The 71,745-nt window shown below is 47.9% G+C and overlaps 1 protein-coding gene across 1 annotated transcript; it reads left to right on the top strand.

Annotated features, from left to right (window-relative positions):
* Positions 1-18,888: 18,888 nt before the first annotated feature.
* Positions 18,889-48,010, top strand: BDH1 (3-hydroxybutyrate dehydrogenase 1; the record flags this gene model as incomplete). The annotated part of the gene is made up of 6 exons (XM_080695620.1): positions 18,889-18,989; positions 32,239-32,311; positions 33,037-33,147; positions 39,391-39,532; positions 45,917-46,069; positions 47,541-48,010. Exons 1-6 carry the CDS (start codon positions 18,904-18,906, stop codon positions 48,008-48,010), a joined length of 1,035 nt encoding a protein of 344 aa, XP_080551746.1. The 5' UTR covers positions 18,889-18,903.
* Positions 48,011-71,745: the final 23,735 nt, after the last annotated feature.

Raw genomic sequence — 71,745 nt, 5'->3', positions numbered from 1 at the left:
ACTTGTAATCCCAGCATTTGGGAGGCTAAGACAAGAGGATCATGGTTCAAGGACAGCCTCAGCTACTTAGGCCCTTTGCTACTCAGTGAGACCCTGTTTTAAAATGAAGGATAAAAAATAGCACTGGGGGTGTAGCTCGGAGGTAGAATACCCCTGGATTCCATCCCTAGTACAGCAACATAATAATAATAATAATAATAATAATAATAATAATAATAATAATAATAGAAGGAAAATGTGCATGGTGGCATACACTTGTAATTCCAATACTTGGGAGGCTGAGACAAGAGGATCGCAGGTTCACAGAGCCAGACTCAGCAACTTAGTGAGACCCTCCACAACTTAGACCTTGTTTCAAAATAAAAATAAAAATAGGGCTGGGGTTATAGCTCAGAGGTAGAATGCCCCTGAGTTCAACACACACACACACACACACACACACACACACACACACACACACACTATTGGAGGGAAAATATCCTGTGTTTTTCTGAATCTAAGATCCAAGATAGTCACTTGTCCTATGAAACCTTGGCCCCAACCTGGGGAACAGCTCCCTCGTCCATCTTCCCAGCGCCCTCACCATGCCTAACTTGCCATCGCCTGGCCCAAGTGACTAAGAACGGAATAAGCTGCTGTTGTGTCTGTCCTCCCTGGTGTGAGCACCTGGAGGGCAGTGACCACAGAGACCTCAGGGCATGGAGTGGGTGACAAGCAAGCTCTGCCACGTCCCAGCTTGGCGTGAGGTCAATCCTCCCACTCTGGCCTGTGCCCCAGGCTCCAGGGTCAGGGCTCTCCCTGCCACTGTAGGCTTCTGATCTCCCAGACACAAAGAGGGACCATTCCAGAAGAGAGGAATCTGCTTCAGTGTTGTATCCAGGGTCCAATTAAGGAGGCAGACTACTCTGAGTGGGTATATTAGGGTTCTCCAAACAGGAAAGAGAGTCTTTTTCTTGTGATGCTGGAGATGGAACCCAGGGCCTCAAGAATGTTGAACACATTCTTAACCACTAAACTCCATACCCATTCCAACCCAGAGACGTTAAAGAGTTGGCTCAGCTGGGTGTGGTAGCGCATGCTTGTGCTCACAGTACTTGGGAGGCTGAGATAGGAGGATCACAGGTTTGAAGACAGCCTCAGCAGGTGGTGAGACTCACCAACCTAGCAAGACTCGTTTTCAATAAGAAATAAAATTGGTCACCTGGGCATGGTGACAAATGATTGTAAATCCCAGCATTCAGGAAGCTGAAACAGGAGGATTGTGGTTCGTGGACAGCCTCAGCTACTTAGTAAGGCCCTTTGCAACTCAATGAGACCCTGTTTCAAAATAAAGAATAAAGAATTAAAAAATAGGGCTGGGGATATAACTCGGAGGCAGAATGCCCCTGGGTTCCATCCCTAGTACTGAAAAAAAAAAAAAAAAGAAAGAAAGAAAGAAAGAAAACTGGTCCAGGGGTGTAGCTCAGAGGTAGAATGCCTCTAGATTCAATTCTCAGTGCCACAAAAAAAAAAGAAAGAAATGGAAGGAATGAAGCTATTTTCTACACACACACACACACACACACACACACACACACACACACACCCCAAGCTAAGGAAGAAGTGCTCACAACCACAGCCTTGTTCCTGTGACTGGTCATGTGACTGGCTGGTATTTATGACTACCTTCTTGTACTGCCCATTCTGCACTCCTTTTGTCCTTAGCAAGCATTTCAGCGGTCGTGGTTCCTTACCTGATGGGATGACCCAAACCATTCCAGAAGAGACCAGTCTGGATCATTAATCCTGCCTGAATTGGATTATTGTGGTTTTCCACTGACTTTAATCACAGGACGTCATAATATCAAGAGATGCCCTAAGGGATCGCCTGTATTTCAGACACACTCTTTCCTACGTTGTGACACTCTGGGGTATAATTATGGCCTTACCTCCTTTCACATGACCCTGTACAAAGGCCCTCCTGGCCTTTATTTTGTGTATTTATTTATTTATTTTTGGTACTGGGGACTGAACTCAGAAGCATTCTACTTCCGAGCTGCACCTCCAGCCCTCTTTCATGTTTTATTTTGAAACAGGATCTTGCTTAATTTCTGAGGCTAGCCTCAGACCTGTAATTCTTCTGTCAGTCTCCCAAGTACTGGAATTACAGGTGTGTGTCACCACACCCAGCCCCCTGGCCATTTTGAAATCTTTCTCAGGTTCTGAGTCTAGATCATGCTCTGGGCACTCTGGATGTTTTTGCTCTGTTCAGGCCAGTTCCTGCAGGAAGTTCTTCCCCACAAAACTGGTGGGGTGAGCTCAAGATGGAGTCGGGTGGAGCTGTCCTTTGGCATCATTTTTTTTAATGCAGCCCAAAAAAGCAGCACATATCCTTGACCCTATGTTTGTCACAGGGTCAAAGTCACAGACAGTTTAAGCTTAAAACAAACAGTAACAAAGCTGGACTTTGCCTGTTCAATAATAAACACACAACCGTTTGGAAGCCCTAACTTGTATTTTATCACTAGGTGGCTTTACTTATTACATGTGAGTGAGAATTTCCCTTCCCAGCTAAAGGCAGGCATTGGAAGAATACACATAAAGCCTGGGAGAGATATCCAGCTGTGTCTGTTTTACCCTGTTAAGGGAGAACTAAGAGGATTCCCGCATATCTGACTGGTCACTTGCCTGGAGAGGATCTTGTGTGCTAAGAGGGCTGAGGGAGCCTGCTGCACCAGCTGGCCAAGGTGAGAGAAGGCTGACTCAGAGCTGTCAGCAGATGGAGACGCCTTAAGCCATGGGTAGGGTCTAGGAGATGGGAGGGGTCTGGGTGGAGAGAATAGAAACAGGGGCTAATAACCCTGAAACAGAGAGGCAGCAGCTTTGTAATTTGATTTCCTTTTTTGGAAAAATCAGGTTCTGTCCCCAGTAGACTGGTAGCAATAAGCAGAAATAAAAATAATATGCATTCATTGGGAGAAGAAAGAATTGAAATAAGTATAGAAATTTGTATCTTGTTTTTAAAAAGTTGATTGTAATACATTAAATATTCTTTGAAAAATGGAATATGAAGTTCCGAAAATGAAATTAGATTTAAGCATTGAAAATCCTGTTCCATATTTTTGTCATTCAAAGTGTATATGGTTACTTTGAGCCGGGTGTGGTGGCGCACGCTTGTAATCCCAGTGCTTGGGAGGCTGAGAAAGGAGGATTGCACTGGTTTAAAGCCAGCCTCAGCTACTTAGTGAGGTCTTAGTGAGGCTCTGCTTCCAAATAAAATATAAGAAATAGGGCTGAGGGTGTAAGAGGTAGAAATACCCTGGGTCCCACTCCCCCCACCAGTGCCTCACACACAAAAAAAGTGTACATGGCTACTTAAAAGCTATAATTACTTCTCCTAGTTAAGAGTACCAGAAATTGGCAGCTGTAATGTAATCACTGAAAGAAGTTTCCATGTAACAAAGCAATTCCAGCTTCTGTTGGACTGCCTACAAAAACAATGCCCAATTGGTTATTAAGAGGGAAAAAAAAACAACTCTGAACTCCAAATAGCCTCATACACTGAGATTTTAGGGCTGGGGACACAGCTAAGTGGTTAAGCATGTGCTTAGCATGCATGAGGCCCTGGGTTCAATCCCTAGCAGCAACACACCACACACATGTATGTATATGTATACATATATATATATATATATTTATATTCCATTATAGATATTTCTTTCTTCAAAAAAAAAAAAACCCTTAGATGTGCCTAAAGTATCTGAAGTAGGAAACTTGGCAGGATCTGTCTACTCTGCTTCCTAGTTGTGCTGCAGTGGACAAGTTATTTGACCTCTGTAGGCCTCCATTTCCACAGCTGTAAAATGGAGAAAATCTGGGGTTGCTTTCAAGCGCGTTGCAAGATTAGGTGAAATAATAATGTCGGACACACTCTGCACAGTGGCTGATAGAAAGGTGATCAGCCATGGGTTGCTACGTTGTATTATTGAAGATGAGGGGCCCCTCGCTGGCTTATCATTGCATTCCAAGAGCACAGCACAATGCCTGGCATATAATCAGGGCTCGGTGAACGCAAAAATGAATGAACAAAGGAAGGAATCTTTGGGGTTGCTGAAGCTTGGGGTAGGATGGGCAGAGGTAAGGACATGGTTGTCTTTATTTTTTATCTCTTCAGGTTCTTTCCTCTTCAGAGATCCCAACAACCTCAAAAAAAACTTTGCTTAAACTTCCTCACTCCACTTCCCCCCCACACAAAAAAGCTGTGGCTTAAATAGTCGTTTTAATGAAATCTGTTAGTTGAGACAGGAGGTGGCGATGTGTGCGCTGATCTGCTCCTCGTTCCTTCAGGTCAAGCACTCGTTTAACTTGCTCGCCCCGTTAAGAGAAAAGGCGGCCTCCAGTTCCAGTCATCTGCACAGCTCAGTATTACAGTCACGTTAAGATCAACTGCCAAGGGCTCTTCCCAACACACTGGCTTTGAGCACCACAGTTTTGTTTTAGAAGCAGCACAGAATAGCACATTGGGCTTCTTTCCTTCACTATCAATTAGAGACAAAGCTGCTTGACACTTGTAAAAATCTGTAGATTAAGGACATAATTTCTAGCAACATTTTTAAATGAAAATTAAATTGCATCAAAATAAATGGAAACCCCATAGGTTTGGGGTAGTAGATGGAGTTACAGTTCTCTCTCCCCCAGCAGAACTCAGCACTGACTGCCACACGCAAGCTCTCAGAGAGAGCTTGTTGCTGTATGGTTATGGGCAGGATTTCACTGCACTGAGCAGCACGCCACAGGGCCCTGAGGGCAGAGAAGACCAGGGGCATTCCAGGGGTGGGGCAGGGCCAGATCTAGCAGGAGAGGGACTGGGCCTAGAAAGTCAGGAATTAACTTGAGCTGGTGTGAATGTGAGGTAGGAGGCAAAGGGGAGCTGATCCACGGATAGGAGCAAACACCTGTGCCCCTGGAGGGGGGACTTAGGGGTGCTTTCTCATTGACACTCAGTATGCTGCCCCTACCATGAAGGCTGTCCTGAGCTCCCACCACAGCTCTGACTACACTTATAGGACTTGTAGTGAGTCCCATAGTTACATACCTGGCTCATCTCACTGCCAGACCACAGGGACTGTTCTGTTTCCCCCTCACACCCACCTTGGTAATTTGCAACAGTGCTCTCCAGACTTGGAGGTGAAATGCGGACGGTGCTGGGAGCCTGGAGGGAGGCCTTGTATCTGAGCAGACAGGAGCTGAGAGTACGCAGGAAGGAGACAGGGCCTGGGCACCAGCCAAGTTGGGAGTGACTCAGTTCTGACTGGCTCTGCTCTGGTGTTCAGCCTCCCAGCAAGCGATATTCTCCAGTTCCAAAATTGGCAGCCAAAACCTCAGAGGGAAAGGAAAGATTTGAGGTGGGGCAGGAAAGACTTTGACTTTCACCTCGGCCCAGCCCCTCAGCCAGCAATTCCTCCTGGGAATGTCTTAGGGTTTCTGTCTCTGCGATTTTGTGATGCCCTAGAGGGCTGGACATCAGGAAATAAAGGAGCAAAAGCTCAAAGCAGACATGTCGATTCCTCATCAGTAGGACTGGGAAAGGTCTTGTGCATGAGGTGCTGAGAGAGATGCCTCTTTTGGATTAACCACTGGTGTAATCTGGGTTCCCCTCCCCCCAAAAAGCAATGCCTAAGCAAGGATTCTATACAAGCAGCTTGTTCTGGAAATGAATCTGCTGTTTGGTTAAAAGAAGATGATGACGAAAGTATGGTTTCACAAATCATATGGTTTAGTGGTGAAGAGATTTTTTTTCCTTTTCACAGTGCTAAAAAAGGAATGAGAACGAATCTCACAGGGAATGCATTCGATAGACACAGTACATGAATATATAGTGAGTTCTAACTTCATTTAAAATCCAATTACAAAAGTCCTCAATTTGGATGGAAGCAGCCTCTGCAGATATAAGTGTGATCAGTTTGAGGTGTACCCTCCTACTAGAGGATCTCAGGAGAGATGGCTTGGCCAAGGGAAAGGAGATCCATGGAGACAGGCAGGACCTCTCTGCTGGAGCATGGCATGGGTGTTGGTGGAAGAGGCTTCTGAGAACAGCTCTCAGGCTGGCAAATAGTGGCCCTGGTAGAACCTCATCTCTTAGTGTCAAAATCTGTGGGTTTGCCGGGCGTGGTGGCGCACGCTTGTAATCCCCGCGCTTGGGAGGCAGAGACAGGAGGATCGCGTAGGTTCGAAGCCAGCCACACGTGCTGGTTTAGGAGACCCTGTTTCCAATAAAAATGTAAAAATAGGTCTGGGAGTGTAGCCCGGACGTAGAAGGGCTTCCAGGAACCCCAGTACCACCAAAAATAAAAATAAAAATAAAAAATCTGTGGGTTTTGTGTGGCTTGGGATCTAGCAGTTGAGGTCAATAACTCACATATGTGGTCTGATAAGGTGTGACAAAACATTTTCTTGGGAGGAGGGATCACACTCCATGTTATCACATGCAAAACATATCACTCACGTAGCCAACCACGTACACGTTGGGAATCATTTCAAAGCTATATAAGAAAGCCAGGCATTGTGGTGCAAGCCTCTAATCCCACTTACTTGGGAAGCTGAGGCAGGGAGATTACAAATTTGAGGCCAGCCCGTGTAATTTAGCGAAACCCTGTCTCAAAAGGGAAACTGGGCATGGTGGTGCACACCTGTAATCCCAATACTCCAGAGACTGAGACAGGAAGACCTCTGGTTTGAGGCCAGCCTCTGCAGTTTAGCAAGGCTGACTGCCACTTTGTGATACCTTGTTTCAAAAGAAAGAATAAAATAGGGCTGGTGTGTAGCTCAGTGATAGAATGACCCTGGATTCAATTCCCAGTACAGCAAAAAATAAAAAAGAAAAGGAGTAGGAAGCTATATAACAAATTCTAGGAAAAGGAAAAGACTGAGGAGAGTCAAATAGGGAAGGAAAGAAGGAAAAAAGCAATCCAAGGGTGTGCTATTGAGTTGATCAAGCTGGCTATTACTTTCAGGTGTCTACAAAAGGTACCCCAGGTTTGCTGGTGAAAGATGGAGGGAGAAATATTTCTCCTGTCCTTCTGCCACTGATTAAAGTTTGTCCCAGGTGTTAGCTCCTTTGCATTACTAGTTTTACTCACCTGCCAGATGTGCAGTGGGGCGCTGTGGTGTCCCAGGTTGCAGGGACAGAGAAGCCCTGACGCTGGGAGCAGGAAGTACAGCTGAGGGCAGGTGCTCTCCATTATACTGAACACAGCTGGCTACACAGCAAAGCTGGGCTGGGAGGCCCGGACACCGGAAGTGTCTAATACAACTGCCGACAGCTCAACTGTCCTTTCTTTGTCTTCCATAAATATAGCTATAGTTCTACCTAATTTCCAGTCCAAAGGGAAGGTCTATGGTTTTCCTAGGTGGAAAGATTAATTCTTCCTTTAACCGCTTTTCCTCTGCATAATCCTCAGTGTATCCTGGTGACTCAGTGTAGCCATTTACTGTTACTGCTGTGGTGCCTGCACAGTGCTGTTCTGAACTGTATCACTGAAGCAAAGACTCTGGCTTGAGTCTGTGAAATGAGGACGGAGAACCAGGTGCATCCTCGTTTCATGGTTCTCTCAGTTTTCAAAAGGCTCTATGTGCCAGGAGCTGGCCATAAAGAAGGCAGACTCAGCCTCAGCCCTCAAGAAACTCCCCAGAGGGAGCTGACAAGCTTCTTTAAAGTCCCAACGGGGTGGTTCTGGTTCCCCTCTCCATTCAGTGCTATAATTTACCTAAACATGGCTTTGCAGCTAATTTCTTCTCAGCCTGTTTCCTAAAACAGGTGTCTTGGGTGGGGGTGGGGATTAGAGGAACTTAATCTGTGGTGGATTGTCTAATGTTTTTTTTTTTTTTCCCCCTGTCCTAAGGATTGAACCCAGCCCGATTTGTCATTATTTTGAAATTGAGTCTTTCCAAGTTGCAGAGGGCCTCACTAAGTAGCTGAGGCTGGCCATGAACCTGTGATCCTCTGGTCTCAGCCTCCCAAGTACTGGGATTACAAGCGTGGGCCACATGCTGATCGGGTTTTTTTTTGTTTTGTTTTGTTTTTGGGTTTTTTTTGTTGTTGTTGTTGAAGCTCTAGGCAGCTGGGTTTTTGTTTTGTTTTGTTTTGTTTTTGGTACTGGGGATTGAACCCAGAGGCATTCTCCCTCCGAGCTAATTCTCCCTCTGAGCTACAAGCTCCCAAGCCCTATTTTTTGTTCCTTCTTTATTTATTTATTTATTTATTTATTTATTTATTTATTTATTTATTTATTTATTTATTTTTGGTGGTACTGGGGGTGGAACCCAGAGGCTTTCTACCTCCCGGCTATACTCCCAGACCTTTTTTAATATTTTATTTGGAAACAGGGTCTCACTAAGTTGCTGAGAGCCTCACTAAGTAGCTGAGGCTGGCTTCAAACCCGTGTGATCCTCCTGTCTCAGCCTCCCAAATGCTGGGATTACAGGCACGTGCCACCACACCCGGCTTTTTCTTTTTAAGAAAAGTACCCTTACTTAAAAAATGAAAATGAGCCGGGCGTGGTGGCGCACGCCTGTAATCCCCAATCTTGGGAGGCAGAGACATGAGGATCGTGCAGGTTCAAAGCCAACCTCGTTGGCTTAAGAGACCCCGTTTCCAAATAAAAATATAAAATAGGTCTGGGAGTGTAGCCCGGAGGTAGAAGGGTTTCCAGAACCCCAGTACCACAAGGAAAAAAAAAAAAAGAAAATGATTATATGCTAACTTGAACAGCTAGGCTGTACAAGAATCTAAAAATTCTTTGATTTTATATGCACCTGTTCTTTCCTTAGCCCTCTGAGCAAAGCTTTACATTTCACCTGATCCAGAGAAATTTAAAAACTAAACAACCGCCAGCCAATCCTGATGAGCTCTAAAGACACAAAGGACCTGAAAGGCGCCTCGTCCTCTCCAGGGTTTCCTGGCTTCCTGGAGTGGCACCTTCTCCTGGCAGCCGCCCAGGAGCCCGAAACCTGCCTGCATCCTCCGCCTTCCCCCACTTCACTGCCGGGTCCAGGGAGGTGGCGGCGGTGGAGAGCTCCACCCGGCCTAGGGTCCAGATAGACAGGCGGGCGTGGGTTACCCTCGGCCGGGTGCCCACGATCAGGGTACCCTCGGCGGGAGCGGGGCCAGGCCAGGCGGAGGAGGCGGCGCGGGAGCACTCCCCGCCCTCGCGTCGCCCGCCGTCGGGCCCCGCCCGGCGCAGCCCTAGCGCACGCTCTGAAGTGTGTGGGCGCATCCCGGTGCTGGGGGCTGAGGCCACGGGAAGGGTCTGTAGAGGGGCTTCGAGGAAGAAACAGCCGCAGCGCCCCCACTCGGTCCTCCAGGCCAGAAGCGCGCGGACCTGAGCACCGCGGAGCCCCCCGCCCGCTTGATCTGAGGTGAGAGGAGGGTGTGCATGCATGTCTGCAACTCGGGCGGGATGCGCCCGCGCCCTCTGCTCAGTTCCCCTTGGCCTTGAGCGGCCTCTGAGCCGGCCCGTGATGCGGTGGGGAGAGGGCATCCTGTCCTAGAGGCCGGCCTGGGGCCCGGCGGAGCAAGGGCAGAAAGATGGACTGACTGCTTCAACCCCAGGTGCTCCTCACCCGCCACCCTCCCGGTCTCTCGGTCGGCGCCGCAGGGAGCAAGGTCGGGCGCTTATTATCGCAATGGTGTGCTCTGCAGAGGCTGAACGCGGGCCCCGCGGCTCCCTGGAGAAGCCTTCCGACCCCATCGTTCCTGGCTGGCGTATTTTACTGTCAGGAACCCAGGCCCCACGAGGGAAAGGCACCCGCCCAAGGTCACGCCGCAGCCCAAGGCCGAGCCAGAAGGAAGCCAGTAGTCCTGGCCTCCAGCCTCGGGCTCTAGGCACTGCCCCCTTCCCAACCTATTCCGAGGCTCTGCCCCACGTCCCTTCTGCTCGCATCCCGCTCCACTCGCGGTGCCCTCGGGGCGGGGGTGCGCTTCCCAGCCCGCCGCGCCCTCGGGAAGGATGCTGGACAGCGGTCAGGTCCAGAGATGCTGGAGCGCGAGCTGAACCAGCAAATCGCTGGGGATCGGATGGGCCGCGGGGCTGGGGAAGGAGGAGGACCCGGGCAGGCGGCGGCGCCGCGGGGCAAGGCTGGGGACGCGGGGTGGTGGTGGGCCGGGGCCGGGCCGGCAGCCAGCGCTGCGCTCTGCCGCGCGGACAGTGGGGCCTTGTCTGGGCGGCGCGGCCTCAGCCAATGGGAGCGCGGCCCTGGCCGAGCCCCCCTCGCTCCACGCCCTCGGGCCGGCAGGACCCGATCGCGGCGCGGGGATTGGCTGCGCCGCCCGCGCGCGGAGGGGGCGGAGCCTGCGCGGCCCGGGCTCGGCTCTTCCTGCGCCCCCAGCGCGCGGGGCCGCGTGGTCTTGGGTCCCCGGATGGGGCCCGCCGCCCTCGTGCAGCGGGCGCCCTGCAGCGCAGCGGCCTTGAACTCCGCGTCTGTTTCCAGCCGGTCGGTCAGAGCCTGCCCGTAGCTAGTGTGGAGTCCCTAACTCTGCCATTCCTCCTCAGAGGGGCTGCAGCGGCCCTGCAGGCCTCCCCACCCCGCAGGATCCTTTGTGACGCAACAGAAGAATTTCATTCCACCAGACCTGTTCTGCACGGGCCATATATAGCCCTGGCAGGCTGGGAAGCTGAACTTTGAAATTTGTGTAGCTTTGGTATTCTCCCAGTACACCTTTATAAGGCGTCCATTTTGAATCGGTGATTCAACACGAGGGTTCCAGCCGTGGGCTGCTTCAAGTCTAGGGGGGACTGGTGGGTCCTGGGGGCTTGCGAGGGGTTATGAGCAGAAGTAACACCAAAATGTCCTGACTAGGTGAGTGCTGAGTAAAGAGGGAAGGAGACGGGAAGGTTGATTTTGATTAAGGGGATTAAAAAGGCAGCTTGGAAGAGGTCAAATGAAGGAAAAGTCAGACTTGGCTTAAGGAGGAGCAAGGCAGAGAAATTGGAAAGCACAAGCTTGAGAGATGGCATTGCAAATGGTTTTATAAGAGTAGATGAAGCCGGGTATGGTGACATGCCTACAGTCCAGTACTTGGGAGGCTGAGACAGGAGGATTGCAAATTCAAGGCCAGTCTCAGCAATTTAGCAAGCCCCTGTTTTATTTTACTCAGTCATAAAACACACACACACACACAATTGCAGCAATTACAGGGAAATGGATGGAACTGGAAGACATGCTAAGCAAGATTAGTCAGTCACAAAAAGAAATCGGATGCTTTCCCTAGTATGTGAAAGCTAAGGTGAAATGGGTCATAGGAGGAACTCCAGGTGAAAAAGGAGATCCTATAGAGGAGAAAATAAAGCAGCCTAAGATGGGAGTGGGGAAGAAGGAAACTCTCTAAAGCACAGGATGTACTTATTCATATCATAGTCAACCACTAAGCCAAGCATGGGAGGGAGGGGTGGAGACTGGCTGGGGGCTGGCTGGGTGATGTATGCATTTATGTCTACACGTTTTTTGCCCCATTATGATGTATAGATACAATGCACCAATAAAAAATTTTTAAAAATGAAAAATGAAACGAGTTGGGGGTTGTAAGCTTGGAGGTAGAATGCCGCAGGGCTTAATCCCCAGTACCAAGAAACAAAACAACAGCAAGAGTAGAGAGCTATGGTTTGAGCCAGGTGAGGATTAGTAAACCCAGCTTATGTGCTTTTTATTTGAAATATGATAAGCATTTATGAGTAGAAAGGCTCCTGTGTGTCTTTTCTTTCACATGTAGGTAAAAAAAATGTTGAGAATACTTTCTTCCATATCCCATATCTAACCCGTCAGTAAATGTAGCGTGCTGTTCTTAGTTGATTCAGATCATTCCCATTGTCCCCCGGGGCAGGCATCCATGTCAGGGACCAGCCTCAGTGAAATGGCACCACTTCACTGGGGCTGTGCAGCGCCTGACCTGCTAGCTGTACACTGTGGCTCTGAACTACTGCCATAGCTTCTAACTGATCCCCCTGGCTCTGCTCTTGTAAAATCCTTAATTTATTTTTAACCCAGTGAGAGTTATTTATTAAAATGCAAGTCTGATCAAGGCATGCCTCTGCTTAAAACGTAATTCATTTAAATGTTACTTGCTTGTTGTGTGGAAGGTACTAGGTGTTCTAGGTGTTGGAGATAAAACAGTGAACAAAACAGACAAAACATCTCCGTTCTCAAAGAAGTTTTGTTCTAATGAAACCGAAATACAACAAATAAATACAATATGTGGAATCCCATAATGTGGATCTTACATAAGAAGCGGACGTAGAAGAAAGGAAGGTCCTAGAAAACGTCCGTGTGGCGGTGGGATTGATGGGGTGGCTGTGGAATGTCTTACTGAGTAGAGGTAGGTAAAAAAAAGTGACCGTTCTGTTCATGACCCTGTGGCAGAGTGCTGCGTTTAGAGGGAACCCTGCTTGCTTGCAACATCCCAGAGACATTAAGAAGGCTGTTGTGAGCTGGGTGTAGTGGCACAGTCAAGTAATCCCAGGCTTGGGAGGCTGAGACAGGAGGATCACAGGTTCAAGGCCAACCTCAGCAATGTAGGGAGACCCTCAACAACTTAGACCTCGTTTCAAAATTAAAAGGGCTGAGGTGTAGCTCAGAGGTAGAATGCCCAGTTCAATCTCCAGTACCAAAAAATAAAAATATAAAAGCCACTGGAGGAAGGAGGAGTTGCAGAGAGATGATAATAGCCTAGATCACATAGGGCCTTATAGGCACTGTCTACAGATTTTGGCTTTTGCTCTGATAGAGTTTGGTGCAGAAGCGACATGGTGGATGTATACTTCACAGGGTCATACGAGCTGTGTTGAGTAGCCTGAATGGAGGCTCAGTGGAGGCAGGGAGCCTAGCTGGGAGGTTGTTGTATAATTCAGGCAAGAAGGGATCCTCTGCAAGTAGTAGCAGAGGATCCTAGAACTATTGTGAACATAGAGTCGATAGGATTTGCTGATAGCTGGGCTGTGGAGTGTGCAAAGCAGATTTCAAAGAGGATGATATAGAGGAACGGGTTTGTAGGGCAATACTGTTAGAAAAGATAGAAATTAAAAGGACACATGGCTCAGTAGACTAGAACAAGCTTTATTTGAAGTAAGCCTGGGAGGGGGAACTAACTGGGGAAAGAGCTCATGAGAGTCAGGAAAGCCCCTTCCTTACAGACTGAGACCTTCTCAAGGGGCGTTAGGAGGGAGGGAGGGCAGAGCAGTCTTGTGCTCCTCCAATTGGTGGTTTGAACTGGGCCAGGACAGGTACATTTGTGGGCTGGGGGCAGGATGATGGTAAGACACATTTTCCTGGAGTCCTTGGTTCTTGGCCCCTCTGCCCAAGCCTCACAATCAGACCTCACAGTGCCCATAAACGCCACAGTTCAGTTTGGACAGGTTAGGCTTGAGGTACCTATTAGACCCTCAAGACAACGGTTGTAGAGCTAAGTCTGGAGATTTTGGAGAAGGCTGGGCATCAGATACGCATTTGGGAGGTGGCAGCATGCGGATCATGTTCAAAGCCCTGAGAGCTCACCACGGTGATGGGAGCACATCAGGACAGAAGCCTGAGCCACCTTGGTTTGGTGGTCTGACTTTAGTAGGCCAGCCCTGTTCTAGACCAGGAGTGCCTGCTTGATGGGCTTTTTAAATTTTTTTTATTTTTTGGTACTGGGGATGTAACCTAAGGGCATTCTACCTCTGAGCTACATCTCCAGCCCTATTTTATATTCTTTGTTTTGAAACAGGATCTCACTGAATTGCAGAGGGGCTCACTAAGTAGCTGAGACAGGCCGCAAAATGCAATCCTCTTGTCTCAGCCTCCCAGATGCTGGGATTACAAGCATGAGCCACCACGCCCGACTGGTGTGCCAGTTTTGACAACTCTGATAACACTCTTTTGGAGAAAGACAGGCGAGGAGAGGAGTGGAAGAGGCACATGGTCTCATTACAAGGCCTACAGGGGGGCAGTCTCAGGTTATGGGGCCAGACTAAGAATTAATAATAATATTTAGCTGAAAGAATCTATCTTCAGTGTGTTCACCCAACCCCGTTTTGGCTGCAAGTAACAGAAACTTGAGGGTTGCTTAAATAACATAGAGGAGACAGCAGAGCGTGCCTTACAGAACTGGAGGTCAGAAGGGCGGCTGTTTTTATCATTTTCATTTTATCTTGCTCTCCATCTGCCTCTTTCTGCAAGTCAGTCAGTCTGTGTGTCTGTGTGTCTGTCTCGCTCCCCACATAGCTATAGCTGCCTCTCCCAGCAGCCAAATCAAATGTCCCTTAAATATATTGTGAGGGTGGAGTTCACATTCTTTCCTTCTCAATACAAGGAGTTCATCTTGGGTTTTCCTCTGGTTATACGTGGATTTGGCATTGACGTTGGAGTGGCAGTATCCTAGAGAGGAGACTGTGTTCCTAGTGTTAGAAAAGTTTTTCTGCAGTTACATCTCTGATATGTGAGCATCTTTATTTTGTGACAGCATCATGCACTTGGTCCCTGGGAGTCAAACTTTGTGCCCAGGCACCTGAGAGCCACTACTTTGAAGGTGAGGAGATACTCCCACCGCCCGGGGTGCCCTGCCTTTCTCCTTGCACCACCCATCTCCGCACCCATTTCTGCTCCCAAACGAAAAGACAAGTAAGTAGCTTCAAGTTGAGAACTTAACATTCTCTTACAGATGATAAAGACTAACATAGGCATTAAGATGGCAAACAAGTGCAGAGAGCCCTTGGCAGCACCAGATCTACAGCAGTGTGGTTGGCGTGCAGTAGTAAGGTTTCAGAAACTTAGAAGAGGTAGAGCATATGCTTAGCATATGAAAGGCCCAGTGTTCCCATCCCTGCACCTAAAACAAAACAAAAACTTCTCTACATTCTGCATACAAGAGACTACTTTATAACCAATGCCTTATTCAAGGGACTGAGTTTTTATACACATTAAACTATTTTAACTCTAGTACTTTAGGTATTGCTGACTCAGGGAAACAACACTGGAAGCAGCCCTCATTTGGAGACATTTGACTGAAGTTTGTTCTGTGACTGGCATTCAGCCAAAGGATGGACAGGATACCTTACAGACAACTGCATCTGACATCAGACGGTGGTGGTGATCCCAACTCTAGTTATGGGGAGAAGAGGTAGAGATATGTTTGCTTAGCCAGCTGGTCAGTACATGACATGGGGTGGGGGCAAAATTCAAGGCCAGCCTGGGCAGCTTAGTAAGACCCTCTCTCAAAATGAAAATAAAGCCGGGCGTGGTGGCGCACGCTTGTAATCGCCGTGCTTGGGAGGCAGAGACAGGAGGATCGCGCAGGTTCGAAGCCAGCCGCGCGTGCTGGCTTAGGAGACCCTGTTTCCAAATAAAAACGTAAAAATAGGTCTGGGAGTGTAGCCCGGAGGTAGAAGGGCTTCCAGGAACCCCAGTACCACCAAAAAAAAAAAAAAGAAGAAAAGAAAAAAGGATGTGTGTTAGTGGTAGAGCACTTGCCTAGCATGTGCAAGGCCCTGGGTTAAATTCCCAATACAAAAAGAGGAAGGAAGGAAGGAAGGAAGGAAGGAAGGAAGGAAGGAAGGAAGGAAGGAAGGAGAAAGGGGAAAGGAAGGGAGAGAGGAAGGAAGGAAGGAAGGAAGACGGACCAAACTAATAATAATCAGTGCTAACCTGGATCTTCCATAAACAGACAATCTGGGCTCCATTCTGCTGCTGTCTGCAAGGTGCTTGCCATGGGAGCCTCAGTTTGGGCCACAGACTGACCTTCCCGGGGCCCTGGAGGTGCTCACTCAGCAAACCTCTCCACAGAGGCTCTCTCGTGCCTCTTTTGTGTCAGAATTGAGCAAGATGGACCTAGCTCCTGGCCTCACTGAGCTTATGCTCTTAACAGAAGAAGTGAAAATAAAAGCTGGGCGTGGTGGCGCACGCTTGTGATCCCAGCATTCGGGAGGCTGAGATGAGAGGATCACAGTTTGCAGACAGCCTCAGCTACTTAGTGAGATCCTCTGCAACTTAGTGAGACCCTGTTTCAAAATAAATAAAAATAGGGCAGGGAGTGTAGCTCAGAGTTCTGCAAAAAAAAAAAAATAATAAAATAAAAATAGAAGAAGCAAAAGTAAATAAGCAAATTACCTTTTGAGATAGGTGCTACAAAGAGTGATCTTACAGAAAGCTGTGCTGTGTGTTGCATGAACACACAAAGGGGGCATCTTAATTGTTTCTCTGTTGCTGTAACAGAATGCCTGAGACTGGATAATTTTTGGAAGAAAGAGGTTTATTTTGATTCACAGTTCTGGAGGCTGGAAAATTCAAGGACACACCACCTATATTTGTTCACCTTCTGGTGATGGCCTTATGCTGCTTCATAGAATGGCAGAAAAAGCAAAACGGCAAGCACCTGTGCAGAAGAGGCAAAGCATGAGGGTGGACTTGCTTAAAACAACCTGTTCTTGTGGTAACTAACCCAGTTCCCAGAAAATGAGAACTCACTGAAGCCGGGCATGGTGGCACACGCTTGTAATCCCAGCGCTTGGGAGACTGAGACAGGAGGATCGCACAAGTTTGAAGCCAGCCTCAGCTACTTAGTGAGGCTCTCAGCAACTTAGTGAGACCCTGTTCCCAAATAAAATATAAAATAGGTCTGGGAGGATAGCCCGGAGGTAGAAAAGCCCCTGGGTTCTACTCCTAGTACCACCAAAAAAAAAAAAAAAAAAAAAATTCAGAGAGAGAACTCACTGAGACAGCCACTAATCCCTCTTAACAACCTAATCACTTCTTAAAGGGCACACTTCCTGAGGTCACCACAGTGGCAATCAAATTTCAGCATGAGTTTTGGAGGTGACAAACTATGTTCAAATCATAGCAGGGGACTGGAGATGGCCACTCAGAGCCTGATGGGTCAGAAGAGGGTGTGCAGGACAGAGCTGATAGTGACAAGCTTCAGGAAGGCCACAGCACAGTGTGCAAGCGAGGGTGGCTGGGGGAGGTTAGAAGGGAGGCAGGCCTGGTAGGGGGTAGGGTAGGGGGTTTAAGCAAGGGAGTTGCTTCAACTTATAACCTGCCAGTGTTATCAAGATCTCCCTTGCTGCAGTGCTGAGAGTGGAGTGTGGGAGTACAACCACAGTCCACTGCATCTTTAGGAAAGAAAATAAACCCGATACCCCTGCTTGTTTTCCTTTCCTGAGAATCAGACAGAAGGAGCACCTCAAACCTCCGCCTTCCCCCTGCAGTGAGCATTGCTGTGGCTCGCTAATTATCTATTACTGACACAGTGGTTTGGTATGGTTTGAATGTATACCCTAAGGGTCTGGGTGTTGAAATTTAATCCTTATTGTGAGGTGTTAAGTAACACACACACACACACACACACACACACACACACACACGGATGGAAACAACTCATCTGTTCATTTGTAGTATTTAGAGGAAAAAAGTCTTTTTTAGGCTTAGGTAAGGTCAAGATGGAACCCTCATGATTGAATCCTGGTGGCATTATAAGAAAAATGAAACCAGAACACGCACACACACACACACACACACACACGCCCATTGTCATGTGATGTCCCTGAGCCACCTTGGAACTCTCCCAGCAAGAAGACTGTCACCACATGCGGGCCCTTGACCTAGGACCAGAACCTTGAGCCAAACTCTTTTCTTTATAGGTTACCCATTCTCAGATTTTTTTTTAATCCTGTATTTGAAGGCCGTCAGATATTTAATTATATTAATAGAAAAAGGACCGATATGCTGAACTGCTGGCTTAGGTGGCTGCTTATCAGTTATATTTGGGCTGGACTAGGAAGGAGCTGCCTCCCAGGCAATACTAAGTACACAAAGGAGAGGCTGGAACCCACTGGCCAGGAAGAGAACAGCAGCTCTCAGGGCTCAGGGTGCCTTGGCACCTCCGGCTCTCCTCTCCGGCTCCCCTTCCTTCTCTTCCACGGGACGGGATCACTGGTAACCAGAATAGGAAGGCAACAAAAGTGCCTGCTGATCACCACTAAATAACGCCCAGCTAGTCAAAGTGCTAAGCAGCCTTGAGGTGACAGGAGTGGTAAGTGACTTTATCACAATAGGTTGATTTAACCTTGAATGAGAAGGGAGGGGAGACATTTTATATGTGTGTGTATGTGTTGTGTGTCCGTGTGTATGTGGTGCTGGGGATGGAACCCAGGGCATCCTGCATGCTAGAAAAGCAATTTACCACTGAGCTATACTCCCAGCCCTTTTAATTTAAGTGTGAGACAGTCTTACTAAGTTGCCCAGGCTGGCCTTGAACTTGTTCTCCTCCTGGCTCAGCCTCTCGAATAGCTGGGATTATAGCTGCTTTAAATATAAAGAATCTTTGATTTTGTAGCTTCCAAATCCATGCTGTAATGAGTTTCTGGTGATTTACCTGAGAGCCAGACCTCCAAGTTAATGGGGGCGGAGCAGTTGGTAGAGAGATGAGCCAAACGTCGTATGGCCGCAAAAACGGACTGCAGAGACGCGCGGACACCAGACAGGCCTCACTGAGTCAGCGTCCTGAGGGCTGGGTTCCCAGTTCACCCAGTGGTTGCTGTGCAGCCAGGTGTGTGGGTCACTGGTCTGGTCCAGCCTCCTCTGTCACAAGTAGGTGATGATTTACCCATGATTGCTCAGTAGGTTAGTGGCACAGCCAGATACAGAACACAGGTGTCCAGAGCCCCTGGCTCCTGACTTTCCATCAAATAAGACTACAGCTTGAGAGGGGAGCAGGGGGGGCCTGCCTGGTACCGGGACTGGACCTGGGCCAGATATATCCAGCCCAGTTTGACTTTAACAACAACCTGGAAGAAAAACAGCCACTCTGACCCAGCCCCTAAGTGCGGCAGGGTAATGCTGAAGGTGTATTTTCTGTTTCAGAACCACCAAAGGAAGCAAACCGTTCTACCACTTGCTGCCATGATGCTAGCTGCCCGTCTCTCCAGACCCCTGTCACGGCTCCCAGGAAAAACCCTAAGTGTCTATGATAGAGAAAATGGAACGAGGTAAGCAAGCAAGAGTGGAGTGACCTTGAGGGCCATGCTTTCCATACCTGGGAGATGCTGGTGGTGAATCCAGATCTTTTGTTGGGGGTGGGGTACTGAGGATGGGACCCATGGGCATTCTACCTCCAAGCTACACTCCTAGCCCTATTTTTTAATTCTTTATTTTGAAACAGGGTCTCCCTGAGTTGCAAAGGGCCTAAGTAGCTGAAGGCTGTCCACAAACCATGATCCTCCTGTCTCAGCCTCTCGAATTCTGGGGCTACAAGCATGTGCCACCATGCCTGGGAAATGAATGTAGATCTTAAAGATGTCTCAGTACCTGCTGGCTCCCAGTAAAGGAACCCCAGAGGTATCTTCAGAAGACAGGCCTTCTCAGGAAGAATAGCTTTTATTACTGTGTTTTCTTTTCCTTTCTTCCTCTTTCTCCCCGCCTCCTGCCCCCAGTACAGGGATTGAATCCAGGGGCTCTCTGCCACTGAGCAACATGCCCATCTGTTTTTATTTTTTATTTTGAGACAGAGTTGCTCACCCTGGTTTTGAACTCGTGATCCTCCTGCCTTAGCCTCCCAAGTAGCTGGGATTACAGGATGTACCACCATGCTGGCCTCATAACTGCCTTTTAAAACCATTTTTATTTTGAAATAACATTAGAACTTTTATCCAAAAGTTGCATAAAAATTGTATAAAGGGTTCCTATCCCCTTCACCTAACTTTCTCATATGTTCAAATCTTAAAAAACCACAGCCTAATGATCAAAATCCAGAAATTGCCATTTGATGGGATACTTTAATCAGTCTTTACTCAAATTTCACCAGATGTCCTACCAGTGCATCTTTTTCTTTCCAGGATACAATCCTGAATCCCATTTTGCATTTAGTTGTCATGTCTCCTTGATCTCTTCCTACTAGGGGTGATTCCTTGGTCTTTTTCACTCATGATTTTGAATTTCTGGAAGAATACCAGTTATTCTGTAGAAGTCTCTCAGCCTGGATTTGCATGATATTTCCTTGTGTCTAGATCCAGGTGACAAGTAGCCTCTAGAACCGAGGAACTCGCTCCATCCTGCTCTGCACATCCCATTGGAGGCTTGTTCATGTGGCTTATTTCTTTGGTCACTTAAAGTTTGACACATAAAATCAGTTAACTAAAATGTCCTGAGGATTCACTGGGCTGTTGTAATTTAGAAGAAGGATTAAATTAAGTACAAACTAGCCTGGTGTGGTGGTGCACGCCTGTAATCCTAATACTTGGGGGGCTGAGACAGGAGGATCACCGGTTCAAACCAGCCTCAGCAACTCAGCAAGATGTTCAGCAACCTACCGAGATCATGTTCCAGAATAAAAAATAAAAAGGGCTGGAGGCATAAAAGTAGCTTGGGGGTAGAATGCCCCTGAATTTAATCCCCAGTACCAAAAAACAAACAAAACAAAAACTTTAAGTACAAATTAAACAAGCAGATTTTTTCTATTTGTTTGAGACATAGTCTCACTATATTGCCTAGACTGGCCCTGAACTCCTGGGTTCAGCGGTCCTTCTGCCTTGGCCTCCTGAGTGCTGGAAATGCAGGACTCACCACCATGCTGGGGTAGCTCTTCTCTGAGAGCTTCTCTAATGGCTTCTCCAAGGAGAGTCAGTTGGCTCAGCTGCCGCATTTTCCTCCTTCCTCTGCAATCTGAGCAAGGAAAAATAAGAAATACCTTTTTCTTTCTGTTATATTTGTGGGGAGTGAAACCCAATGTCAGGTTAAATTCATCATCTCAGCACCCAGAAAGTTGATATTATCCATCAACTTGATAAAGCTCTTTAGAAGCGCTTGTCGGTAGACTTTTCATAGCATTTGCTTAAGTGCATTTGCACGGGCTCCAGAGCAGAGGCTCAGCCTGGAGATGGGCTTTAGCTACCCGAGGTCACCCATGTGAGAGGTGTTTCCAAGAGCTCACCAACAGAAGCAGCAGGAGGCCTTAGCACCCAAGAGGAAATCCAGGCTCTATTGAAAGACTTTTGAAAGAAGGTGATTTTCTGCATTATTATATTTTTAAAAATCCATTTTTATTTCTGTGCGTTTCATTAGTTTTAAGTTCTTGAAATGGACAGCATCACACAGATTCGGTGTCCAAGGGCTTTGGCAGGAAGGTTGCTTTAGAATTTGGCCTGAATCATGCCACTGTTTCCATGGGCACGAGTTACCTTTCCCCGGATTGCTCTGGTTCTGTTGGGTTTGCTGCCAGGAATCACCGTGTTGTCGTTTGCTCTGAACATGGAAGCACATCTCTTGCCCAAGTACAATTCAGTTTTATCTCTGACAAACACCCTCAGTGATTAAAAAAAAAGCTGTGTGAGCTGGGTATGGTGGCACATGCTTGTAATCACAGTACTTAGGAGGCTGAGACCAGAGGTTCACATTTGAGACCAGCCTCAACAACTTGGCAAGACTCTCAGAAACCTAGCAAGACCCTGTTTCAAAACAAAACAAAAAAAATTTTAAAAGGGGGCTGGGGGTGTAGCTCAGAGGTAGAATACCCCTAGGTTTAATCCCCAATACTCCCCCCCCACACACACACACGGGTCTGTATGCTGCCTTGGTTTTCTTTTTTTGGGGGGGGAGTGGCACTGGGGGTGAACCCAGGGGCTTTTTTCTACCTCCGGGCTATACTCCCAGACCTATTTTATACTTTATTTTGAAACAGGGTCTCACTAAGTTGCTGAGAGCCTTACTAAGTAACTGAGGCTGGCTTCGAACCTGTGCGATCCTCCTGTCTCAGCCTCCCAAGCGCTGGGATTACAAGCGTGCGCCACCACGCCCGGCTTGCCTTTGGTTTTGGAAATCCCACTAAGAAGCAGCAAGAAAGTCCTCACACTACAGCCTTCTAGACATATTGGCCTTTCAGAAGTCCTGGTCCCAGCAGGCCAGGGCACGCATTGCTGGTGTCAGGAGCCCAGCACCATTAGTCATCCCCCCCATCCCATCCTCTCTCTTCCTGGAATTGCTGGCTGGCAGTCTCTGAGCCACCACACTAGTGCCTCGCTGAGGTATATGATGAACCTGCCCAGTTATTTGCCCCTTTCAATTTTTTTCCTTAAGCAAATGATTTATAGAAAATGTCAAAATCTTTCTCAAAAGTAGTTTGTAGAGCTTTCTGGAAATTTCTGTGTGTGTGTGTGTGTGTGTGTGTATGTGTGTGTGTGTGTGTGTGTGTGTTATTGAGGATTGAATCCAGGGGCACTCTACCTCTAAGCTACACCCCCAGCCTTATTAATCTTTTTATTTTGAAATAGAGTCTTTCTAGGTTGCTGAGGCTGGTCTTTAACCTGCAATTCTCCTGTCTCAGCCTCCCAAGTACTGGGATTACAGTTGTGCACCATCACACCTGGCTTGGAAATAACTTTTGTAGATGGGAATATAATCCCAACGGAAGTTAAAATACTTTTACAAAAGTTTGTCCTCAAAGGAAATGAGGCCTTAGTTGGGTGACTAGTTCACTTGAGGGGAGAGAAAAGCATTACGGGGACCTTCTGGATGGACTGGAAAGGAATCCGGGTAGATTCAGGGGCATGAGCTGTGAGGTGAGAGGCAGAGCTGAGTCTGGATGCGTTAAACATCCTCAGGGCGGAGGCATCAGCAGAGGCCAGGAGGAGACCCAAGTGCATAGGAGGCTGGCACGGCAGGTGAGTGCTGTGTGGAGGATCACACAGGAGGTCTCCATGATGGGAAAAAAGTTGGCTTGATTGTTTTCTTGAATCTCAGTTGGAAAGGACCTCAGACTCCAGTCCTAACTCTAGGGCAGTCCTACAGAGCTGAGAGTGCCCTTCACAAGTGACCTTGAAGCCTTTGGGCATTAGCATGTCCAGTGCTGGAGGTCAGTACTAATCATTCCTATCTTTGGATAGCTCCATGTATTGTCCTCCACACCAAGGAGAAATCTTTCCTCCTATAAAGGCCACACCATGTCCCCGGGTTTGCCTCTGTATTCCCACTGGACAAGCCAAGTCTCTCTTCCCGGAGACCCCATGCCATCTGAATACTTGCCTTCTCTTATTCCCTCTGCATGGATTTCACTGCTATCTCCCTGGTTTCCTTACTTGGCATCCAGGTCTTCATTTGGCCTGTGCTCCTTCTTAAAGTGTGGGGGTCCAAGTAGGATGCCACCGTTCACATGCCCCTGTCCAGATGAACCTCCCCAGGAGAGGCTCGATGTGGCCCTGCCTCTGTCCTGATGCTTGACAACCTGCTCTTCTTGCTGGCTCTGCAAAGCCCTAGGGTTTTGGATCTGGCACCCCCAGGGCAGGTGGCTTACAGATGCATTCCCCACCCAAGACATTACCTTCTGGGTCCTGGTTACATGCACCAGGGCTCAGCTCTGCCAGCCTCTTACTATTACGCGGCACCTCACCCTCCAGGAGCGTTTGACCCAGGCAGAGTGGAGAAGGGCTCATGCCCCTCATCCTGGTTATTTACTATCCAGCTGGGCTCACACAGCTTCTTTTGGCAGCCACATCACACTTGTGATTCATGACTGCGTTTCTTTCACAGATGCTCCTGTAAGACCACATTTCTCCCAAGCTGCACCTGTGCTGCTGTTTGTCCCTCCTAAGTCCATCTTGTTAGATTTAGCCTGTCTGATTCACTCAATGACTTCTCTAAGCAGAAGGCTGGGTTACTGGTTGTTGTTGCTGATCCTGAAGGGAACAAAGGGATAGAAATGCAGATTGATAAGACAGGAAAGAAAATAGAATTAATGCCCTGGCCAGCATAGGAGGCCTCTTAGATGTGGCCAGCAAGTTCTTGGATACCAGGAACAGCAGGTTCTTCCATGACCCCTGGGAAGTGTCACACGGCTTTTCTTCTGCCCCTTCTGATCCTGCTTCTGGGTCAGGGCAGAAATCAGGAAACTCTTGTCCTTGCAATCTGGCAGCCACTGCTTTGGGGTGGCACCCTTCGGAAAAGGTACTGGCTGTCCTGTAACTTGTGCCACTTGCCAACCTGGCAAGCTCTCAGGTCGCCCAGCAGAGGGAACCCTCCGGGGACACACAGTCTTCTCCTGTGGTCTTTGGGCTAACCCCTCGGGCATGCTGAGCCCTGTAAGCCAGCTTATCAGGTAGGAGGGCTGCCACTGAGAGTAGCAGAAACACCCAGAAGTCCAGGGATGGTGTGGCCTCAGGGAGCCAGCTCCTGGATTCTTTTGGCTCTGTCCTCCTGAGGGCGGCTCTGACCTCACCTCACCATACTTCTCTAGCTCCAGCCGCAGCCCAGGCAGGGGAGCCAGGCACCACAGAGAAAGGAAGAAAGGCAGGAAAGCCATGCTGGCAGTCACCACAGGCTTCTGCTTGTACCTCATTGGCCAAATGCGGGTCGCGTGGTCAGCGAGTAGCATTGGAGCTGAGCACAGGGCAACCCTAGGATGTAATTCAGATTTTGTCAGAGTGGCAGATGACAAGAATGGGGATAAGCAGGCAAGTAACAGAGTCTCCATAGCTGATCTAGGCTATGGTTTAGGGCTGATTTTGTTCTTGGGGATTAGGGCTTTGACAGTCAAGATGCTCAAAAGAGAAGCCCCTACCAGAAAAAGTAGAAAAAGTGGAGTTTGCCCCTCTAAGGCAGTGGGGATTTTTTTTTTTTTCCTTCATGTTTTGCTGTGCTGGGGATGGGTCTTGAATCTCAGTTGGAAAAGGCCTGCTACTCTCATTCTTAACTCCTGGGGCCTTGAACATGCTATCTGCCCTCTACCACTGAGCTCCAGCCCCAGCCAGAGGCAGTGCTAAAATCACTTAGCACATTGTGGGAAAAAGAAAGCCTCTGTGCCTCACTGCTGGGGATTACGATTTAATTGGTTAGAGGTGAAGTCAGGTGTGAGAATCGTTTTTAAAACTTTCGTATAATTTTTTTGTTTTGTTTCGATGGTGTTGGAGGTCTAACCCAAGGTTTCATGCACGCTAAGCACAGGCTCTACCACTGAGCTATATTCCCAGCCCCTTCCCAGTAATTTTATGTTTTTATGTAAGTATATGTTTGTTTTTTGGTTGGTTGATTGGTTGGTTGGTTGGTTGGTTGGTTGGTACTAGGGATTGAGCCCAGGGGCACTCTACCTCTGAACTATACCCCCAGCCTTTCTTTTCTTTTGTTTTCTCTTTCTTTTTTTCTTTCTTTCTTTCTTTCTTTCTTTCTTTCTTTCTTTCTTTCTTTCTTAAATAGGATCTCACTAAGTTGCTGAGGTTGACTTTGAACATAAAATCCTCCTGTCTCAGCTTCCTAAATACTGAGATTACAGGTATGTGTCACCATGCCTGGCTTGTATCTCTGTACTGTGCCTTGGTCCTTTTTATATATTGTTTTGAAATAGGGTCTCACTAGGTTGCTAAGTGTCTCACTAAGTTGCTGAGTCTGGTCTTAAGCCTGGAATCCTCCTGACTCAGCCTCCCAAACCCTGGGATTACAGGCCTCTGCCATCACACTCTATTTTTATGGAGATTATCAAGTTTACACAGAAATAGGAGGTAGTCAACTGATCCCAAACATACATATCACTTGAGTTTTCACGATTTTTAGCTTTTTTTTTTTTCTGTCAGTGGTGCTAGGGATGGAACTTAGGGCCTTGCACATGCTAGGCCAGCGTTCTACAACTGAGCCACATCCCCAGCCCAGCCCTGGAGATCACATTTTTTGTGTAGTTTTTAAAAACTCAGTTTATGTATTTATGCAGTACTGGGAATTGAACCCAGGGTTTTACACGTGCTAGGCAGGTGCTCTACCACTGGTCTACATTTCCAGTCCTTTTCAGATTTTATTCTGAGATAGGCTAAGTTTCTAAGTTGCCCGAGCTGGCCTTGAACTTGCCATCCTCCTGCCTCATCCTCCCAACTAGCTGGGATTACAGGCACATGACTCTGTACCCAGATAAAATATACTGTTTAAAACAGGTAATATATTTACATGGTACAAAAGTCAAATGGCAAAAAACTGGCATACAGATAATGTAAACCTACATCCCATCTCTTTTCTCCTTTCACCATCTCTGTAACACTGCCGCCTCCACTTGTCATTATTGGCTTAATGTTAATTTAAAAACTAACACGGGGCAGGAGACGTAGCTCAGTGGTAGAGTGGAGCTTAGTATGCTCGAGGCCCTGGGTTCAGTGTCCAGCACCACAATAAATAAATAAACTAAGTAACAATGTACACTTCTGGCATAAATGCACTTTCCCTCTCCTCCTCCTAAGTATAGCCAAAAACCCTGGATAGTATATATAATGAGCATGAAGAGACTCCAAGGGTAGAGAGAAGGAGACCAGCCAGAGACCACAGGCCCAAAAAATGACACGGTTGTGAGTTTTCAAGGTTTTCTTTTTGCTTCATACATCCCAGATGTGAAGCCAAAGAAGCCAGCAACTGAGGCGTCAGTGAGCTCAGACGAAAAGCCCCAACAAAAGCCTGCTCTCTAGCGAGGGGGCAGAAAGCAATTAGTGATGGTTCTGCCCCAGCCAGACACCACAGAAAAGGATGTAACCTCTCCTGACATTGCCGGCAAGGGTCAGGGCAGCCTAGACTTGATCCTCTCAGGTGTGGTGTTAGAGAAAGCCGAGGAGAAGCCAGAACTGTCATGGTAACCCTGCAATAAAAAGAGACCCCTGTCTGCTTCAGGGGGAGGAGAAGTGTCAGAGGAGGCTCCTGAGGGGTGGGACTTTCCCCATCACCCATCAGTACTGAGACACCCTCTCCCATACTTGTAGAAAACAGCAATGAGACACTAGCCCCTCCCAGCCAGTGTCGGGGAGGCCTGGTGGGAGCCTCAAAACTCCCACCTCCCCCGACAGTCACACTGCCCAGTTCATCTTGTGCAGCGAGTATATTCTCATTCCAAAAATCAAACACAGTACCAAAAAGGAAGAAAATAGGAAACCACAGACCAACACTTCTCATGAAAATGTTAACAAATAAAATTCAGCAATATTTAAACAATTATAAACCATGAACAAAATGTGTTTGTTCTGGGGATATATGAATGGCTCATTATTTGAAAATCATAGTCCTCTACCCAATTAATGGGCTAAGGAAGATATAAATCATATGATCCTATTTATTAATGCAGAAAAGGCAAAATTTTATAGCCATTTATGATTTTATAAAAACCTCTCAGAAAAACAGATACAGAGGGAAACTTCCTGAACTCAATAAATATTACCTACGGTAGACTGAGGACTAACATCACACTTACTGGTGTGAGGCAGAATACTTTGCCCGTGAGATGGGAGCAAGACATGGATGCTCTCTCTCACTGCTCATCCAACATAGTGCTGTAAGTTCCAGCAAGGAGAGGAAGGCAAGAAAAAGAGTCAAGACTCATGAAAAAGTCATACAGATCAAAAAAGAAGCAAAACTCTCCCAATTTGTAGACTATGTGAATATTTACATAAGGAATCCACAAAAAACTCCCAGAACTAATAAGTGAGCTTAACAGGTTTACAAGATTCAAGGTAATATGGCTGATTGTACTTCTATGTATGAACAATGAATCTGTAAACATTCAAATTTCAAATAATATAATTTATAATTACTCCAAAAACATGTGTATGGAGTGGGGGAACTCAGTGGTAGAACATTTGCCTACCATGTGAGGGCCCTGAGGTTAGACTCCAGGACCAAGAGCTTGAGAGATAAGAGATGTGAGGGGCGTGTGTATGTGTGTGTGTGTGTGTGTGTGTGTGTGTGTGTGTGAGAGAGAGAGAGAGAGAGAGAGAGAGAGAGAGAGAGAAAGGGAGAGAAAGAGAAAGAGAGAAAGAGAGAGGGGGAGGGAGGGTGCAGAGAACACTTTAGGTACAAATAAGATGTACAACACTGATGAAAGAAGTCAAAGATCTAAATAATTGGAGACCTATACTATGTTCAGGGATTGGGAGAATCAACAAAGTGAAGATGTAGAGTTCCCCCAACTAGATTGTACAGGTTCAGCACAATTTCTATCAAAATACCAGTCAGATATTTTGTAGATAAAAATAAGATTATTCTAAAACCTATATGGAAAGCAAAGGAAATAGAATGGCTAAAACAACTATCAAAAAGAAAAATAAGGTAGGTACACATAAATCCTTGAAACAGAATGGAAAATTTAGAACTAGACCCACACAAATTTGCCCAACTGGTTTGTCTTTTGTTAGGTCTTTCTTCCTTTTTCTATCTTCTTTTTTTTTTTGGATTAGGGATTGAACCCAGGGGCATTCTACCTCTGAGCTATACCCTCAGCCCTTTTTACTTTTTGTTTTGACAGTCTTATAAAGTTGCTGAGAATCTTGCAAAATTGCTGAAGCTGGCCTCAAACCTGTGATGCTTCTGTCTCAGCCTCCCAAGTACTAGAATTCTAGGCATGCATCACTGTACCCAGCTACCCAACTGGCTTTTGGCAGAAGTATAAAAGTAATTCATTGGAGATACGAGAACATTTTCAAAATTTGATGGGGTAAGCCAGGTGTGATGGTGCACTCTTGTAATCCCAGTACTTGGGAAGCTGAGACAGGAGAATTGTAGGTTCATGGCCAGCCTCAGCTACTTACTGAGACCCTCTGCAACTTAGTGAGACCTTGGTTTCAAAATAAAGAATAAAAAATAGGGCTGGGGTGTAGCTCAGAGGTAGAATGTTCCTAGGTTCAATCCTCAGTAACATACACTTAAAAGATTTGCTGGGGTAACTGGAAATTCATAGGCAATAAAACTACCCTCTACCTATATCTCATATCTTATACAAAAACTAATTCAAATGGATCATGAATTTAAAATGTAAAACATAAAACCATAGAACTTTTAGAAAAGAAAACATAGAAGCAAATCTTTGAATTCTGGGGTTGGACAAAGAGTTCTGCATAACCTGTAAAACGAAAAATTGATCAATCAGACTTTATGAAAAATGAAACACTTTTTTTCCCCTGCAGTAAACCCTGATAAGAAGATAAAAAGGCAAATTACAGACTAAGAGGAAAAAAACTGTGATAATACATATATAAGCAAGGACCAGTGTCTTTTTTTATTTATTTATTTTTACTTTGGTGCTACCAGAGACTGAACACAGAGGCATTCTACCTCTGAGCTACACCCTAGCCCTTTAAAAAGAATTTTTGCTTTTTAATCAGGCATGATGGCGCACGCTTGTAATCCCAGCATTTGGGAAGCTGAGACAGAAGGATCACGGCTCATGGACAGCCCCAGCTATTTAGTGAGGCCCTTTGCAACTCAGTGAGACCCTGTTTCAAAAGAAATAATAATAATTTTAAAAAGGCTGGGGTGTAGCTTGGAGGTAAAATGCCCTTGGATTCCATTCCCAGTACCACACAAAAAAATTGTTCTTGAAAAAGGGTCTTGCTAGGTTGATTAGGGCCTCACTGAGTTGCTGAGGCTGGTCTTGAACCTGTGATCCCCCTGTCTCAGCCTCCCAAGTACCAGGATCCCAGGCTATACCACCACATCCAGCATGGACTAGCAAAATGTCTAAAGAATTCTCAAAGCCGGGCGTGGTGGCGCACGCTTGTAATCCCAGCATTCGGGAGGCTGAGATAGGAGGATTGCAGTTCACGGACAGCCTCAGCTACTTAGTGAGGCCCTCTGCAACGCAGTGAGTCCCGGTTTCAAAATAAAGAATAAAAAAATAGGGCAGGGGCTGTATCTTGGAGGTTGAATGCCCCTGGGTTCCATCCCCAGACTCGTAGAAGAAAAAAAAATTTTTTTTCCTCCAAATTCAACAGTGAAAGAACAAACAACCTACATAGAATATGGGCAAAACAAGCCGGGCGTGGTTGCGCACGCTTGTAAGCCCCGCGCTTGGGAGGCGGAGACAGGAGGATCGTGCAAGTACAAAGCCAGCCGCGCTGGCTTAAGAGACCCTGTTTCCAAATAAAAAGTATAAAATAGGTCTGGAGTGTAACCTGGAAGTAGAAGGGTTTCCAGGAACCCCAGTACCACCAAAAAAAAAAAAAAAAGAATATGGGCAAAACAAGTATATTCAAAGAGGATATACAAGTGGTGCTGTAGCCTGAAAGTTTGTGTTCCACCCAAATTAATGTTGGAATCCTTATAGCTAGATGTTGGTATTAGAAGGTAGGGCCTTTATTGGGTCATAAAGTGGGACCCTCACAGATGGGATTAGTGACCTTATGAAAGAGGTCCAAGACACCCCTCTTGTGCCTTTTACCATGTGAAGTGACATTGTAAAAATGTGGCTCTATCTAGGAAGTTGTCCCTCACCTTACAGTCCACTAGCACCTGCTAACTTCCTGGACTCCAGAATTGTGAGAAATAAATTTCTACTATTTTATAAGCCACATATGGTGTCAGCACAAACCAAGACAGATATCAAATACTATGGAAAGTTGCTCAACATCATTAGCCATTAAAGAAATGTAAATTAAAGCCACAGTGAAATAATCATTATACAGGTTTCAACATGGCTAAAATAAAAAATAGTGACACCACCAAATGCTGGCAAGGATATGGAAAAATTAGTCATTCCTAAGTTTCTACTGGGAGTATGGTATGCTGCGGTCACTCTGTAGCTGTAAACATTTGAGCAGTTTTTAAAAACTAAACACACAAAAACCACATTCCCCCAACAATTGTACCCCTGGGTGTTTGTTTACCTGTGAGAAATAAAGACTTAACATTTGCACAAAAACCTGTATAGGAATGTTCATAGCAGTTTTATTCATAGTGGCTCCAAATTAACCAATCCAGATATCCTTCAGTAGGTAATTAAACAAATACCCGTGCTATGGAACACTAGTTAGCAATAAAAAGAATAAAACTTGATATACACAACAATCTGGATTAATCTTCAGAGAATTATGTTCATGATAAAAGCCACACCCCAGAGATTACATGCTATATGATTCTATTAGTATAACTTTTTGGTTTTGGTGCTGAGGATTTGACTCAGAGGCCTTCTACCTCTGACCTGCAGCCCCAGCCAGCCTTTTTTTTTTTCCCTGGTGGTACTGGAGTTCTTGGAAACCCTTTTACCTCCCGTCTACACTCCAGACCTATTTTTATCTTTTTTTTATTTGGAAACAGTCTCTTAAGCCAGCACGGCTGGCTTCAAACCTGCCTGATCCTCCTGTCTCCGCCTCCCAAGTGCGAGGATTACAAGCGTGCGCCACCATGCCCGGCCCAGCCAAACTTTAATTATGAAGCAGGGTCTGGTCAGGTTGCTGAGGGCCCGCTAAATTGCTGAAGCTGGCCTCCAATTTGCAATCCCCCTGTCTCAGCCTCCCAAGTGCGGGGATTTACCGTTACAGACCAACATATCTGGCTAACTTTTTTTTTTTTTTTTGGTACTAGGGTGGAACCCAGGGGGTTTTCTAACTCCGGGCTACACTTCCAGACCTATTTTACACTTTATTTGGAAACAAGGTCTCAGCAAGTTGCTGAGAGCCTCACTCAGTAGCTGAGGCTGGCTTCAAACCTGTGCGATCCTCCTGTCTCAGCCTCCCAAGTGCTGGGATTACAAGTGTGCGTCACCACGCCCGGCTTACCTGGCTAACATTTTTAAATTGACAAAATTATAGAGATGGGAAACAGATGAATGGTTAAGAAGAGTGGGGTGGGAGGAGAGTAGGGGTGGCTCTAAAAGGGTCAATGGAAGGATGCTAGTTGAAATGGGATTGTTCTATATTTTTACTGTATCAATGTCAATGCCCTAGTTGCCATATTACAGTGTAGTTTTGCAAGATGCAGCCAGTAGGGGAAATTGGGTAAAAGGTAGCTGACATCTCCCTGTCATATTTCTTAACTGCCCATGAATCTACAATTATTTCAAAGTTAAAAGTTTCAAACAACTATGAGAAAGCAACATTAAAGACACTGAATGTGCAGAGGCTTTAACAAAGCCTTATCACTGAAAGGGTAGTCTATGCTTGAATTAGTCTGCAGCGTTGCCTATCTGATGGGACCTAGTTGGAGTGGGCCACAGGACAGTCAAGCTTCTGCCCGGCCTCCCAGGAACAGTGGCTTCTGGATTGGTTTGTCAGGAAGGCTCTTCCTGCACAGTAGAGTGACGGCCACTTGCAGATGCTGGCTCACTGTCCACCAGGCCAGGCACCCTGGGGAACGGGGCTCCTCTCTGTAGCACTAGCAAGTTGTCCCTGGGCCTAGAGCGGAAGACAATTGGGGCTGCTTTAGGCCAGGTGGCGGCTGAAGGTGTTCCAAGCGCTTCTGCCCCAGAAGCAAGGTCTAGGGAGGGACGTAGCCTGCTCACAGCTTCCTCTTGGCTTACAGACCAACACTGCAGCTTTGCTCTGCCTCCTTGACCCCGACGGGCCATCGGACTTTCGCCAGTGAGGTGAACCCGGTGAGTGGAAGCCCAGGTATTGGGGACCAGCCAGATGGCCAGCGTCCTTCCCTCTGGGCCCCCAGGCTCCGAGACCCTCAGAATAGGGCTTTGGGACTTTTAGGACACTCTTGAAGCACTTTCTCATTTAGCCCTACCTCAAAGCCCCCATCAGTAGTGGGGTATAGTACAGAAGTGAGCACATGTGGGGTACAATAATGAGGCATCCCCACTTCTCCAAGCTAGGATGGACTCGGGGATGTGTCAAGGAGCCAGAGCTCCCACTTGCCCAGCAAGTTGGGGGTCAGGGGTTAGACTCTGAAGCCTCTCATCCCAGGTTTTCACTCCAGTTAATTATATCTAACATTTAAAACATGTCGATTTTTTTTTTCCCTTGCTAGTACCAGGGCATAAGAAGCTTGCTTTTCGTATGGGGTTATTGTGAGGGTTAGACTAGAAGTGCGCGTGCACAGTGCCTTTCACACAGCAAGTAGCACACTTCATAAACACCTTTAGCGATGAAGATGCTGATGACAGTGGTGGCTAATGGTGACTGTAGATGGGGAAACTGAGATCCTGGAATGCAGAAGTTGCTTTCCCAGGGTCTGGGTTGGAGCCTGGTCTCCCGATTGAGTGCAAGATTTTTCCAGTGCGCCTTGATGTTTGGCGACCACCCAGAGGGCAGGCAGGCCAGGCCTCTGCCTCGGGAACCTTAGTTTCTAATACAGTCTGACTTTCCCAAACAGGCCGGCAGCAAAGCGGTTCTGGTCACGGGCTGCGACTCTGGGTTTGGCTTCTCCTTGGCCAAGCATCTGCATTCCAAAGGCTTCCTTGTGTTTGCTGGCTGCTTGCTGAAGGTAAGAGAAGGCTCGTTTTCCTCTCCATTGTCCTTTGCATGTAGCCACTATTTCGTAGTTTCTTTAAAATTGCTTTCCTAACAACTGGCTCTCTGTTGCTTAAAATAAACTGTACCTTTTTCTTGGGTTTCAGTCTCACTCGGTCTTCACAGCTTTTCCATCCATCCGTCCTTCATCATGTGCTCATGTGTCCAGTGCTAATGCTGTGCCTGACTCTTTGCTAGGTGCTGGCCTCTGCCCTCAAGCACCCACTGTCCAGTGGTGAAGGGACACCATGCATAGACACAGCTGAGGAGTTAGAAGGAACTGCGTGCTCAGGGACGTGCCAGACCTTGCACTGAGAGTGCAGAGAAGGAAGGGCTTGATTTGTCATGACTGAGGAGGTGACATTTGTCCTGGGCCATGGAGAATAAATACTGCTGTCATCAGTGGAGACTGGGAGGAATGACAGAGGAATAGCCCGAGGACACTCCTTGGAAGCCTGGAGCTCCTTTGGGACATCAAGTGGAATTTAGGGTGTATGAAGGGAAGCACTGGGACACGAAACTGCAAAAGTTATGTGGGACCGCTCCCCTGGTTTAGAGAGTTGTACAGCCATCATCATAATCCAGTTTCAGGCCATTTTCATCTCTCAGAATTCTTCCTGTCCATTTGGAGGTAAACCCTACACCCACCACAAGTCCTAGGCAGGCACTGGTTTCTGTCTCTTTAGATTGGCGTTTTCCAGGCATTTCACATATATACAGTCAAATAATGCATGGTCTTTTGAGCCAAGCTTCTTTCATTTAGTGTAACAGTTTTGAGATTCATCCATGATATAACATCTGTCAGTAATTTATTCATTTTTGTTGATGAATAATATTCTATTGTATGTGTATGTTATACTTCAAAAACTTCCGTTCAGTAGCTGATGGATACTTGGATTAAAACAGATTTTTGGCCGTTTTGAACAATCTTTCTATGAGCATTCACATTCATGTCTCTGTGTAGACATGCCTCTTTACCTGGTTCCTTTCTATGCAATTTAGAAGCCAAAATCTGGGAATTAGGTGTGCTCATTGCTGTTGGGCATAGGGCATTGTTACTCCTTGTTCTCAGTGACCATTATATAAAATAATATATGTACTAAGAAGTTATAGGCTGTGCATGGTGGCACATGTTCGTAATTCTAGTACTTGGGCTGAGGCGGGAGAAGTTGAGGTCCTCTGCAACTTAGTGAGACCCTGTTTCAAAATAAAGAATAAAATATAGAGAGCTAGGGAATAGCTCAACGGTAGAATGCCCCTGGGTTCAATGGTTCAATTCCCCATACTGCAAAAGAAAAAAAAAACAGAAGTTATATATAATCATACACATATAAACACACTTCATCTATTGATTTAAATTTTTCTAAAAGTGTGTTTGGCTATTGATTGAAGGTATACAAAGTACTGTGTTTATAAATTACTTGGTTTGATTCTTGTTTTTTTCATTATATGTTTTATCATTATATGTTTTTATCACTTATTTGTATTTTGTTTTCCACCATTTTTGTTATTTAATTTTGAAGATCTAAAATGTTAACAAGGCTGTAAATTCAAAATTACAGAGAAAGGTAATCAAAGTAATGTTACTCCTCTGTTTCCTCTTTTTCCCACCCTGTTCCTTTATTTCCCCAATTTTACACAAATGTTTGCCTAGTGCAGAGGCTCCCTTGTAACTTAACAACACGTCTTGAAAGTCCCTCTGCATGACTTCACAGACCTCTTCACATTCGACGGTACCATATTGTGTAGGCAGACTGTAATTTATTCTGTGGAGGAGCATTTAGGTTGTTTTCATATCTTGTAATTATATATAATGCCACAATGAATGTCCTTGTGCATATGTGTTGTTGGGGCTTTATCTTTTGAGATTATTACCATGGATGAGATTGCTTTTAGGTTGGAGTGTAAATGTACTCTCATTTAAAAAGATATTCTTAAGTTTCCCATCATGGAGGTATGATTTTACAGTCCCACTAGTAATGTAGGTCAGTGCCTATTTTCACACAGTTTCACCAACAGAGTATGCCTGAGCTTTTGATTCTTGCCAATTAGACAGATGGGAATTGTATCTCAGTGTAGTTTTAATTTGTATTTCTCCTTTAAGTGCCCGCCGCTTGTTCGTTAAGGGCATGACCCAGAGGCTGCATGTTTACACCTGTGTGCGCTCATTCTGTTCACCATGACTTTGTCACACGGCCTTACCTAGCTACAAGGTAGGCTGGGAACTATAGTAGGTATTCTGATATGATATGTGCCTGCTTAAAAAGTCAGGGGTTCACCTGCTGTACAAGGGAAGAATGGACATTTTTCCAAAATGAAAACACCGTTTTTATTTAGGAATCCAGATATGTTAGTCATCTTTCTGTCAACATAATAAAATACCTGAGATAATCAACTTATACGGGGAAAAGGTTTATTTTGGCTCACAGTTTTAGAGGTTCTAATGGATTGGAGTTGTTCACCTCAATGCTAAGAAGCAAGAGGAAGAAGGAACCAGGGTCCCACATCCCCTTCCAGGGCATGTCTCCCATGACCTAAAGATGTCTTGCTGTGCCTCACCTTCTAAAGGTTCCCAACAGTGGCACCCTGGGACCACGCCTTTAGCACATGGTCCTTTGAGGGGTGAGGGTATTCAAAATCCAAACCATAGCACCAATGATTTCCCCCCCTGGTGCCAGGGATTGAGTCCAGGGCCTCAAACATGCTAGGTGAAAGCACTCTACTGCCCAGCCATTGTGCCAGCCCAAGAAATTTTTTATATAAGTTTTTTTTATTTATACTAGTTTTAATATCCTTATAAAAGTGATCTCTCTGTAAAGTTAACTTTTCAATAATATAAACAATACAATCAGTGAAGGGTTTATTTGCCTTTTACTTTTTTTTTTTTTTTTTTTGGTGGTACTGGGGTTCCTGTAAGCCCTTCTACCTCCGGGCTACACTCCCAGACCTATTTTTTACATTTTTATTTGGAAACAGGGTCTCCTAAGCCAGCACGCGCGGCTGGCTTCGAACCTGCGCGATCCTCCTGTCTTTGCCTCCCAAGCGCGGGGATTACAAGCATGTGCCACCACGCCCGGCTGTCTTTTACTTTTTACTTTCTACTTTTTACTTGAGATTTGGGATTAAATTAGGGGCATTCTACCTCTAAATTATACCCCCAGCCCTATTTTATTTTTTTTATTTTGAAGCAGGGTCTTGCTAAGTTGCCAAGGCTGGCTTTGAACCTGTGATCTGCTGTCTCAGCCTCCCAAACAGTGGGATTACAGGCATGTGCCACTGCACCCAGATAATCTTTACTTCTTTTGGATTATGACTACTTCATATTCATATTCATAATAAATTCAAACAATACAGAAGTGTATGATATAAAAAATTAAGTCTTCCCAATCTGTTTCTCCAAGGTCACTTAAGTTCAGGTGTACATATTCTTTGTAACTTTTGCTGTTATAAACAAAGCCCCAGTGAGTAATATATATATAATCTTTGCATGCTTTTGCAGACAGTTCCTAGGAAAAATTCGTAGATGTGAAAGCACTAGTTGGAAAGGTCAAGAGCATTGCTGTGATGCTGGCTCTTGGCACAGGGAGAGGAAGGTCTGATACAGGGGTCCAAGAGGAGCTCAAGACTGACAGCAGGGTTCATGGAGTCCATTTTTTCAGTACCTCTCAGGCATCTGTGCTAGGATCTGTCGTAGATGTCTGCAGTGCCTTGGAGCATCAGACCACGGGGATTCTGCTCTGAGGAGCATTGGAGGGACCGCTGTGTGGACAACTGTATTAAAGAGAGTAACGTGTTTCCCTGGTGCCTGTGTGCTGTCTGTGGAAAAGAGACGTCCATGACACTGCGCCCCTCTCATACCTGAGGCGGCATCCCGGGAGTGCTTTCCTGGTGGAGCCCTCTGAGAGTGACGCACCAGCTCCGCCGGGCCTCCCTTGTGGGTCTGCCCAATACCTGCACATCCAGGGGATTTCAGGGCCAAGCATCAGGCCCACGGAACCTCCAGCCTGGCTGCTGTGTGCAGGCGGGAGCCAGTGTGACTGGCTCTCCAGGCCCCCGGCCTGGGTAGAGACTCATGAACCCTGCGTCTTGCTGCTTCAAAGGGTCACTGGAGAGCCTGCTTTCTGATAGGAAGCCTGTGGTGCTGATAGTTAAGGGCTAGAGGGATGTTAGAGGAAGATCAGCATCCCCCCATCTGATGCCTGGCTCCTCGGCACTGGCCCTCATCCCCCATTCTCCAGCTCCCCCCCAGCTCTTCAGAGTGATCGTCTGCAGCACCTTCGCCCCATTTGACGTGACCCCTCCGCCATTTTCTCCTACATCTTTTTGAAACTGTACAGTGTGGTTCCCCAACCTTGGGTAGGATCCACCTGGTAAAGACTGCCTGCAAGGCTCAGCCTAACCTGGGGAGAACTTGCCGGACAGGTCCTGGCCACCTGGGCTCCTGCCCTGCTGGGGTGACCTCAGTGCCCTCAATAATCTCTGAGCTGGTGAGTGGGCATTTTTCTCCACCACTTTATTCTCTTGGCGGCTGCTCCGGTCCTCTTGTAAGAGGCACCTCTGATTCCACGCAACACGCAGAAAAAGCACGGCCGATAACATTGTGACTGGCAATGCTTGATTTTCACGCTGAGCACAGCTCCTCCCTGTTGTGGAAAGGATGTGGGTTGCAGCATAGCGTGAAATGTAACCATACAAGCTGCCGTGTGGTGTGAGGGCTGGTGACAGAAGATGCTAAGTGTGCGGCATGCTCTTCAGGACCACAGACACTCAGTGAGTGACGTCTCCCTTTATTAAGGCCCCATGGCAGCTGACCAGCATCCCCTTTTGGACCCCTGTCCACCACTAGCCTCGCAGCCACCGCGCCCTTCTGTCTCCACACCACCCTCAAGATGGCTTATGGTGGCGTCCTCTTGACTTCCTGCAGTGCTCCATCCTCGTGGGCTCCCTCTCCTCAGTATCCTCAGCTGTCACTGCTTTGGGGAACTTTTGGGAAGTTCCTCCTGCTTGCTCCCCCACCCACCACAACTGCCCACGGTGCTCACCTGTCTCCTTCCTCAGAATGTGACTCTCAAGACAAAAGCTGTGTTCCTCACACAGAGCCAGAGGGTGACAAAGGCCCGAGGCCTGTTTGCTAAATGACGCTTTTTTTCATGCTTAACAATACCTGAATTTATGTGGTATTTCATAGTTTAGCAGGTTTCTTAAAAATATGTTTCCTTATTCCATTAATCTGAGCAGGTCAGGACAGGTAGCAGCATTCTGTTTTACAGTCAGAGAAGCTGAGCACCTGTTGGGGACCACACCTGAGTACGCAGGGCCTGCTTAGTGACTGAACTGGAACTGGAGCCTGGCTCTGGACTCTCTTGCCAGCTTGGGCTCAATGGGCCCTTGGCTTAGGATGGAAGTGGCAACCTGGCAGTCTTCTGGTTATACGTGGCCTGTGGATGTCTTTGGCCCACACAAACTTTTCAAGTATTCACATTAGTTCAACTAATTAGTTGCCAGCACTTAAAAAAATTAGAAGAAATTGCAGTTGACTAGCTTACAAATTTAAGCTAGTCTGGAAGCCAGGCACAGTAGCACACGCTTATAATTGAAGTATGTTGTAGGCTGAGACGGGAAGACCACAGGTTCAAAGCCAGCCTCAGCAACTTAGGGAGACCCTGTTTTAATTTTTTTTCTAGGGTCTGGGGATGGAACCCAGGGGCATTCGACCTCTGCCCTATTTTTTATTCTTTATTTTGAAACAAGGTATCATTAAGTTGCAGAGGGCCTCACTAAGTAGTTGAGGCTGTTTGTGAACCATGATCCTTCAGTCTCAGCCTCCCAAATGCTGGGATTACAAGCATGCACTACCACACCCAGACTTCAAAATTAAAAAAAAAAAAAAGACTGGGGGGTATCTCAGAAGTAGACCGTTCCTGGGTTCAGTCTCCAATTACACACACCCAAGTATCTGGCAATTCTGGGCTTTCATACCCATTAGGACAAAAAGCTGGCATGTGCTGTAGTCCTGTGCCCAGCCTCCGCACCATCTGATAGCACCACCCTAGGTGGGACAGGTCTGCTTGTACTCCAGAGAGTCCCACCTGCTGTCTTCAGCGAGCCCAAGGCTTTGGCAGAGACTCAGCCAGCCCCTCCTGTGACGGGACCCTAGTTCTAGATTCTGCCCCAGGCTGGAAAGCAGGAGATGGATGCAGCCTCTCTCTCTCCCCAGGACAAAGGGGACGCTGGGGTCAAGGAGCTGGACAGTGTGAACAGTGACCGCCTGAGGACCATCCAGCTCAACGTCTGCAATGACGAGCAGGTGGAGAAAGCGGTGGAGGTCGTGCACTCGAGCCTCAAGAACCCTGAGGAAGGTAGGGCCCCCTTGGGGCAGCAGGGGCAGCGTGTGGGGACACTGGAGGTGTCCTGTCCATGATGCCACCCTCCATGTGCTGGCATCCTGCTGAAAGGCTCTTTTTTTTATTGTTTAGGATCTTCCTCCTGCACAGAGGAGGAAATGGATTAAGTAGACACACCGTGTAGTAGGGCAGTATAAAATATAACCAAAGGCGATTTTGGCATCCCTGGGAGTGCTGGATGGATGTGCTCTGGTTCGGGCCAGTTCAGGCAGTACCCACTCTGGGCTGAGTACTGGGGACACAAAGATGGCCACAGCACAGTCTGTCCCTGAGGACCTTGTCTTTCAGTGGGGGCTGGTCTCAGCAGCAGTGTGCCCTGAGAGGCAGAGGCAGAATCATCTTGGGAGCGGGGTGAGAACAGGCCAGCCTGGCAGAAGGTGGGGAGGCCCCTCCAGGAGGAGCAGGGCATGCACAGTGCTGGAGACACCAGGTTGCAGGGGCAAGGTGAGCAGTTTTGTCTTGGGGTCTAGTCTGGTGGAGGTGGTGACAGCATCTGAGGCTGTGGCGGGAGGTCACGCAGGGGCTCGGATGCCAAGCGGAAGGAGTGTGGCTGTTCTCGAAAGCCCAAGGGGTTTCCAGGTACGACTTATAAAGCTCATCCTGGGGACCACAGTGACCATGCAAAGGGTAGGTTTAAAGGGGGAGTGTGGGTTCCAAAGTCCTGAACCAGGATAGCGGGCACTGGGACAGTGGTCAGACTGGAGAAGTGCTGAGAAGACAAAGCTGGGGACTTGGAGGCCTGGATGTGGGGATGGGGGAGAGGCAGGAGGTCCCTGCCCTACACCCCAGGGGCTCTCACGCAGGCACAGATTGGGTATGGGAAGATGCCAAGGTGCCATGGGACTCCCAGGGAAGTATCCAGAGGGAGCCCTGGGGAATGTGATCTTTTAGGGGCCAGGAGAGAAGACACAATTGTCTGAGAGGTTGAATAGGATGCCCCAAAGCTAAAGGAGCAGAGAGTTTAGGGGGCAGAAGCCAACAGGGTGAAGTGCTGCAGGTGCCTCTGGCATGGCACTCGGGGGTCCCCTGTTCCGCCAAGTGGAACACCAGGGGGCGCTGTCACAGAAGATCTGGCTGCAAAGATAGGTGGGGCTCCAGGGCTGGGCAGCTTCTGGGTAAGAGGTGTCTGAGCATTTGACCTTTGTGCCCCCAGCAGCCCAGGCAGAAATGGGATGCCTCTTTCAGCCCTCTGCTCTCTGGTTGCTGGGTGGTGTGTGACCCGCAGTGTACAGCTGTGCTGTGCTGAGCAAGCATCAGTCCCATGGAAGTACTGCTCTCTGAGAAGCCCACTGTGGTGGGGTTTCTGAGGCTGTCTGGGGAAGCTGCTGCTCAGCAGGCAGCCTGTCACTGGTATCACCCAGCAGCCTGGTGCCGCCCCCACACCCATGACAGCCTGGTCAGGGCCCCTGTGTTTTTCGAGGAAAGGCCTGTGAGTTACCCAAGTCACTGAACATTTGTTTAATAATTAACAGGCAAAGCCTACACTCCTGTCCCATTAAGGAAAGACAGGATGGGTCCCACTGGGATGATTACCAGCCCGGACCACAGCCTGCCTGGCCCTGCATCCACCCTGGCAGCAGGGAAATTGCCTTCATATACCATTAGGCAGGAGAACAGCTGCAGTCAGCCCAGAGCCCTGCAGTGCAGCCTGTGGCTTTGTGGGGATTTCACTTGCCCACGGGAAGGAGTCGTCGCCAAGGTCCTAGCACAGAACGGGGCTGCTCGGGGCTGTGGTCCTTGTCCCCCGCATGGGGCAGACCACCTCCATTTGTGTGCTGAACTGGCCAGTCCAGCAAGACGGAGTCCCCACCCAGCCTCACAGTGGGAGGCACTGACCCTGCCCTGGGATGCCGCTTAAACCCAACACTAGCTCTGATGCAGAAACCTTTCCCTGCTGCCCTTCCACATGATGCGTTTTGGGAGGAACCATGACCTCCCTTAACCAATATATCAGTTTTAGAAAGAAGATTTAAAGATTTTTAGGGTCCAAAAGGGAAAATAAATCTATCAGATATGTGGTTGCATGCCTTATCCTTTTCCCTCTTCCTCCCCCTTCTCTCCCTTTCTTCCTTTCCTCCCCCTTTCACCCTGGCCCCCTCCCCCTCTCCCTCTGGCTTTGGGGGTCTCTCCTCTTAATGCAGCACCATCTTCCTCCTAGGGCAATGCCAGCTTTGAGCACCAGGTGGCGCCCTCCCAGAGCTTTCCCACCAGGCTGAGCCACCTCTGGTTCACCTCCCATCCAGACAGGAAACTCTCAGAAGAGGTGTCCTCCCCTCCCTTAGCTATTGGGGCACCATTGATGGTTCCATGGGAACAGTTGTGACCAAAGCCTGGAGAGCTGCTTTTGGGGGTAAGATGAAGGGGACTGTCTGATTAGAGTGGCCCTGCCATCTGCCATTGTCCCCTTTCTTCCCCAGCAGGTCTCTGAGACACTGGCATCTGGAGTCTGTGCAAGCCCTCCCTACCCTCACCCTAAAGAAGTGCTGGGCAAATGGGCCAGCGGGCAGACTGTGGGCATGGCCTAGGCCAGCGGGCAGGCTGTGGGCACCTTGGCATTGTTACCACTCAATCTTAATTACACTTACTGTGTACCTATTGTATATTGGTAGTATGCTGAACACCAGAATGGGCCTGATATTGCTGGAGGAACTTGTAGCTGAACACCAGCAAATGGCTTCAGGACAGTACCTCTGAGGAGCAGCTGTAGCACTGGGGGCACTGCGCTCGGACAGGGAGGCCCTCTATCCTGCATGCCTGTGTCTGGGAGGGGGAGGCCGGACTTGCTGTGGGCTTCGCCTCTTAATAGCAGTGTCGCTTGGGCGTGAACCATCACCTATGTGGCCCTCAGCCTGCCCACCTACGAATTGGAGAACACGCACTGTGAGCTGCCTGGTGCTCCTGGCCAGATCCCACCACTGCAGGAGCTTGGGGAGAATTTCAGCAAATCTGCTCTCAGGCTGAGGGTGGGGAGCTGAGCAAAGGCAGGAGGGGCTGCGATGTCAGGGGAGTGGCAGAATACAGGTGGGCGAGGGGCCTAGAAGGGCCTGTGTCCTGTGCACTGTGTTCTTTGCTGCTGGCTGGGAACCCAGGAAGGGGGAAGTGACTGATGGGGGACAAGCCTGGGGCATGAGGCCTGGGCAGAGGCTTTTCTGTAGTACGGGAGAGAGTCAGGGAAAGAGGAAAAAGGAAAGAAGAGCAGATTCCAAAGACTCAGCAAAGAAAACCAACACCCATAGCATGGGGCTAAGGTGAGGGCCGTGTCCTTGGCCTGGCCCACGTCCCACCTATTGGCTGGGTGACACTGAGCAAGTGATCGGCCTGTCTGTGCTCAGTGGCCCCATCGATGGGGTCAGGTGAGTTAATGAGCTGGCCTGGTGAGGTGGGCAAAGTGCTTAGTTCAGGGCCTGGCGGCTCCATTCTGATCTTTCATCAGTTGTATTGACAGCTGGTGGCTCAGCAGTGAAGGAGAGGAGTCCAGGATGAAAGTGAAGCCGATAAGGAGCAGCAGTGTGGGCGCTGGGTGTGGCTGGGAAGAGCTGTGATTCCTGAGGGGCCGTGACATACACCCAGCCCAGGGGAACGTTGTTGAGTTTATTCAGAACGTTGGCTGAGGACTCGAGCGTGCCTATCAGGACAGCAGCACCATAATCCAGGAGCCTGTGCACTCACAGGTCAGGTTTAAGCTTTTTTTTTTTTTTTTTTTTTTTTGATGGTAGTATCAGATATGATTGTTTTCTATTTAGGTGGAAAAGGATGTGCACATGTACACACACACACACACACACACACACACACACGTTATAGGTCACATGATAATGTCCCATTGAGTCAAACAGAACTATGAGAAATTCCACAGAGGAGGTACCTCATGCTTCAGGAGAAGCAGGTGGAGGACAGGACACGGGAGCACCTTCCTCGGGGCCAGGGAGGAGGCAGGAGATGCTTGGGTGTTTAGTGCCCAGGGACCAGCAAGTGGCCAGGAGTGTTAGGGGAAGGAGCCAGGGGCAGGGTCCTCCGCAGGCTCCAGGCCCCTAGAGACCTGGAGAGTGCCCACTGGGCCAGGGCTTGGCTGGGAACCCAGAGGGTGCCGTAGGGGATGGAGAGGGCAGAGTGTGACCTCAGAAGCCCAGCCATGGAGGGAAGGAGAGCAGATGGCATGGTTAGAGAAGGCTGTTTAGGATACAGAGACATGGTATTTATTTATAGACATTCATTTACCAACACATTTATTGAGCACCTAATGTGTACCGTGTTGAAGGGAATGCGCCGGAGATAAGGGGAAAGTTGACATCACATAAAAGAAATGGAAGGATTGGTGCGGAGGGGAAGAGGCCCAAGAGTCGGCCATGACAGTAGGGAGAAGCTTCCTGCTCCTGGGAAGAAGTGGGACCTGCAGCAACAGGGTGGACGCTGTGGGTTGCCAGGGATGAGTCTCCGTGCCCGTGGGTCTGCTTAGAGGTCATGAGGTCACAGGGAGACCTGAGAGGCCTGGCAGGCAGGCTGGGGAGTGGGAGTGGGCGCTGCACAGCCACTTTGTTAACCAGCAATTTCCTTTCCTTAATAAATGCCCTTAATTCTCCATAATTGAAGAAGGCACCAGAGGTCAGTTGATGAAGGTTTAATTTGGGCGAGACGGAAGGAAAGCAACTAGAGACCAATTACACTGTCATTTCCACAACTCATTTCCGCGATGAGCTGGGAAAGTGGGGCAGGGGCCTGCGGGCTGGGGGGGAGGGGAGCGCAGGCCGAGCCGCACCTTGGAAAGGGGCTCAGGACTTCCAGCCGCAGGAGACTGAACCCTGAGGGTCTCCACAGTGGAGAGGCAGGGCCGGCCTCTGTCTGAGGCTGTGATCCATCCAGTCCTTGCATTCCAAAGAGACGTTTTACAGCTCACACACACAGGTTCAGCCAACTTCCGGATGAAGTTTAAGCCTGCTCTCTTCAGAGCCCCTAGCAGCTGTGAGACAATTGTGATAGTAAGTTACAAAAAAATAGTGATAATCAAGATTAGAGATTTTGAGGGGGATACTGGGGATTGAACCCAGGGGCATTCCACCTCCAAGGTACACCCCCAGCCCAGTTTTCTTTCTTTTTTTTTGGTGGTGGTACTAGGGGTGGAACCCAGAGGCTTTCTACCTCCGGGCTATACTCCCAGACCTATTTTATATTTTATTTGGAAACAGGGTCTTACTAAGTTGCTGAGAGCCTCACTAAGTAGCCGAGGCTGGCTTCGAACCTGCGCCATCCTCCTGTCTTAGCCTCCAAAGTGTGGGGATTACAAGTGTGTGCCACCACGCCTGGCTTTGATTTTTTATTCTTTATTTTGAAACAGGGTCTCACTGAGTTGCAAAGGGCCTCACTAAGTAGCTCAGGCTGTTCGCAAACCGTGATCCTCCTGTCTCAGCCTCCCAAATGCTGGGATTATAAGCCTGTGCCACCACGCCTGGCCAAGCTTAGAGATTTAGAAAACAGACAAAACACCCAAATCATACTGTGTAGCCAAATGTAAGCAAGAGGCTAAAGAAGCCCCAAGAACCAGCACCAATGTTCTTGAGTCTCTGAGAGCCAGCTGTTCTTTACCACTTTTGTAGGCAACAGTGAACCCAGGTGTACTGCAAGTGTACAGGTATCCTCTGAGCTCTGTGGCTTCCCACAAGCTGCAGAGGTGTGTACAAGACCACATGTACACACAGAATAGTGGTGAATAGGTCACTGAGACCCAGGGCCTTAACATGTGACAACAGGCAACAGTGCTATGGCTCAGAGGAGGAAGAGGAGAGCGGTGTGATTTTTAGGAGGGTCTCGGGTGGAGCAGCACTGCTGGGCCCGGCCTGTGAGCAAAGGATGACTGAGCCCCTAACTACTGTGTGACCTTAAGTTTGGGGGGTGGACCTTTGTGTGATCCTCCAGAGGGGACGTGGCCTAGAAAATTCCTGAGGCTTCTTTGGCTTCTGAAAAAAAGGAAGATGTCACTGAAAGCTCAGAGGCAAGAATGAAGAAATAGGTGGAGGCGTGGAGTTGAGAGAGGGGCATAAAGCGGGGTGAGTGTTTGAATGGGAGTGTCACAGGCCAAGGGCCCTGGCAGGGCTGGGTCATGACGGCCTTGGAGAATTGATTCCAGTGGAAATAAGTTGAGGCCCAAATTTTCCAGACATGAAGTATATTCCAGACAGCCAGGACTTTTAGCCTGTCTACCTCCTGTCATTCTTGGGTGATTCTAGAAGTTCCCTGACAGCCTTGGGCAAGAGTCTGGGCGGTCGTGGGGAAGGGAGATAGAGTTGGGGGATGGAGTACGCTGCAGGCCAATGGGTAATCACAGTTCTGTCCGTGCCTGTGCAGGGATGTGGGGCCTCGTTAACAACGCGGGCATCTCCACATTTGGGGAGGTGGAGTTTACCAGCATGGAGACCTACAAGGAGGTGGCGGAAGTGAACCTCTGGGGCACAGTGCGGACAACGAAATCCTTCCTCCCCCTCCTCCGGAGAGCCAAAGGTGAGTGGAGGAGACAGCCCTTCCTGCCCCAAATGTCCAGTCAGAGGCAATGTCCGCAGCAGCAAAGCTGAGCCCACGAATCCAGCACCATGGGAGTTGGGCAGAGGTGCGTGGCCAGGTAGGGGAGAGGGGTATGTGGCTTTTCAGAAAGTAAAGCAGGTGAGAGGTCAGTAGGTGGCCCATAGCATGTGGCTAAATAAATGTTAGTGTATCCATTCTATAGGTAATTATACAATAATGATTATTATTATACAATTATACAATTATATTTATATATATTTATATACATTTATGTATAACTGTATAATTATACAATTATATTATTATACAATGATACAATTATTATTCAATAATTGTGGTGTTGTTTAAAAAATAATAGTAATCAAGGTTAGATATTTGGAAAACAGACAAAACACCCAAACTATACCACATAACCAAATGTAAGCACCCCCTCCCCAAGAAGTCCCTGGGTCTGGTTATCTCCCTAGAACAGCAAACCACTGTAGCAAAAAGGACACGATCATAGATGAATCCTAGCCACAGCAGGCATGAACAGAGTACAGCTGTAGGTTTTAACAGGAAATTCAAAGCTTCTGTGACTTCAAACTTAACAGTTTCTGGAAGGTGCCTCCCATAGTGCCCAGGACAGCCTGTGTGCTCCTCCCTGGGCACATCCCCAGGCTGAGCTGGCTCCAGGGCTGGGAGAAGCTGTGGTGGCCCCTGCGACCCCAGGCTGAGCCATGGCAGAGCCCTTTCAAAGTCACCTTTCAGTGCCTGAGCCCCTGCCTTCACGTCCTAGAAGTCAGCTTGAGAGATCCTTCCCCAGCCCCAGCTCTAGCCTGCTTCTCTTGTGTGCCCATTTTGGGCCCTGTCCAGGCAGGAATAGGGCTGGAGGATGGTGCCCGCCAGCACATGTCTTTTCTCCTCTAGGGCACCTCAAAGCTGTCCTTGCCAGTCCTGGCCCTGGGCTCCTCCCTCTGTAGACACTTCCTCCCCAGCACTGCCAGCGGTCAGTGCACGCTGGGACTTAGCAGGCTTCTCGTCCACATAGCTTACTAGGAGAGCTGCGTTTTAAGCTCCATGTGGGTGAGGATGAGGGTTTAGGCTGTGTTTCTTTGTGCCCAGCATCAGAACTCCTCTGCAGTTAACACACAGGTCCACACGCGCATAGCTGGCCCACCTCCCACCATCTCCCGCTGCATTTTTACCCCAAGGCATTACACCAGGCAGGGCTCCATCTGGTTTTGAGTTAGTTGTGTCTTGCCCATCATCCCTGCCCTCTATGCAGGCCTGCTTCTCACACAGCTCCCCTCCCCGTCTTGCCTGCAATAGCCTGGTTTCCAGGGAAGACCAGGGAAGCTGACTTTGATGGGTGGGCTGAGCTGACCCGGGTGGTTCCGAAGCAGTCCCAGCCAGGCCTCTGCTGCAGGGCAGTGCCACCTGAGCGGGTGTTGGCTGTCTCCCTCTGTAGGCCGCGTGGTCAACATCAGCAGCATGCTGGGCCGCATGGCCAACCCGGCCCGCTCCCCGTACTGCATCACCAAGTTCGGGGTGGAGGCTTTCTCCGACTGCCTGCGCTACGAGATGCACCCGCTGGGTGTGAAGGTGAGCGTGGTGGAGCCCGGCAACTTCATCGCCGCCACCAGTCTCTACAGCCCCGAGCGCATCCAGGCCATCGCCAAGAAGATGTGGGATGATCTGCCCGAGATCGTGCGCCAGGACTACGGCAGGAAGTACTTTGATGAGAAGATCGCCAAGATGGAGACCTACTGCAACAGTGGCTCCACAGACACGTCCTCCGTGATCGACGCTGTCACACACGCCCTGACCGCCTCCACCCCCTACACCCGCTACCACCCCATGGACTACTACTGGTGGCTGCGAATGCAGGTCATGACCCACTTACCCGGAGCGGTCTCCGACATGATCTACATACACTGAGGAGTTTCCCTGCGACCTGCTGGGGACCCCTGGTGGGAGGGAGGGGGAGGGAGCTCATATAGTCACCTCGTGATTAACCACTTGTGGAGTATCCATCCTGTCCTAGGGGGACCTATTTTTTAGCATTAACCAGAGGGAACAACCCAGCCTGACGTGCTCACCTGTGGTGGGTAGCTCGGGCCTTCACAAATGGGGTGTCGTCAGAGCCCCCGAGCCTCAGACAAACATGGTGCATCTGACTATCTGGAGTTGATTTCATAGAAAGATTTGGGGAAAACATCTTTATGTTAAAAACAGATTTGTTACAGAATAGAATCCACATTCCTTTACATCTTTAAGCCAGGCCATCAATTCAAAAAATTGTGATCCTTAAACCAGCCTCATGAATAAAAAGGACAGATTTTTTTTTTCCCTGCACCTAAATAACTTGCAGTTCAGAGAGAACACTTGAACTAGCCCATTTATTGCTCATGAGCAGGCCATGTCCTGTGTCCCTCCACTGCCACAGAAGCGTTCCTTTGCATTCCAGGGCCACTCTAGATCCCTTTATCCAGGAATCCTCTGACCAGCTCTGTGTTCTCTGAGCCAAGCACACTAAGTGCCACTGTGTACCTCTCGCACATCCATGGTGCTATGTGACTGCTGGCTAGCAACCAGTAATTCACAGCTGGCTGTGTAGCGGGGGAAGGAATCATTCTGGAAACTTCCATTTGGGATTTATCTACCCTCTCTGAGGACTCGGGCTACACAGGTGTGGAGGTAGGTGCTCCTCCGTCAAGGGAAGTGTGCGTCTAGCCTGGGTCTGCTTGGTTTGCCCGTGTTGAGGCAGCTGTTGACTGGGCTGCAGATGGAGCAGCAGTGCTGAGGCAGGGTACTGTGCGCCTTCTCCCGAGGGTGGGTCTGGGTGCCCTGCCTGTCTCCAGTGCTGCTCACACTCACACACACACACACACACACACACACACACACACACACACACCTGCCCTGCAGGGCTTCAGGGTGGCCTCCGTTGATTGCTTGCCTTCCTGCCAAGGCCTTATTTTTAATTAAGCCAGGACACTGATAGGCAGTCTATGTTAGTACTTTTTAGGTTGGGTCTGAAGCCTCCCATTCCTGGACTTGTCCAAAGCCTGGATGTTTGCACAAACCAGACACCACTGGCCCCCAGGAGGCTGCAAGCCTGGGGCAGGGGCCTGAGTGACCGCTTTAAAAATCAAATCAAACTAGTATTTCCATCTCTCCCTGGAAGAGCTAAGCCTGCCACTAGAGGGCGCCCTATCTCCTTCGGCAGCCACAACCGCCCCCTCCCCGCCCCCACTGAAACTCCAGAGCTTCCTCCTAAGGCTGAGTTCACTAAGGGTGTGTGTGTCTCTCACCTCAGAGAATGCCTGGCAACAAAAAAAGCAAGCCCCTTTAAGAATCAGCATTCCCATTCTCTTAGCAGCTGCCTGGCTTGAGCCTAGAGCCTGGTGCCAGGAGAAGGCAGAGGACCCTGGAACAGGATATAGGCGCAGGCAGTGCCAAGGCTGAGGGGCTGACAAAGAGCAGATTCAGTTCGCGTTGTCGGTCTTTGTCCCTGCTGTCTTCAAACAGGGGTGCCCTGTCCCAGCTCCCAGTGCAGGATGAGCCAGAGAGGATCTGGGGAGGGAGGGAGGCAGGCTGGGCCTCCAGGGCCCAGAGAGAGACCCTCGGTGACTGTCATGTTTACATAACAATGAGACGCTTTTGTACACAGAGCTTGCCTCCAGCAGGGGCCTTTCAGAATCACTTTCACATCTTGGAAGAATTTGTTTTCATGCTTAATAAAGGAGAATGGATGTAACACTTGGAGTTACACGTGTGCATCCATCTCTGGGACTGGAGGGGAGGGGGAATGGCTACATACTCAGATCTTCACTGGAGAAGCCACATCTGCATCTGCTGGGGTCTTCAGCCCTGTAAGACAGGACTGCCTAGTTGGCCTGCAGCCTATTCCGCTATTTCATATTTATTCCAGTGACTGAAAAGCCCTGGGCACCTTCCCTCTAAACAATCTCAATGATAATTAGAACCTCTCATTTGACGTTCACTTTCTGGCAGCTTAGAGCCTACATGGGTACAGGATCTAGTTTTGACCTTTATAAAAGACAGGTGGGATGGGCAAAACAGAGGTTGTTCTCATTTTATACTAAGGTAACATACTGAGAGCCAAAGAGGGAAGGTGACTCACTCACTGTCACGGTGGATCGGGACAAAACAAGGTGAGAACATGTCTCCTGAGTGGTACTGTTCACAGCACAGCACACTGGCTCACAGCAGCCCTGGGATCCACATGAGTGAGGCTAACGTGGCCCTTGCTCCTTGCCTTCCTGCAGAGAGCAGCCACTTCTTATCGAGTGGGCTTGGAAGCGGCCTTCCAGAAGCTGCCACGTGCCACCCGCTCTCACCGTCCAGCCCTGCTGGGAATGAGTGGCGTCCACAGGCCCTGCCATGGTAGGAGCAGCATCTCTACTACCTCATCGTTTACAGTGAGGCCTGAGGATCCAACCCCTTCCGACTCCTCAGTCCTGCAGCTTCAGGTCGGGGCCTTTTGTAGGAGATACCTACCACCTAGCAGGAGGTGATTCACTGCCGGCCTTGTGCCAGCGCTATGGACTGAACTGCACCCACCCCACCCCCAAAATTCATATGTCGAAGCCCTGACTCCCCAGGGGACTGTATTTGGAGACAGGCTTTTTGGAGTTAAAGACAAAATATAAGGGTGGCCTCCTAATCCAACAAGATGGTCAGTAGGAAGAATCGGTGACTTAATGAGAAGAGGAAGTCCAACTCTAGGCATTGTGGACTTTCAGCCTCAACAACTATGTGAAAACCAATTTCCACCGAGACCTGGTCTATAGCATTTTGTTTTAACTGCTCAAGCTGACTGGTACAACCCAGAATCAAGCATTATCTGGCTCTTCCCCAGGGCCTGAGGGGCAGGAGGAATGTCTAGCCACCAGTGCAGAGTCCCAGTCTGCCATGGCTCTGATGTGCCCTTGGGCCTCAGGTGGTGCTGGAGGCCAGAGGAGGGAATATCTTGCAGATAACACCTGGAGTTGTAGGGTGGGGGTTCAGACTAGTCCCGCCTGCATCCAGGACTTCAAGGGCCTCTGCAGGCACCTGTGGTCTGTTACAGTCAGCACAGCTCCTCCTCTGATGACTAGAGACCAAACAAGGGCTTTTTGCAAGAAGCTTTGTAACTGAGTGTATGCTAGGCTTAACATTCCACCCCAGAACTAAGAGGTCGCTTGAGCAGAGGACAGGCTGGCCCGGCCCTTGCCACAGAGTCTGCCAAAGACTCCCCATTTGTGAGGTCTGTGTTTCAAACAGCACGGTCAGGTACAGGTACCCACGTGAGTAAGCAGAGGCTGGCTCTCCTGCTCAGGCCGACAGCTAACAGGCAGGCTCAGTGCACAGAGCTGCACACTCCTCGGGCACTTCGCTGCCACCTCTCTCTCCAGAAGCTCAAAGCTGCCCTGGCTGGGCAGGGTCAGGCCATAGTCTCATTTTACAGATAAGGAAGCAGACTTTCCTAGGTCTCGCACCACGTGAGACCAGAGCTGGTGGCCAAGCCAGTTCTAACCTCCAGCCCAGAGCTAGTGATGCATGAAAAGCAGGGCAGATGGTACCAGGATCTAAAATAAGGAGGAGAAAAAAATACCTCAATTATGTAACAGGAATCTTTAAGCCTCTGCACAGTAACAACCACTAAGCAGGGCCACGCTGGCCAGCCCCCCCCCTCCCGGCTTGGGCACTGAGCACAGGACGGGTGCCAGAGGAGCCCACCTGCATCCCTGCAGTACGCAGTCTGCCTTGCCCAAGATAACATTGTTCCAGATAGGGGCACTTCTGAGGGTGTCCCCCAGGAATACAGAGCCAGTTTGAAGGCCATGTAAGCAGAGCCTGAGTCATGGGGGCATAGAGTCTGCTCAAAGAACTGCCAAAGATGGGACCATTCAGCTTGGGGCTCTGGTGGAGGCTAAACAACTAGTCCCGGGCTTACCAGCTTTCCAGTCCATGGGGGCGAGGAAGGGTGACTTTAGAAGCACAAGGTGAGCACCTGTTGGTGCAAGGACCAGGCTGCGGGCTGGAGGCGAAGGCTGACTGGAGCTGCCATGACCCTCCAGCCCCAGAGAAGGAAAGGCGTTCCACCACCATCAAGCCTCACTTTTAGCCTCCTGGGTGAGGAGTGAGGAGCCTGCCAGCCAGGCTCGAACCCCTCCAGTGATGGGAGCTATTTACTTCCTAAGAAAGTATTTCCTTGACTCAGAAAAAATTATCCAAAGATTGAGCTAAAATCTACTTAACTCCTTTGACACCCAGCTCTGATCCAGACCTGCACAGAACTTTTTTTTCCCCGGTACTAGAGATTAAACAATTCAGGGCCTTGTACATGCTAGGCAAGCACTCTACAGCTAAGCTACATCCCTGGTCCCTTTTCTACTTTTCTTTTGAGATAGGCTCTAAGTTGATCAGGCTGGCCCCAAACTTGTGATTCTCCAGCCCCAGGCCAGCCTCCCAAGGAGCTGGGTGTGCCACTGGGTGTGGCCACAGAACAATCTAAGTCTTCAAATAGCCCTCTAGATATAGAAATGACATGGTCAGGCTCAGGAGTCCCGGTCCTTCATTTGACAAGATTTCCATATACCTCATTGTCTAAACAGAAGGTTTCTGCTGTGGTAATCCCATCCCTTCTTCTCCGGGACACGTACCAGGCCAGATGACCACCAGAGCACTCCTCAAACAGCCAAGGCTGAGATAGGTTGTAATACCGGGGTGGGGGGGGGATGCTTTCAACTCCACTTGCTTCTGCCCCATCACAATGGCCTGGACTAATTCTCTTGTCTTATTCCAATGGTTTATGAACTAGGCAGGACCATTGTTCCCATTTCACAGATGAAGAAACAGCCTCAGGAAGATGAAGTGATTTAGGTGAGATCACAGAGCCAGAAAAAGGGAGAGCTAAGACACAGAAACCCCTGCCATCTGGTTTCTATCTCTGGTACTAGGGATTGAACCCAGGGCCATTCTACCCCTGAGCTATGCCCCCACAGAACCCCAACTTTTAATTTTGAAAAAAGATTTCACTAAGTTGCTGAAGACCTCATTAAATTGTTAAGGCTGGCCTTCAACCTGTGATCCTCTTGTCTCATGCCGGGGGGTGGGGGGTCCTCTCTTATACTCCTGGGCTGCTCGTCTCCCCAGCAGGGCCCTAGAACTGGGCTGGACTCAGCTTAATAAAGGAGCAGTGCATGGGGAGCATTAAGGCCAACTTCCTCCTGGTCCCCAGTTTTGCAGAGAGCAGTCGCAGAGCAGAGGCTCAAATCATCAAGGAGAGTGTGGGTGGCAGGTGCTGTGAAGCACCCCTGAATTTAAGCCCACTAAGGGCATTTGGACCACCGTTTGGAAGGGGGGCCCTGCGTTCCCTGTCTTGTGGCAGGGACATCTGCAGTGTCCGTGGTATTGCCCAGTGGCCTGCCCCCTGCGAGTGGGAAGAGCCCGGCAGGAAGCCCTCCAGGGCTGGGCTGAGGACCATCCTGCCTCTGCATCCACAGCGCTGTGTCAGAGAAGAGAGGGGTGTGAACAGGACCACGCTCAGGAGGCGCCAGGGCCCTGCAACGCCTGGTGCTGCTCCCTCAGTGAGACTTAATTACTCTCACATGTCAGGCCACTCTCACTTATCAAATTATAGGTGAGCTTAATTACAGCTCCCTGAGCAACCACACTGGGCTCCTTCAGAAATAGCAGCGCTGGCTGCTCTTCTCAGCTTCAGCTGGAGCCAGCCCGGCCCGTTTGGGAGGAACTTCTCATTGTTCTAAGATCCCCAGGGCTGCTGGATGCTGCTGTCAGACAACGAGGGTGGGCTTGGACTGCACTGGACACTGTCCTAAACTGGCCACTGTCTGCTGGGACAGCTGGCACCAGGAGTGCCCTGCTGGGCCATTGGCTGTGTGGTCTGTTTACAGGGTGGTTTACCCTGCTGAGCCCCCATTGTGTACATTGTGTTTTGCACAAAGGTTTTGGTTCATGACATCTGATCAAATGTGTACAATGGTACAGGACCTGTATTAAGAAACAGAGCAAGCGTGGTGCTGGATGAGAAGACAGGCATTATAGAGACGCCAGGGCACCTTCATGGAAGCAGAGTAAAGAGCAGCAGCCCCTCGGGACTGGTGAAAGTTCAATGGCACCAGAAAGGGCATTAGAAACTTCTCTGCAGGAGGGCAGGGTTGAGGGCCCTGGTTCCCATGGAAGAAACTGGCAGGGGGCTTTGATGGGAACAGAGCAGCTGCTTCTGGTGGTCCAAATGCCCTTAGTGGGCTCAAATTCAGGGGTGCTTCACAGCGCCTGCCACTCACACTCTCCTTGATTATTGGAGCCTCTGCTCTGCGCCTGCCCTGTGCTGGGCAGGGGGAGGGTACAAGAGCAGCTGCCCGCCGCCCTCCCAGAGCTCCCAGTCTAGCCCAGTGTAACGCAGGGAGCAGATGCCATGGCTTGGTAGAGGACATGAACGTCTTTCTTCTATCAGATATGAATGAAAATACAGTTATTTTCAATCTCCACAAAACCTTTCTGTCCTCGGAGTCCCAGGTGGAAGGCTAATGTGAGGGGTGTGACCACATAGGGGTCTTTCTTTATTTGGGATTCTCATGGCTTTCTCAAAGGAATAATGAAAAGTAAGTGCCCTTGGAAGCCCAGAAACCAACAGCGCGAGGCTGCCAAGCAAACTGTGCTGGGGCTGCTGGCACAGTGACCAGGCAGAGGGCCCAAGACACGCCGGGCTGCGCACATGCTGTAGAAGCCACGGGCAGGTCAGACTCAGGCTGAGCCAGAGTGGAAGAATGGACACTCCCGCGAGGACTCTGACCTGCAGGGGTCTCAGCTGTGGGGGTGTCTTGTCTGTGAGGAATGCGCACGAGGAAAGAATATAGTGAGCTGGACTTGGCGATGCACACACAGTACTTGGGAGGCCGAGACACCTGTAATCCTAGTACTTGGTTCAAGGCCAGCCTCAGCAACTTAGCAAGACCCTTTAGCAATTTAGCGAGATCCTGTTTCAAAATAAGAATAAAGTAGGACTGGGAGTGTAGCTCGGAGGTAGAATTCCCCAGGGCTCAATCCCCAGTACCAAAAATAAAATAAAGAATGCAGTGGAGTATATAAAAGAGACGGGCACTCTTGGTTTTCTGCACAGAGAAAGAAGGGTAGGGTATACTGGAAGGTCCCCACGTGGGTGGCTTGCAGGAGAGAGAGCCCACAGCCGACGGGCTGTTAGAGATGGAGGGGACCTCAAAGACCATGCAGCCAAAGTATAGGTTAGAAACAGGCTTTTCTGGAAACTTCATTCTGGATGAGGTTGGGAAGAAATGAGACAAGTTTTGGAGCCAGATAGGCCTGACTTTGATCCTGCTCTGCAACTTCCAGTTTGTGTCAGGAAGGCTGTCAAGCCCCGGATTTCTTATGTATGAGGATTTCTTCGTTTGCGAGGGGATAACAATCACTCCACACATGGCTGTGTGTAGATTAGGTGGGTGTGTGCCTGGCCAAAGGGGAGGGTCTCCAGAGATGCTCTGGCGGGTGGAGTCAGGGCCTGAATAACCTTTCCCACCCTCACCTGCCTCAACCTTCTTGAGAAATGCATAAGGATGTCCAAGGACATCCCAGAGTCAGAGACTGCGGAACACTTGAGGCTGAACCATAGGAGCCAGAGGCCCCCTTCCTGCTTGCCCTTTACCTCCCTGGGGCCAAGCACAGAGAGGGTCATTTCTTTCTCTGGGGGGCCCGTCTGACTGCTGGGTGCAGGACAAACTCTACAGCCCTGCATCACCTTGCTGGAAACCCCAGACAGGGACGCTGAGTCGATTAAGGAATTACTGGCCAGAGGGCTTAAGCCTAAAAGTCCAGGCGAGTCCATCCAGGTAAAGAAGGGGGTATACTCTGAAGCACAAACCCTCAAAGCTGTCCAGAGGGATTATCCTTTCCCTGAGCTTGTGGGGGAGGAGTGGACAGCTTCCTCTGCCCCCTGTCTGTGCTTGGACTCTTCCTGGCCACTCACTTCTCTTACCCAGGCCTGGTCTCCCTGGCTTTTCTCCTTCAGCATTCAGGTCAAGGAGGTCACAAGCTGTCTATAATCAGATCTATGGTAAAACGTGATTTCCAGTCTCAAGGTAGCAGTTATGGGGGCTGAAGGTGAGAGGGATGGGACTCGTGCGCCACACACCTCCAGAACCATCACTCAGGTAGCCTGTGTGATGATGAGTACACAACCCAAGTTTGTGGGGGTCCCAGGGAGCAAGAGGGAAATTCAGGCCAGGAAGATTACAGGTGCTTCATAAAGGAGAAGCCTTGATGAGCCAGGGTTGCTGACAGGTAGAAACAGGAGGCGGGGCACTGGCCTGGGAAGGCGCCGCAGTTCCAGAGGACAGGGTCATTAAAGGGGAAGAGCAACAGCTTGGGAAGGCGCAAAGAACCCCAGCCTCTGGGAGCAGGGGCTGGTGGAAGAAGTGGGTGAGACCTCCAAGGGCCTGTCCCATCCCACGTGGGACCTCAAAAGTCATTTAGGCTCTTGATTCCCAAATAAACAGTACATGAATCTCCTGGGAAACTGGTTTAAAAAAACAAAAAAACAGAGCCGGTGAGTTTGGAGTAAAGCCCCCGGGGCCTTACTCCTGAGAGGTGACTCCAAAGCCAGCCAGGAAAGAGACAGTCAGAGAAGAGAGGAGATGCCACATCCTGAGTTAGTGACAGACCTGGGGCTAGAACCAGGGAGGCCTGGGTTCTAGCACATGTGGGGAGAGCTGGCAGTATCTGTGACTGTGGCTTTGCTTGTTTCTTGGTGGCTACTAGCAGTGACACTTCAGAAGCATGCAGAGCCTGGGACCTTGTTTTAGAAGCTAGGGAGAGGCTGGCAAATTTTCCTTCCATTTTCAAGAACTTTGTGGGGTAAAAAGGAAAAGGTCAGGAGGGAGGGAAGACCGGTGTGCTCTGAGCCCCAGAGGCAGGCGTTACAGTTATGAGGAACAGGGAAGAGACCCCAGTGCAGATGCAGACACTTGGGCTGGCAGCCCGGCCTCCCCTCAGTTTGTAGGAGTTTGTGTCTTGACATGGATGACTCCAACGCATTGTGCAACCCGCCTGCGGGCTGTGCCCTCTGCCCCTGGGAGCCACAGCTTTGTTAGTATCCCTTCCTGGCCAGGAGGGGGCAGTCAGCTGCCTCTCCAGTCCTTCTGCCTTTACAGCGGAGGCCAGAAAGCATCTGGTTAAACAGGATAAGGCTTTCTCAGATCCATGGCAGGACGCCCAAGTTCCCGTTCCAGCTCCAGTTCTGTTGCAGACCAAGCCACTGGGGTGTTTGAAGAGAAGCAGCATGCTCCTGTCCCTGTTTTGTGCTCAGGTACCTGGGTCCTGGGTGCCTATGTGGCCGGGACAAGCCAGAGGCTTGGGGGCAGAGAATGTGCCTGTCCCTCATATCCACTTTCCTCCTCTATAGGAATGTATCCACCAATGTTTTCTGGGCATATTGCTGCCATAAGACTACATTTCCCAGACTTCTTTGTAGCTAGGAATAGTCATGTGATTGTGTTCCAGTCCATGGGAAATAAGTAGAAATGATACAACAGCTTCCAGGAATCATCCTCAAGAAACAGTTTGTAAACTGGGCATAGTGGCACAAGCCTATAATCCCAGTACTTGGGAGGCTGAGATAAGAGGATCACAGGTTCAAAGCCAGCGAAGGTAAACTTAGCGAGGCTTTCAGCAACTTAGCAAGACCCTGTTTCAAATAAAAAATAAAATAGGGCTGGGGGTGTAGCTCAGAGGTAAAAGCCACTTGGGTTCCATTCCCAGTACAGAGGGCGTGCACGCACACACACACACACACACACACACACACACACTGAAAATGAAAGAAAAAAGAAGCAGTTTATAAGTACTCTTTGGCTTCTTTATCTCTTCATCTTCTTGTCTGAAACTTGGATCCTGCCATCTTGGACCACTTACTGTTGTTTATTACATGTTAGATTGTTTATGGCATGGCCGCGGAATAGTGCGTGGACCCCATACACTGGAGGAACCACTTTCCTCCCTGACCACCCATCCAGGTTTTAGGTCAGAAAAAAATAAATTTTCATATTTTCTGTGTTACTCCTATTTTATGGCTTTTCTTTTCAGGTCAACCAAGTCCTACCTAAGGTAGGCCCCTATCCCAGCTGGGCAGAAGATGCGGAAGTCATGGCCTATACATGGGGCAGGAAGAAAGATGTGGTGATAAGTAATGAGCATTTGTGGAATACTTCCTGCATGCCAGGCCCTGGGGTGAGCACATTATATATGTTATCCCATCTGATGCAATAATACTATGAGATAAAATTTAGAATCCCATTTTTGTACATGATTAAACTGAAACTTAGGTTTAAATCTTTTCCATTTAGTTAGAAAGTGATGGGATTGAAAACCACTTTCTAGCTGCTGGGTCCAGACACTGACTGCTATTTGGCAATGATGCAGGTCCCTGCCAGACTGTCTGCAGCCTCCTGACTCGCCAGGGCCACTGGAAGCCACAGAGCCTCTTAAGTGGGAAAGAAGGAGTCAGAGATTGTGACTGCATCAACACTGATGGACAAAACAGGCCGGGCCGAGGCCCTGGGCCACCCAGACTGTACTCTTCATCCCCCAAACAACAGCTCGGTCTTGAGATGCTTCAGAGGATTCGTTCCTCTCCATAATCAAACTGCTCCCCCTAAAAGCATCCCCAGGGAGCCCACCTCCTCAGAACTCCCCCTCCCCCTCTACCCCCTCTCCTTGGCTGCCTGGGAACCATGGGGGTTGTACCAGGGGCCCCCCGGGCAGTGTGGCCTCCCACCAATGGGCTTTGTCTAAGATAATAACAGATTCCATCTGGATGGTCAGGAAACCTTGGTATCACTCTCAGTTCCTCTACCAAGTAGTCATGTCATCTAAGCAAAAGCTTTGCCCTTTCTAGTTCTTACTCTTTTCATCATAAAATAAAAATAGTAATGATAACAATGACAACACCACAAAATGCAAATCTTTTACCCTGGCTCAAAGTGTTCTAAGCATTTCACAAGCACAATTTCACTTAATCCTGACAACAGCCCTGTGGAGGGGGCTACTATTACAGATTAAAGAACCTGAGAAGCCGGCATGGTGGCACACGCTTGTAATCCCAGCATTTGGGAGGCTGAGACTGGAGGATTGCGGTTCGCGGACAGCCTCAGCTACTTAGTGAGGCCCTCCGCAACTTAGTGAGACCCTGTTTCAAAATAAAGAATAAATAATAGGGCAGGAGGTGTAGCTTGGTGGTTGAATACCCCTGGGTTCCATCTCCAAATCCGCAAAAAAAAAAAACCTGAGACACCGAAGTTTTCCAGCTGCCCAAGGCTATGCACAAGAAAAAAAGGAGAGCCAGCCAGTGAAAGTGGCTCTCAAACCTCACATTGCTCACATGGCCTCTCCTGCAAAGTCTCTGTGCAATAAAGATCCAGGCAGGGAGCCAGGCTCCGCGGTACATGCCTGTGATCCCAGAGACTGGGGAGGTGAGGTAGGGGCACTACAAGTTCAAGATCAGCCTGGGCAACTTAGCCAGATCCTGTCTCAAAATAAAAAATAAAGAGAGGGAAATGTTGCTCCGTGGTACTGAGTCCAATCCTCAATACCCCCCCCCACACACACACAAATACACCACAACAAAACAAAAGTGGGGGGGGGGCTTAAGCCTTGGGCCCCCTGCCCTGCACTGGAAGCCTCCCCTGTGCGCTTGAGCAGTGAGGAAGCCACAGACTCTCTTTCTCATGGGCCATCTTTGTGGAACACTCAGAATCCCTCCTGGCCAGGAATCCCTGGGATCTGGAAGGGTGGGGACAGAGATGAGCAGAAAGGATGCAGTGCTTTGCCATCTGCTACCTGGGTCTGGGATTAAGGGCTTCATGGGAACCTGTTTGTCGGTTCCTGGTACTATGATTAAGCCTCCAAAAGCGTCTGTCTGTTTTCTAGGCCAGCAAAAGCCCTACAAAGGGGAGCAGGAAGCAGGCTATTTGATTGTCTTGGGCTGGTCTGCCTGTCCCCAGCCTGAGGCTTGCCAACTCTGAGCCTGGCTGGAGCAGGAGCCCTGAGTCTGGCTGCTCCCGGCGCTGCCCTGCCTGCGGCCCAGCCCCGCTCTGTGCTGCCAGGAGTCAGCTTACTGCCATTGGGAGTAAGTGTGCGCCTGCTTTCAGTGCCTGTCCCTCCTCCCCTTCCCTGCGTGATCTACCAGTATCCCAGCACCTGGCAAGAGGCCAGTGCAAAGCTCCACCAAAAACTCACTCTCTCTGGCTCATGGCGCAGGCAAGTACTCTGTGCCCAAGGATGGGAGACACCTGGGGCCCTTCATTCAGATGGGCCAGTGTCCTGTGGGCCCCTGGGAGCCAAGCAGCCAGTGCTCTGGGGAGAAGCGGAGGACAGCCAATTCTTGAGGGAAGGAATTTCCCTGGGGTGGGTTTTGTCTGAGCTGCTTCCTCTTTGTTCCAGCAAGGGTCTAAGGGCCCCAGAAACATCCTGCCAGACATTCTTGTCATTTCAAAGGAGACCCCGAGTCTCCTGCTTGTCCAGTGAGATTTTGATTACAGCTGGGCCATAAATTGCTCAGTTTCCTACTCCCTGCGCCGGCAGCCAGCTCATCCTCAGGTGTGTAGGCCAGCCCTAAATGAAGCAACCTTCCTGCTTTTCTCTGGCTCTGCACTGTCTTGGAGGAGGTCAGACCTGTGTACAGTGGGTTTCCTCATTTGTCTTAACCACTTGGTTTCTGTGGCTTTGACCACATTTCATCTGCCCCATCTTTGAGCTTCATGTTCCCATCTGCATAATAAACCAGGAGTGCTTCCTAGAGCCAGTGATTCCTCAGAAGTGTCTGATTAAGGGTTCACTCTAAGATCTTTTTTTTTAATCAAAATAAAGTTTTTACTAATTTTTCAATCTGTAGATTTTAACATGAATCAGCCACCATAATATCTATTTCATTTTTAGAGGGACAACATGACATGACATGATGCTATATTTAGAAAACCCAACAAACTCAACCAAAAGGCTTATAGAACTGATCAACAAATTCAGCAAAGTGTCTGGATACAAAACCAATCTTAAAACAATCAGAAGCTTTCCTGTATACCAACCATAAATCCACTGAAAAAGAAATTCAGAAAACACTTCCACTCAGGATCACTCAGAAAAAAATAAAATACTTAGGAGCGTCTAAAGCTCCCAAGGGCCGGGCTCAGCACACCCTACAGGGACTCAGAGCAGAGCTCAAAACCAGAGAAGAAATACGCCACCCTCACGGCCGAGGACACAGCAGCAGGGCCTTACTGCCAGCAGCAACTGCGAGTTCACCAGATGGCTCCAGACCAACGCACTCAACCAGGCACCAGGGTCCAGAGAGGAGGGGTCGACAGCGAGCCGAGGTGAGCAGCTGCTGAACAGCCGGGCAGCAGTCAGCAGTTTTTTCGGTGCAAGGAGCATCTAAAGCTCCCAAGGGCTGTGCTCAGTACACCCTGCAGGGACTCAGAGCAGAGCTCAAAACCAGAGAAGAAATACGCCAGCCTCACGAACAAGGGCATGGAACAGTGCTATATTGCCAGCGGCGGCAGCAGCGAAATCACCGAGTCCATTACAGCTCCATCAGCGCACTCAAAAATCGTGAGTCAAATTGCGGCCCCTAGAGGAGAAATCCCAGTACTGCACTCCCAGGGACTTGCGCAGATAGTCTCCCTGGGTCGAAGATTTTTGCAGTACAACCCAGTGGGGGAGAGGCAGTGGCAGATATATCACACCATAGTCACAACTCCCCACGGGAGAACGCCCAACCTGGCACCCTCCATGGTCTAAAGCAGCCTCGATTACTCCCTGGGTCTAAGACTTTGCGATACAACCCAGTAAAGGAGTAGTGGGGACTGAGATACCACAAACTCGAGATCCAGAGCAGGTTAAGTGAAGTCATAGTGACCCAGGGAAGAACCCAAGGAAGGCACAAACTTCCGAAATAATGGGAAAGAGAAATAACAATGGAGCAATGAATGCCCACAACCCCACAACATCAGAAGCTGATAACACAGAAGTCCAGAGATCTCTAGAAGATCAAATCATGAAAATAACTATAGAAAGAAGACTTTTGAAAAGAATTCAGAGAGAGTAAAAAAGAGATAAAGGATGCAATCATGGAAATAAAGGCCTCAATTCAAAGTATAAACAACAGATCAGACCACATGGAGAATAGAATCTCACTTCTAGAAGATGATCACTCCAAAAATGAACACATAGTTTCTAACTTAGAAAAAAAAATCCGACAGCAGGAATCTGACATTGAAGAAATATGGGCCCATTTCAAGAGAGCTAAACTAAGAATAATTGGAATAGAGGAGGGAAAAGAAAGTGAAACCAAAGGGATCAATAATCTCTTCAAGGAAGTAATAGCAGAAAATTTTCCAAACATAGAGCAAAAGGTCGATACACAGGTCCAGGAAACTTATAGAACTCCCTTTAGACAGAATTGGAGAAGAGGATCCCCACGCCACATAATTGTCAAAATGACTAATGTGGAAGCCAAGGAGAGAATCTTAAAGGCAACAAAAACAAAAGGCCACGTGACATTCAGAGGCAAACCAATTAGAATCACTCCAGACTTCCCAAACCAAGTCACGAAAGCCAGAAGGGCTTGGAGTAACATATTCCAAACTCTGAAAGAAAACAACTTCCAGCCAAAAAAATTCCTATTCAGAAAAACTATCTATCAAATTAGATGGGGAAATAAGAAGCTTCCATGACAAACAGAAACTGAAGGAATTTTTGTCTTCAAAACCAGCGCTAGAGAAAATACTCAAGGAGATTAACTGCAAAGAAGAAATAGGTAATACACGCCAGAACCAAAGAAACAAGAATTCCCATCCAGCAGACAACTAAGCAAAGAAGAATAAACAGTATCTCAAACAGAAATAAGATCTTAACATGATGGAAATTAAAAATTATCTCTCTATAATCACACTGAATGTAAACGGCCTCAACTCCCCAATAAAAAGACATAAAGTGGCAAAATGGATTGAAAACCAGAATCTATCCATCTGCTCCTTACAAGAAACACACCTTACAAGTAAAGATAGGAACAAACTCAAGGTAAAGGTCTGGGAGACTTCAACACACCTCTTACAACACTAGACTGATCTTCCAGACAAAGGGTCAGTAAAGATGCCTCAGAACTAAAGAACACCATGCTAATGGTACTTGAAGACAAGCAGAAGTAGCAACTATGATATCAGACAAGTTAGACTTCAAACCCAAACTTATTAGAAAAGACAAAGGTCATATTTTACTAGTAAAAGGAATAATCCAGCAAGAGAAAATAACAATAATCAACATCTATGCCCCAAACATAGGTGCAGCTACTTTTATAAATCAAACTCTTTGTGATATGAAGTCACACATAAATCCCAACACAATAATACTGGGAGACTTCAACACACCTCTTACAACACTAGACTGATCTTCCAGACAAAGGGTCAGTAAAGATGCCTCAGAACTAAAGAACACCATTAACCAAATGGACCTGTTGTATAGAATATTTCACCCAACTACAGCGGAGTTTACATTTTTCTCAGCTGCTCATGGAACCTTCTCCAAAATAGATCACATCCTGGGACACAAAATGACCACTAGCAAATTTAAAAAATGTTACATACTTCCCTGTGTCATTTCAGACCATAATGGAATGAAACTAGAAATCAACTATAAGAAGACCCAGAGAAAAAACATAAACATGTGGAGACTGAACACCACACTTCTGAATGAAGAATGGGTCATAGAAGATGTAAGAGGTGAAATCAAGAAATTTCTAGAAACAAATGAAAATAAAGAAACAACATATCAAAACCTCTGGGACACTTTGAAGGCAGTATTAAGAGGAAAATTTATAGCACTGAGCACTCACATAAGAAAAACAGAAAATCTTCAAATAAATAGCCTTATGACACACCTCAAAGCCCTTGAAAAGCAGGAACAATTGAACCCCAAAGCCAGCAGAAGATGGGAAATTATTAAAATTAGAGCAGAAATTAACGAAATAGAGAATAAAAAAAATACAGAAAATCAACAAAACCAAAAGCTGGTTTCTTGAAAAAATTAACAAGATTGATAAACCACAAGCCAACCTAACTAAAAAAAAGAGAGAATCAACCCAAATTATGAAGATAAGGGATGAAAAAGGAGACATTACAACTGACAGCGTAGAAATCCAGAGGATTATCAGAAACTACTTTGAAAAACTATACTCCAACAAAATGGAAAATCTGGAGGAAATCGACAACTTCCTAGATAAATACAACCTTCCTAAACTGAGTCAAGAAGATATAGAACACTTAAACCAACCAATAACATTCAAAGAGATTGAAACTGTAATAAAGAGCTTACCATCAAAGAAAAGCCCAGGACCAGATGGTTTCCCAAGTGAATTCTATAAAACCTTTATAGAAGAGCTAACCCCAATACTACTCAAACTATTTCACAAAATAGGAAAAACCGGGACTCTCCCAAATACATTCTATGAAGCCAACATCACACTAATACCCAAACCGAATAAAGACAGTTCAGGGAAGGAAACTACAGGCCTATATCTCTGATGAACTTGGATGCAAAACTATTAAACAAAATACTAGCAACACACATTCAAAACCACATCAAAAAAATCATGACCAGGTAGGGTTCATCCCAGGGATGAAGGCTGGTTCAATATACAAAAATCAATTCAGTTATTCATCATCTAAACAGAATCAAAGACAAAAATCACATGATCATTTCAATAGGCGCTGAAAAAGCATTTGATAAAATTCAACATCCATTTACGATAAAAAAACACTGCAGAGAATTAGAATAGAAGGAACATATCTCAACATCATAAAGGCAATCTACAATAAGCCCACTGCCAACATCATATTAAATGGGGAAAAACTTCAAGAATTTCCCCTAAAAACTGGAACGAGACAAGGATGTCCACCATCACCACTTCTCTTCAATATAGTACTAGAGACTCTAGCCAGAGCAATAAGGCAAGAAAAGGAAATCAAAGGAGTACAAATAGGAAAAGAAGAACTTAAGCTTTCACTATTTGCAGATGACATGATACTATATTTAGAAAACCCAACAAACTCAACCAAAAGGCTTATAGAACTGATCAACAAATTCAGCAAAGTATCTGGATACAAAATCAATATTAAAAAATCAGAAGCTTTCCTGTATACCAACCATAAATCCACTGAAAAAGAAATTCAGAAAACACTTCCACTCAGGATCTCCCACAAAAAAATAAAATACCTAGGAATAAGCTTGACCAAGGAGGTAAAAGATCTCTACAAAGAAAATTATAAGACACTAAAAAAAGAAATCGATGAAGATCTTAGAAGATGGAAGGATCTTCCATGTTCATGGATTGACAGAATAAATATCATTTAAATGGGCATCCTTCCAAAAGTGATCTACAGATTTAACATAATGCCCATTAAACTACCTAGATCATTCCTCACAGACATAGAAAAATCAGTCCTTAAATTTATCTGGAATAACAAAAAGCCCAGAATAGCCAAGGTAGTTCTCAGCAACAAAAACCGTGCAGGAGGAATCACAATACCTGACTTTAAACTATACTACAAAGCCATTGTAATAAAAACAGCATGGTACTGGCAAAAGAACAGATATATAGACAAATGGAGCAGAATAGAAGACCCAGAAACAAGTCCACACACTTTTAGCCAATTGATTTTTGACAAAGGGGCCAAAAACATACACTGGAAAAAAGATAGCCTCTTCAACAAATGGTGTTGGCAAAACTGGTTAACCATATGCAGAAAACTGGATGTTAATCCCACTTTTTCACCCTGTACAAAAGTCTACTCACGATGGATCAAAGACTTGGAAATCAAACCAGAGACCTTGAAGCTCCTTGAAGAGGGCATAGGCCCAACACTGCAACACATAGGCACAGATAAACACTTTCTCAACAAGACCCCAAAGGCACAACAAATTAAAAGGAGAATCAATTCATGGGATTGCATGAAACTGAAGAGCTTCTGTTCAGCAAAGTAAACTGTCAAGAACCTCAATCGAGAGCCAACAGAATGGGAGAAGATTTTTGCCACCTACACCACTGATAGAGGACTAATATCTAGAATATACAGAGAACTCAAGAAACTCAACACTAAGAAAACAAAGCATCCAATAACAAAATGGGCAAATGAACTAAATAGACACTTCACAAAAGAAGAAATTCAGATGGCCAATAAATGCATGAAAAAATGTTCAACATCACTGGCAATCAGAGAGTTGCAAATCAAAACTACCCTGAGATTTCACCTAACTCCAACTAGAATGGCCATCATTCAAAACACAAACAACAACAGATGCTGGCGAGGATGTGGAGAAGTGGGAACTCTAAGACATTGTTGGTGGGATTGCAAATTAGTGCAACCACTTTGGAAAACAGTATGGAGAATCCTCAGAAGAATGGGAACAAATCTACCATTTGATCCAGCAATACCACTTCTGGGTATCTACCCCAAAGATAGGAAACCAAACTACCAAACTAATGCATGTGTATCTATGTTCATAGCTGCACAATTCACCATAGATAAGCTATGGAACCAGCCAAGATGTACATCAATAGATGAATGGATTAGAAAACTGTGGGATATGTACACAATGGAATTTTACTCAGCCATCAAAAAAAAAAAAACTCAATTACATCATTTTCAGGGAAATGGATGGAACTGGAGGACATTATGCTAAGTGAGATTAGTCAGTCACAAAAAATAAGAAATCAGATGCTTTCCCTAATATGTGAGAGTTAGGGAGAAATGGGTCATAGGAGGAACTCTAGATGAAAAAGGAAATCCTATAGAGGGCAAACAAGACAACCTAAAGGAGGAGAAAGGAGGGGGGAAACACACAATGTACTTAAACATATCAAAGTCAATCACTACGCCAAGCAAGGAAAGGAGAGAGGGGGAGGGAATGGGGTGGGAATTGGGTAGGGGTTAAATCAGCTATGTGTACATGTTTGTACACCAAGTGTTATACCCCAATATGATGTTTGAATATAATGTACCAATAAAAAATTAAAAAAAATTTTAGTGGTAAAAAAAATACTTAGGAATAAACTTAACAAAGTCACCCTAAGATCTTGATGAAAGAGTTCTGCTTTAAAAAACATGAAGGTATATGCCTGTACTCCCAGTACTTGGGACGCTGAGACAGGAGGATTGCAGCTTCAAGAATAGCCCCAGCAACTTAGCATGGCCCTGTTTCAAAATAAAAAATCAAAAGGGCTATTAGCTGGGTGTGTAGCTCAGAGGTAGAATGCCTCTGGGCTCAATTTCCAACATAAATAAATAAATAAATAAATAAATAAATAAATAAATAAATAAATAAATAAATAAATAAAATACAGTTTAAAACCGCTGGCCTGAATGACCTCACACCTATGTTAGAAAATGTGCATCGGTCTCTGGCTGAAACTTGACTACGTTTAATTACTGCAATGCTCCAGTCTGGCACGTCTTCTCCTCACACTTCCTAGGCTGAGCTCAGCCCTGGGGGACAAGGGGCATGCTAAGGCAGAGGGTCTGGGGCCCTGCAACATCTCCAACTAGTGATGGTTAGGTTTTTCTGCAGAGTTCTCTTGTCCCTATCATCTTCTCTCCCTGTCCTGATGAGGATCCTTCAAGCATAGCAAACCCCGCCACAACCTGCTCTCATTCAACCCAGCAGACCCACAATGAAGGAAGGAACAGGAATTATTTCCCACTTTTGTGTGTGTGTGGTACTGGGAATGGAACCTAGGGGCATTCTTCCTCCAAGCTACACTCCCTTTTTTTTTTTTTTTTTTTTTTTTTTTTGGTGGTGGTGGTACTGGGGTTCCTGGAAACCCTTCTTTCTCTGGGTTACACTCCCAGACCTATTTTATATTTTTTTTGGAAACTGGGTCTCTTAAGCCAGCACGGCTGACTTCGAACCAGCATGATCCTCCTGTCTCTGCCTCCCAAGTGCGGGGATTACAAGCGTGCGCCACCATGCTTGGCTATTCTTTATTTTTTGATACAGGGTCTCACTGAGTTGCAAAGGCCCTCACTAAGTAGCTGAGGCTGTTCACAAACTACGATCCTCCTGTCTCAGTCTCCCAAATGCTGGGATTACAAGTGTGCACCATTACACCTGGCTTCCCCACATTTTATGGATAAGAAAACAAGCTTAAAGAGATGGAGAGACCAGAGCTAGTTAACAAGTTTTTGACAGAATGATGCAAAAATCCTGGCATCCACATAACCAAAGGTGAAAGGGGGCTCCTGCCTCCACCCCAGCTGTACCAATGGTTCTGAGAGGTGCAGTGTGTAGGAAAGAATGGTCAACTGAGCCAATGTGGCCCCTGGGACCTTCTGGAGCAGTCAACCAGTCTAAAGCAGGAAAGGGGGTTAACTTTCCTTGGTCCTCAGAACACTTCCTAGAGCTCAAGGGTTAGCACACTTTAAGAATGGACAGAGGGTCCTGAAAATATCCTGATCCATGGTCTCTCTCCCCAACCCCTGCCAAGGAAAGGGGCCCTGGCCTGGGGCACTTTCCCTGACACAAGAGGGCTCTCCCTGCAGCCAGAACATACGGTTCGGAGAATCTCCCCCAGCACCCCTGGCAGCACCTTAACTTGCTCTGCTATTTCCAAGATGGGTCAGCATGTCCTCAAAGGACCCTGAATGGAAACCAGTAGTCATACCTATGGTCACAGTAATGCCTCCTGCTGGGGCAGTGCTTGGGAGTTCACAAGGCACATTCAGACCAGGGACCTTGAGATAGGCAAGTAGATAGCAATTTTGATCCTGGTTTATAAACTGAGGGCAAAACTGAGACTGGGACTCAGAAAGGAGACTGTCTTGTCCTAGGTCCCAGCATGTTTTAAGAAGACTGGAGCCTGCACTGAGGGCCCTGCTCAGCAGATGCAGCTTTGCTACAAGGCTTCCTGCTCATCTAAGGCCACAGCGGCCTCTCTGGCCAAGACAAGAGCAGCAAAACCATCCTTATTTACAGCATTTCCCCATGATAATCTTCTCTAATAATAGTAATAGTAATAATAATAATCAATGAAGATCTTGTTGGACAAAAATCATACAACTGTCTTGGGAAATAAAATGTTTTCCAAACCCGTCTTGTAACCCCAGTTGCCCCAGGGGAGTGGGTGTCAGGAAGCTTGTCAGCAGTGTCGGGCGTGGCCATAGATTCTTGGGAGTTGGGGGTCTTGGTCAGGAGGACATTAGCTTTAGAGTCTCACTCTCTTCTTCTGGAAGACGGATGAAGGGTGGAAATCACTATTCTTGGGCAACTCATATTAGGATCACCTGGGAAGTTTGTATGCAATCCCAATCCTGGGTCTTCATGACCGGGGCCTGGAAAACCTGTGGGAACACACAGTGTAGTTCCCTGGGTGACTCTGAGGCCCGCTGAGGTCGGAGACCACAACACTAAACGGCTCAAGGCCTTTCCTGTTCTGTCTCTTGTCGGTGACATCAGGAAGTGTGGTAAGCAAACTCTGACTCTGATTATTTCCTTCCATGCTTTATGCTTTATTGTAGGGTCCAAGAGATGGAAAAATATATTGAAAACATGACCAGAATGTAGACTTTTTGGGAAAAGCACAGCAAGTACCAGGAAGCACAAGGCCATGAGCCTACTTATGGGTTTTGGGCCTCCACACGAGAAGTGTTTCCCAGGTCCCCAGTCTGGGTGGAGTAGGTGACCCGCCCAGTGAATATATCTCAACAACAGAGTGATTTATCTGGTGTGGTCTCCACCCACAGATTTTTGAGAACTCCAATTCTATCCAAAAATCACCTGGCTCAAAATAGTCACCTTCCCTCCCCTTTCCTAAGGGTGCCAAAGTGGCCCTGTCCACCCCTGTCCCTGTCCATCCCTGTCCTTATCCACCCCTGTCCCTGTCCACCTTTGTCCCTGCCCACTCTTGAGTGTTTGCAAGCTTAATACTCATGGACTTACACATGGATCTCACTGCCCTGCTGGCTCCAGTCTAAACCAGGCAAGCAACAGAAACTAATTCTGACTGACTTAATCTGAGAAGGCATTTATTCAAGGTTATTGGGTAGTGTTGACATTTGTCAGGAAGGCTAGAGAACCAGATAGAAACCAATCTGAATTCTGCCCCCAGAAAGACTCATGCCGTGGGCATCCTCCAAAACGGAAGAGGGGATTTAGGTGCCGTGCATCCCACAACATGACAAATGTCCACTCCCATGCAGATGCAGCAGTCTGGGAGAGTCGAAACCCCAGAGAAACCTGCTGATTTTTGCTGTAGTTGGTGACAAGAAGCACATTTTCCTATCTTCTAGCTTAGTTTGAAACAATGTGTGCCCCCTCTGAGGTTTCTACCAGGAGTCTCCTCCCTCAGCCTACCTCATTTATCCATCATGATGCCACAACCCTGGTTTCCACACTGAGCCAGGGGAGCTGATGGCTTCTACTGCTGGTTTCATACCACCCCGTGGCCCCTCACACAAGCACCCTATCCTGTGTCTCACCATCTGCCTCACTTTCCCAGAAAAAGAAGGGCGTTTGATGCCGAAATCATCCACTGGGGTCACATCTTTTTCTCCAGTCAGTGTTCTCCCTCATCTAACCCATCTAGAAATGTTTGCAGGCATCGACTGCATGCCAGTGCTGAGGGAAAGGAAACCCTGTCTTCATGGGGCTTCTGGTGTCATGTTGGACATGGACATTAATCAAAGAATCACACGATTACTCATTACCAACTGTGACAGATACCTTGAAGGGAAAGCTCAGAAGACCTCAAATGCTTTAGTAGGAGACCTGATCTGGGCCAGGAATCTTCCTTGAAAAGGTGACATTTGAGATGTGAAGGATAAGTAAGAATAAGCAGAAGGAAGAGAAAGGAGGTAGGGAAGAGAGGGGGGCATGGCATCTGAGCAGAAAGAAGAGCAGGCAAAAAGACTGTCAGAATCTAGTTTTCCGCCTCATGCTATGTGTCCCAGGCTAGGGAGATAGGCAAGGGCTAGACCCTCAAGCCCACATTGTGGATTGAAGGGTTTTTTCTTTATGGGGGGAGGAGGGGGTTACTGGGGGTTGAAGCCAGGTGCATTCTACTTCTAAGCTACACCCCCAGCCCTTTTGATATTTTATTTTATTTTGTAGTATTGGGGATGGAACCTAGGGGCATTCTACCTCTAAGCTACACTCCTAGACCTATATTTATTTTTATTCTAATACAGGGTCTTGCTAAGTTGCAGAGGGCATCAAAAACTGCTGGAGCTGGCCACAAATCTGTGATCCTTCTGAATCAGCCTCCCAAGGACTAGGATTCAAGCATGTGCCAGCATACCCGGCTTATTTTTTATTTTGAAGCAAGGTCTCACTAAGTTGCTGAGACTGGCCTCCGAACTGTGATCCTTCTGTCTCAGTCTCCCAAATATTAGAATAACAGACATGAGTCACCATTTCTAGCTTGGATTTAATTTTTACCAAGGAGCAATGAAAACTGTTAAAGAAAAAAAATAAGGAGGAGTTTGGACCTACATGTGTGTGAGAGGCTTATGAAAAGTCCCAGTGATAGGTAATAGTGTACTGGAACTGAGTGCTGTGAAGCATGCCTATAATGCTAGTACTTGGAG

This window comes from Muscardinus avellanarius, assembly GCF_963383645.1.
Source record: "Muscardinus avellanarius genome assembly, chromosome: 5".
In the NCBI taxonomy this organism is placed as follows: domain Eukaryota; kingdom Metazoa; phylum Chordata; class Mammalia; order Rodentia; family Gliridae; genus Muscardinus; species Muscardinus avellanarius.
Note: the sequence above shows the minus strand (reverse complement) of the source record. Positions and strands in the feature narration are given on the sequence as shown.